Raw genomic sequence first — 72,089 nt, forward strand, 5'->3', positions numbered from 1 at the left:
GAAATCTCTTATTGTTTCATGATTGTTGGTGTGTTATAAACCTTTTGTAAGAACTTTGTTGGGTTTGTTTTACCCTCAATTTTATCATAATAAGAGAAGTAGGGTGGACTCCTCAAACGTCCCGTGGTTTTTACTCTTCACACCGAAGAGGTTTTCCACGTATAAATCTTGTGTTGTTGATTGTGGTTTAGATTTCTATCCTTACGGTTATTGTTGCTGTTTTGATTTGGAACTTGGGTTGTGCTTTGGTTGATTGTTTGTGAGATTGATCATTGTGATTTTGTTATTCGTATTCCGCGTGTTATTGGTAACCCATCTTTTGGGTCCTTCAATTGGTATCAGAGCAAGGTTAATTTGAAGTTAACTATGGAGTCTAATAGCAGTATTAGTTCCATGGTTAAATTGACATCAACCAATTATTCTATATGGAGACCTATGATGGAAGATTTGCTTTATTGCAAAGACTTGTATGACCCAATTGATACAGAAATTAAAGAGGATGGTAGTGTGTCTAAACCGGTTAAACCTGAAAAGATGGAAGATAAAGAATGGGAAAAGTTGAAAAGAAAGACTTTAGGGACTATCAGACAATGGGTTGATATTAGCATTTTCAACCATGTTTCTCAAGAGTCCGAACCATATGATTTGTGGAAGAAATTAGAGGGTCTTTATGAAAGAAAGACTGCTCATAACAAGGCTTCTTTGATTAAGAGGCTTGTTAATTTGAAGTTGAAAAGTGGGAAGTCAGTTTCTGAACGTCTTAGTGATTTTCAAGATATAATCAACAAACTTACGACTATGAAGATTATTCTTGATGATGAGTTGCAGGCTTTATTTCTGTTGAGTTCATTGCCAGATAGTTGGGAAACTCTTGTTGTGACTATTAGTAACTCTGCTCCGGATGGTGTACTTTCTTTGGATATGATCAAAGAGAGTATGTTTAATGAAGAGATAAGAAGAAAGGAGATGGGAGTTGATAATTCACAAGCTCTTGTTGTTGAGAACAGAGGTAGAGGCAAGAGTAGAGGTCCAAAGAAGCGTGGTAACTCGAGAGGTAGGTCTAAGTCCAGAGATGGGAAAGAGCCTATGGTATGTCATCATTGCAACAAACCGGGTCACATAAAGAAATATTGCTACCGTTGGAAAAGAGAACAAGGCAAGAAGCAAGATTCTCAGAAGGAGGGAGATGACAAAAATACTGCAGCTGTCACTTCTAAAAGTGATTATGGTGTTGCTTTGATTTGTGCAACTAGTGAGTGTCATCATGTTGATGGTTCAAACACAGAGTGGCTTGTTTATACAGGAGCTTCTTATCATTGTGTTCCTAAAAAGGAATACTTGTTGAACTACAAAGCAGGAGATTTTGATAGTGTCAAGATGGGAAATCAGAGTTCGGCAAGCATTGTTGGCATGGGTGATATTCGGGTGAAGACAAGTGTTGGGTGCATGCTTATATTGAAGAATGTGCGCCATATTCCCGATTTACGCCTTAACTTGTTGTCTGCAAATGTTCTTGATCAAGAAGGATTCAGACATACCTTTGGAGATGGCAAATGGAGATTGTCCAAGGGTTCATTGACAGTTGCTCGAGGTGATTTATGTTGCTCTTTGTATAAAACATACTTAAGTGTATGTTCTGGTGAGCTAAATGCAGTTGAAGAAAAGAACTCTCCAAATTTGTGGCATAGAAGATTGGGACACATGACAGATAAAGGGTTAAAGTTTTTGGCAGGTAAATCTCTTATTCTTGTTGATAAATCTGTTTATTTTGACCCTTATGATTATTGCTTAGCAGGAAAGCAACATAGAGCTTCCTTTTCTAAGAAGTCTATAAAGAAGGAAGGAAAGTTGGAGTTGATACACTCTGATGTTTGTGGTCCTTTAGAGGTGGAGTCTCTTGGTGGCAGTAAATATTTTGTCACTTTTATTGATGATGCTACTCGGAGAACTTGGGTTTACATGTTGAAGACAAAGAGTGAAGTGTTTGAAACTTTCAAGAAGTTTCATGTCATGGTAGAAAGGGAGACAGAAAGAAAATTGAAGTGTCTTCGATCTGACAATGGTGGTGAGTACATTTCTAAAGAATTTCAGAATTATTGTTCACACCATGGAATTAGACATGTAAAAACTGTGCCCGGCACCCCTCAATATAATGGTGTAGCAGAGAGAATGAACATAACAATTGTGGAGAAAGTGAGATGTATGCTTAGAATGTCTAATCTTCCAAAGACATTTTGGGCTGAAGCTGTTAATACTTCAGTCCACTTGATCAATTGTTCACCATCAATTCCTCTTGGCCTTGAGATACCCGAGAGAGCGTGGAAGGGTAGAGATCCTTCTTATTCACATTTGAGAGTCTTTGGATGCAAGGCATACATGCATGTGCCAAAAGAACATAGATCAAAGCTTGATTCCAAGACTAATCCTTGTGTATTTATTGGCTATAGTGATGAAGAGTATGGTTTTAGACTCTATGATCCAGAGAAGAAGAAAGTGGTGACAAGCAGAGATGTAGTATTCTTTGAGCACGAGATGGGCTCAGAACTTCTAAGTACAAGGTACACTTCTACTCTAGAGTTGTCTTTTGATACTACTGATGTTTCTTCTGTTTCTATTCTTATATCTATTGAGCAGCCAACAAATGAGAATGTTGAAGCAACACTTGATGGTGTTGAGGAGATACAACCAAATGAAGATGGTGATAATAGTGTACCAGAATTTGATGATGTTCCACATGATGACCAGAATGATGTAGAGGATGTTCATGGGCAGGGGGAGCAGCCAGCTCCTTTGGTGGAAGACGCACCGATTCGAAGGTCAACTAGAGAAAGAAAACCTTCTACAAAATATCCAAGCTCGGAGTTTATTCTTGTCACTGATGAGGGGGGGGCCAGAGAACTTTGAAGAAGTGTTGTCTAGTAAAGACAAAAATCTTTGGCTTGATGCTATGAAGGAAAAGATGGATTCCTTGAAAAAGAATGAGACATATGTGCTTGTGAAGCCTCCTAAAGGCAATAAGGTCTTGAAAAATAGATGGGTTTTCAAGAACAAAAAAGATGGTGACAAGATAGTGAAGCGCAAAGCCAGATTGGTGGTAAAGGGTTGCAATCAGAAGAAGGGCATTGATTTTGATGAGATCTTCTCTCCTGTTGTCAAGATGACATCTATAAGAACTGTTTTGGGTTTAGCTGCAAGTCTTGATTTGGAGTTGGAGCAGCTTGATGTGAAAACTGCTTTCTTGCATGGTGATTTGCATGAGGAGATATATATGGAGCAACCTGAAGGGTTTGAAGAGAAGGGAAAAGAAAAGCTTGTTTGTAAGTTGAAGAAGAGTCTTTATGGGCTCAAACAGGCACCAAGGCAATGGTATCAGAAGTTTGATTCTTTCATGACAAAGAATGACTATAATAGAACTTCAGCAGATCCTTGTATGTATTTTAGAAATTTCCCTAGAGGTAAATTTATTATCCTTCTTTTATATGTGGATGATATGTTGATAGTTGGACAAGATGCAGAGATGATTTCCAACTTAAAGAAGGATTTGTCCAAGTCATTTGACATGAAAGACTTGGGTCCAGCTAAGCAGATCTTAGGAATGGAGATAGTTCGTGATAGGAAAGCTGGAAAGCTGTGGTTATCTCAAGAAAAATATATTGAACGTGTGCTTGAAAGGTTCAATATGAAGAATGACAAGCCTGTTAATACACCTTTAGCAACTCATTTCAAGTTGAGTAATAGAGCTTGTCCTAAGTCAGATGTAGAAAAAGCAAGTATGTCTTCTGTTCCTTATTCATCTGCTGTTGGTTCTTTGATGTATGCTATGGTTTGTACTAGACCAGATATTGCACAGGCTGTTGGTTTGGTGAGTAGATACTTATCCAATCCGGGTAAGGTTCATTGGGAAGCTGTTAAGTGGATTTTTAGATATTTGCGTGGTACTTCCAAATTGAGTATGTGTTATGGAGGTGGCAAACCGATTCTTGAGGGATATACAGATGCAGACATGGCTGGTGATCTTGATAATAGAAAGTCTACCTCAGGTTATGTGTTTACATTTTCAGGGGGAGCCATTTCATGGCAATCCAAGCTACAAAAGTGTGTAGCATTGTCCACTACTGAGGCAGAGTATATAGCAGTTGTGGAAGCGTGTAAAGAGATGATTTGGTTGAAGAGGTTTTTTCAAGAGTTGGGTTTGAAGCAATGTGAGTATGTGACATTCTGTGACAGTCAGAGTGCTATGGACTTGAGCAAGAATGCCATGTATTATGCTCGTACCAAGCACATTGATATTAGATATCATTGGTTGTGGAATGTGATTGAAGAGAAAGAATTGTTGTTAAAGAAAGTCCACACAGATAAAAATGCAGCAGACATGTTAACCAAGGTGGTTCCCGGAAGTAAGCTTGAGCTTTGTAGTAAGCTCTCCGGGATGAGATTCAAAAATTGAAGAATTTGTGTTTCTTCCTCTATGTGATGGACTGGAGGGGGAGATTGTTATGGGTCCAGCCCATTTTTAGGCCCATTTATTTGTGTGGTTTAACCCTAGGTATTTAAGGGTTATTTTTAGAGTCTTTGAGTAAGAAAGAAAGAGAGAGTAGCCACCACAAAAGTGAAATCCGAAATCAGCATTTCTTCTTCTTGAGCAGTCCCACGAATTCGGCGATATCTTGAGATCCGACCGTCACAATTGCGTGATTTTCGGACACAACCTTCTTAACATCTTTGTCCTCACTTTGACCGTTGGAGATTGGATTTGGAGGTCTGTAAGGGCTGTTCGTACAGGGATCTGTTTGCTGGAAGATTCTTTGTTCTTTTGTGGTATTTTCTACTTCTTGAAATCTCTTATTGTTTTATGATTGTTGGTGGGTTATAAACCTTTTGTAAGAACTTTGTTGGGTTTGTTTTGCCCTCAATTTTATCATAATAAGAGAAGTAGGGTGGACTCCTCAAACGTCCTGTGGTTTTTACTCTTCACACCGAAGAGGTTTTCCACGTATAAATCTTGTGTTGTTGATTGTGGTTTAGATTTCTATCCTTGCGGTTATTGTTGCTGTTTTGATTTGGAACTTGGGTTGTGCTTTGGTTGATTGTTTGTGAGATTGATCATTGTGGTGTTGTTATTCGTATTCCGCGTGTTATTGGTAACCCGTCTTTTGGGTCCTTCATAATGTTCGAGAAAGTAACCGAAGCTACCACTACCAAACAAGCGTGGGAAATCCAATTAAACAAAAAGATATATGCAACTAAGTATTTCCAAAATGATTTCATTTACATCTTTTTTTATTGGTCGAATGTATTACTTCGGGACTATTATAAACATTTGTTTTTCATTTTAAGATTATCTTTAATCTTAAATGTGCTTTTCAGAAGTTCTATGTTTAATCAAAGTGCTTTTTTGTCCGAGTTTTTTACTGATACATAATCTATTGGCTTTTATAACTGTATAAGTGTCCTTTTCCACAACTAGTAATGAAGAATTAGAGTATGTTATAGTTACTGAATAGTACTAATTTTCCAAGTAACGAAGAAGTAAGTTGTTTTGAAACCGATGAAATGTGTCTGGAATATTCATCAACTGTTTAAAAACATTTTGACCAGTAAACATGTGTTATGGTTCATTATCCAATAGTACATCAAATATTAATTGTATCGTTCTTTTACATTTTTAAGTAATATTTGCATCTCATTTTACATTTTTTTCTATGTAATCAAGCTTATTAAAGAAAAGAGGTCACTCCTGATAAGGGTATATATGACTTGTGATTAACCATTTAGTACAAAACTAAATGGTCTATCTGGAGAATAATCCTATTCTTTCTTCTACAAAACTAAATTTTAGAAATTAAGCACCAATTAAATTAAATAGAAACTTGAGAATTTAAGCGTTAACTAAATTAAGAAATCAAGTAGTAATTATAAAAATTACTACTCTCTCTTTTCGAAGTCTTCCAAAACTCTTTCTTTCACATGTATAGGCATTTTTATTTTGGTTAGAATTAATCTCATTCATTTGGCTCATTTTCTAGATAGAGAAAATGACAATACAATTAGGATAGTATGTACTAAAAAAATGAAAGCAAAACTCTAACTGTATAAACAAAAGATATATGTATGATAATACATAACCTGATTTTTCTCACTAAACCAAGATTTGACTAGTGTAAACTATTGGCTCAAAATAACATTTTCTAGTGCATTTGTCTCCATCTCTTCCCTTGTTTTGGTTGTGTCATAGTACTATGATTTCAATTCACTTTTATAGCTCCATTTTTTGTTAATGGATTGCAAAACCCATTTGTTTGTTTGAGGAGGAAACATGAAACACTCCTATTCGAGGACATACAACAAACAACAACAACAACAAAGCCTTAGTCCCGAAATGATTCGGGGTCGGCTAACATTCTCGATGAAATGGCTCAAACTCTTTATCATTCCATTTAGGAATATTCAATGGTGCAACAATTCTATTTGTTGCAATTGTCCTTAGAAATGATGCTAATATAGCCCCCTCTTTTGAACAAGGGACTCCCCACTTATCTACCTCAACGTAAATCTTTCCATTATCACTTAGGTTCCAAACACATGCCATTGAAGTTCTTCCACGCTTTTTCTATCGTCTCTTATTTGTATCTATAAAATTATATAAACATACCATAAATTCATTAACAAGTTTAAAGTAAATGACAGAGGACACGTTTTGGTTGATAAATTATATGTTAGTAAATTTGAGTAATATGGTGGTACACTAAATCATATGTGCATATAAATAAATAAATATTTATATGGATAAAACATGAATTTGGAATGTAGTGATATTTAATTAAGAAACATCTATCACACATACATATAGTTGTATACTATATGTTATTAAATACATTCTCACTGGTAACATATAAACCTGAACTATGTCATAAATAACACCAAATTATTTTCGATTTAACTTCCTAAATTCACATTTAACCAACTTAAACTTTTCAAAACAATGAATAAAGGACTTAATACCACAATACTAGCTCTAGTACAAATAAATCTTCAATTTAACCCATTCAAATAAAATTTCGAGTATAATCCCAAGGCATCAAACAAAAATGTGAATACGTATGCTCAACTTGTAAGGAAAACACATATAAACAAAAATGCATGAACTAGTCCAACCTTTTAGCATAAGTATGATATTATATTGTTACAATGTGAATCACAACTAGGTAGGCACATATTTTCTTTAATCACAATAGAGTTCACGAACATGAAGATCAAGAGATAAATAGACAAATAAAAATATCATCTATGAGCTGAAGACAAAAACCATTTAAACATAAAATATATATGATCCAAAAATTAAATCAAAACCATATTCACTAGTAAGCAAATAAAAAGAAAATAGAATACATCATGGCTATAAATTATTATTACAAAGTTGAAACAATCTCAATGAATAGTCCACAGACAAACAATTAATTAGACAAAATGAAACTGCATAGTTGCATATAAAAAGAAAGGGCTATTGCAAACATCATAAGTAGTAAAATCACAGAACATTCCAAAATTGATAAGTTGCTGCATAGAAAGAGATACAAATGCAGAGTTCAGTGATTTGAATAGTGCAATATGAAATCAGAGCAGAAAATTTCAACAACAAAGCAGAACAATCATGAGCATAGTAGTTGAAATCAACATATAAAGTGCAAATTTGTGAATATGTAAGAGAGAAAATCATAAAAAACAAACCTATAATACCCGTAAAGAAATCAAATTCCAATAACAACACTAGTACAGAAATGCTTACTTGTGTCGCACTTTTTCAAAAGGTTGTGTCGCACTTTTGTGCAACACAACAGGGGTGCGACACAAGAACTTTGCATCGCTCTTGAGAGCGACACAAGCTACTCAACTATTGTGTCGCACTTGTCACGCACGCGATACAATAGAGCGATAACTCTTGTAACGCGCTTCTAGAGTGCACGACACAACATGTGATAATTCTTGTGACGCGCTCCAAGGGTGCGCGACACAAGCTCCCCGATTAATCTGGTACACTTTGTATCGCTCCTTCCTCACGCGCGACGCAAAATATTGATATTTTAAAAAAAAAATTACAAAATTTTCCAGCATTTAGCATAAAATTTTATAATCAAAATTTACTTGATTCTACATGATATTATAGAACATACACATAAAACTACAAGTATCACATTGCATAAATGCATACATATTTAAAATATAATCACAACTTAATTTCTTCAAGAAATAGTTGCATATATAACAATTAATTCAACTTGTCATATTCAAGTTTGTAGCAAAAAAAACTAGAAAGATGAATAAACACTAACAACTTCCACAAAAACACTTAAGCAAATATCTACCTACTTTCCAAATAAACTAGGAAGATGAACAAACTTAACAGTCAGAGATCACGATGACGACACACTTAACAGCCTCACAGACATTGCTGATAATGCTTGGACCCGGATCTATCATTGTGAGATTCAAGCTGTCTTTTGCAGTCTCCGTATATGGGGGCTCCCCAACAACAACAATGGCATAAGCAAACTTATTAGACTTCAAAAAGTTGTTGTCAGGGTTCTCTTGGAAGACAAGTTCAGTACTTGCATCAATTACGGATTTTATGGCACTAAGGATGGTGGTTCCTACAATTCAAAGAAGCTTCATAGAAACAATAAATGGATAAAAAAACCAAAGCAAGTAATACAAAGTTATAACACAAAAACAATCATATAACTTAAAAGTGACTAATACGTGAGTTAACATAAACTAATATTTCCAATTTCACATACCACAAATCCAAATTCGCATTATAAGAGAACACATGAAACAATCCATATGCAAATGAAACAAAAGAAATGATAAATGAAAAAAGAAAAAATTCAGAGTTTGCAACATACAGGCAGGGGAGTAGTATTCAAAACCCTCTATCCTTTGAGAAGCCCTTCAGTCCCATCTAGCAAAGTACTCACCATATTCTCACCCAAATGCTGAGCCACTCCCAACACCAAAGAATCGAGTTATCTAGAACTTCAAACGCTGTCAAAATCGGAGGTAAACTTTCATCAAATCTCACATCAACAACAATATCAATCACCTAGCAAACTTGACCAGAATGCCTTGGATCCAAGAAGGTACTGCATGTTTTTGGAGAAGGTACAAAATACAAGAATTCTTTCCTCAGCTCTATATTCAATAAACTGACAGGAAGAATACAGTAACTCCATAACTCCAACTCCCCAAGAGAAATTGGTAACTGAAGCTAAAAACAGAAAAGACTTATGTCAATATTCATTTTTAGATACATGTAAACTGAGGTCATGAACAATTTTTAGTTTTGCATGCTCTTTAGAGGTTTTCCTTAACATTGACAATGTACAGTAAAACCTCGATAAATGCATATCTTTGGGACCGAAAAAATATATTCATTAAGCGAGATTATTTATTTATCGATAAATGAATAAATTATTCATTTATCGATAAATCAATATTTATTATTTTATAGATAATTTTTCATTGTAAAATGCATACATTGTATGTGACAAGAAAAATCAAAAGACATCAATTAAAGTATTGCTTGAATCGCCTACGGACGAAAAAATTATCCAGTCAATAATGAATAATGATGATGGAAATAATCCAGAGCCAGATGATAGTTGCATTGTCGCAAATGTATTGTCAAAAGAGTTATTTCAAGCAATTGTCACTTTAAATAACTACTTGCTACAACATGAGCAAAATATACCAGAAGTTGTGTTTGCACTACAAAAAGTTAAGGATGGTGTTCATTTTGGTTTAGGTGAAAAGAAAAAACAAACTATAAATACATTTTTTTCAGAAGAAATGACTTCTAGATGATTGATTGAAACGTTTTGGTATATATATATATATATATAGTATGTAATTCAATAATTATTAATTTATATTTTCATTGGGCCTTAAGGATTTAAATATTTTTTATTACTTAATGTATTTAGCGAGGTTATTACTTTAGTCCATTGGCCCAAGTCGGGACCGAAAGAATTTATTATATAAACGAGGTTATTACTTTATCGAACATTCATTTATCGAGGTTTAACTGTACATGAAAATTTGCATCAAGGAGAGTTAAACTAAAAACATGACGGCATTATTTGAGAGCTTCAAAACATAACTTGATTGAGATCAAACCATTCACATAATATCATTACCATTAGAACATTATTAGAAGAGAAAATGAGTAAGAATAGTGATTAACTTTGTTTCTTCTCATAGTACAAAATGTCAAAACAATAATGGAAGGCAAAAAGATGGCATCACCAGAGAGGTCTTACAAACATATGTAAGTCCTATAATATACACGAGAGCTACTGCATACTATTGGGAAAAAAATCTAGATGGATGGAGAATTGGCAAATTGAGTTTATATAATCAAGCACATACATAAATAAGCATTAAGTTATAGTCATGGATAATAGTCATGGATAATAGTCATGATTGGGCATTATAAGATTGGATCAGAGTCCATATTCCTCAATTTTACAATCTCTTTATCATTCTCTAGCATTAAAGAAGCCCGAATCTACATTATGTTTCAGCAGAATGTGGCTACTAAGTTTCACATCGTCCTTCTTTTGTTTTTTTTATACTTTTCTTCTCTAACATCCAAAACCAAATGAGTAATCAAAGCTAAAAAAAAATAGAAAAAAGATAAGGAGCCAACAAACTACAAGAAAACCTGAAAGTTAAATATACGCAACATTATCCAAAATCGAACAGGGATTAATCAATCCATGTGGCAGAAGAGTGAAAATGTAGGGTTTCACCCTGAAACTAACAGTAACTTGACTGTATTTGTATACACTTACTATCATGAAAATTTAGGAACGTAATTTGGACACTTACAATCATGAAAATTTAGGGTTTCACCTTGAAAGAGTGACCAATAATGGACAATCAATTGATGAATTAAATGCAGGAAATTAGCCAGAAAGTAACGTAAAGAGAATACCTGTCAAAGTTCCCAAAAAATGGAGTCGATGTCAATGTTGGCTTCGCTGAAGCCCAGAGCAAGAACTGGATACATCATTTGGAAGAACTCGCAAGCTTTAACTCGATTTAATGAGAGATGATTGGGAAGAAATTGACAAATCAAAAATTAGGGAATAGGAAATTAGAGGACTTAAGAGGTTTTAACGTTTGGGAAACTGAGAATTGGAAACAGAGACGTTTGGGAAACTGATGACTAGGGCGAGTGTTGGACTTCTTCGTTTATTCTCTCCCCAAATCAAAACTTGAAGACGTTTAACACGTTTGATATGGTGTTTCAACTGGTTAAAGGTTATTTATATTTTTCAATACATTTTATTTTTAATTAATTTATATGGGATAAGTTTTTAAGTTTATATATATATATAGGCTATTTGATTTTCATTTTTTTTTTTTAATTCTTTACTATTTTATGAAATATGAAGAAAAAATAATTATATTCAAATAGTAGTTCGTATTAGTTGTGTCGCACTTTTAAAAAGGAGCGACACAGATAACATACTAGTTGTGTCACTTTTATAAAAGCGTGTCACAAAGATAACACACTCTTTGTGTCGTTTTGGTAAAGACGCGTCACAAGCTTGCTCTTGTGTCACACTGTAAGACAAGCGATACAAGAAGTAATTTGTTTGTGACACACGCTCTTCAAGCATGACACAAGTGATGACACAGAATACTTAATTGTGTCACGTTTACAAAACGCGCGACACTAGTTACTCTGTTGTGTCGCTTTCTCTTCAAGCGCGACACAAGAGGTGCGACACAAGTGAGCATTTCTGTACTAAAGTATGGAATGAGGCATGAATATAAAATCTAGATACATTTCTCTCCTATGACAACTAAACAATTTAGAGAATGTAAGACAAGATTCACATCTTCATCTTGATGGGAGTTATAAGTTGAGATGAGTGTGGTCCAAACAAACAAAATTATTGTTGGATATTCAACTCTGATGGGAATGGGAAGAGATATTTTGCTAATTGAAAAATGACCCCAGTGTTGTAAAAGTCGTTAGGCGCTAGTCGGACGGACAAGACTTCCGAAGATTAATCAGGGATTAATCAGATTTGTATTTTTTTATTTTTTAGATTTATATTAAATAAATATTATATAAACTCATTTAAAATATGAATGATACTATCTAAAAATAATAAATATTAAAATACTTAATGATTATTAGTTAATACTTAATAGTTGTGACATAAATATAATATGTAATAAACATAATATATAAATATAAACATAAACATAATATAAACACAAACATATAAATATAAATATAAATATAATAGTTGTGATATAAATATAATAGATAACCCGATTTTTTCCGATTTTTTTCGACTTTTTCTGCCTAACCCGACTTGTCCGACTTTTCTGCCTTGTCCGATTTATCCCGGTTTGAACCGCCTAGACGGAAAAAAATCGGGCTCCCGACTTATGCCAACTAGTTATATAAAATCGGGCAGTGTTGTAAAAATCACTGATATATCGACCGATTAGTCGCCGACTTGACCGATTTTTACAATACTAGATGACCCCATACAGTGTAGCGCAACACCCGTAGCGTTCACCTAGACCCTGAATGACCAAATAAATTTGGTCATTCACTGTTAGATCTATGCTCTTTAAATCTACACCTTAGGATGCTTTCAATCTCCACCGTATGATTTTAAAGAGCATAGATCAAACGGTGAATGGTCAAATTCATTTGGCCATTTAGAGTCCAAGTGAACGCTACTGAGTGCAACACTGTTAATTGATTGGGTATATGTATTATTGGAAAAATGAATAGGAACACATCAATTATTTAATGGACCCGGCCATTTTTCATTTTGGTTCAATTAAACAATCATTTATGAGACTATATTTGTTATGTTATTCTTTTAATAACCTTTAATTAGTAGATTAAAGTAGCTAGCATTCTAAAGAGCACATCAATTTACAAATGGGAGAATATTCTTGCTGTTCGGGATCAATTTACCGTTCATCTTTCTATTGGAAATTCAATGAAAGATCATAATAAACTGAACAATCATAATATGGAAGCAGAAATTAAATTTTGATACGAATTGAACAATTTAGAGGATATGATCAACGTCAAAGTCTGCTATGATTGATATGAATTGAACAATCATAATATGGAAGTATAAATTAAAAATTGAGCATATCTAGAAGTCACTCCTAGAGTAATCCAAATTTGTGAGAATTTAGAAAAGGAAGTAAACCATAATCCATCAACACAGCTATTCGGCCGTCCATAGTTAGGAATGAAAGTGAGAGGTAATTGTGCAATGGAACTGAAACTTATGGATCTATCCAAACACGTTGCATTCCCCCTTCTTCTTTATTAACTAGACTCATGCCTACTCCAATATTGATGAAGAATCAAAAGTGGAATCCATCTCTACATCTCGATCCGTAGATTAGGTTTGGTTTATAAGGTGGATTGATAGATGCTATTTCACCGATGTTGAAGAATATTTGGTGGATTGAAAGAGGAAAATGAAATTCTAATTTCTAGGGTGGATTGGATATATTTGGTGTTAACATTCTGCTTTACATTATTCGTGTATGCCATAAGTTATAGATTTTTGGGCCTTTTTAGTTGGCAGCCCATGAAACACTTTAAAAAAAGTGTTACTAAAAAATTGTTGGCAAAGGCCCAATTTTTTTTATAGTGAAAATACGCGCGATGATGTGAAATATGAACTTCACAGATGTTTATTTAGAAAAGAGCAAGATGAAGAGAAATATGACAAGTACAGTGAATATGAAGTTATGACTCTATTGAATTTTACTCAAAATCCATGTCACAACCGGAAAGCTGCCGCAACGATAGCAATTCCGGTGGTGATTACCACATTACTCTTCACTAAGCTTACAGCCGCCGCAGAAGTAGAAGCAGTAGTCGTAGAAACAACAGGAGTGGCCGTAGAAGGAGGCTCCTTCATCTTGGGATCATTTTTCTCTGCCGCTGGTCCCTTTGCTGCTGCTGCTGCTACTGCTGGTGCCGGAGCCGGAGCTTTACCACTGCTAAAAATGTCCGCAGGAAGCAGAACCTTATCAACCCGATAAATAGCAAGCTGATTATCAGTATAAACAGTGCCAGAAATGCTAGTATTAGTCAATCCAGTACTAATGCTCACTGAAGTAGGAGAAGTAGTGAAATTCAGAGCAACTCTTCCGCCATTTCCCGCCTCTGTTCCGACCGGATTAGTCACAGTTTGGAACTGTGAAATCGACAGAAAGGAAGGAATGACATGGAATTTCACCAGCTCCGATTTCTGTTCATCGGTTAAAGAGTTAAGAGTGCCTGATTTAAGACCGGAGAAAGCACCATCTGTTGGTGCAAAGATAGTTAGGCCATTATTTGAGTTGTTAAGGACAGTAAGGAAGTGATTTTCCTCTTGTGTTGATCTTAAGAGACGGATGAATATCGAAAAATGCCCCGATTTTTCGAGGATTTTAGTGACGTTTGTGGGCGGAGGGATGGAAGATGGCTGCGCTGGAGAGGCTGCGGGTGTGGTTGATATCGCTGGAGGAGAGGGAGGGGATGAAGCTGCTGGTCCTTGAGCAGCTGGAGCAGAAGCAGGTGACTGGGCTGCAATGTTTGTGCAGTAGAGGAGGATGATTACAAGGGGAATTGAGAAAAGACATTGTTGGTTCATCTTCATCTTTTCACTAGTATTCAGAAATGGAAATGGAATTGGAATTGGTGTGGAATGAGGAGAGTGAAAGAGGGTTTATATATATTGTTGTTTTAACAGATCATTAGGTGTCATGTGCAATTTTAGTTACAAAAAGATAGCAAAGTTTGCTTGGAAATTACGAAAACATGGATTTGCAAAACAAATAAGGATAGTGCATAATTTTTGAAAATGATGGCTTTCTACATCAAACACAAAACTAGATTGATGTTTTAGCTGAAGGAAAAGCAAGTTTCATTTCGATGCTGATTTCTGATTCCCTACAAGTAATTTCATAAGTAAAAGGTATCAATTTGCTTAATGTATTATCTATGAGGTGAAGTTAGAAAAATTTAAGTTGCAACTTCAATCATCTACTATATATGAGCGAGGTTCACAAGATGCAGAGTGTCTAGAGCTCCTATTGAAGACAACTGAACTGATCAAATGGTACTGAATCAAAGCAAACGTTGATGTAGGTAAGGTTTCACCACTAGTATTCAAATATCAGAACTTTAACTATGTGTGTTTTTTATATGAAAAGATCAAGTTTATGTATATATATAATGTCATTGCAGTTTGAATTTCATTATGAGGTTAGATTCATAGTATGTGATAGGTTTCACTAAGAGAATAGAACAGATGTTGGAGAGTCGCATAATCACTCTGACGGTCAAATTAGAATATTTTATAAATAAGAGACAAATTATAAAGAGACACAGTAATATGTGATTATATGTCATACCCTGGTTTGTGGAACATGGATTTGTGGTCATTATTGTATTGGGTTCTACATATCAACTTACTATTGCTAGGAGAAAAATATTTTACATCAAACTGACAGAATTTTAATTTTATTTTGCGACCAAGAGATTACTAGAGTTTTTTGCTTTGTTAAAAATAATGCCTTGAAAATTAAAAAATTCATAAGATGTAAGCAACTTTAATTATTAAACTTTTTATATTTGAAGTTATTTAGGTGTTGTCGCAACCTTCAAAAAAAAATGTAGAAATGAATTAAAGGAGAAAATAAAATACAAGTGCATAAATTAAAGTATAAAAATTGTAGTACATAAAATGATGGATCTCCTTTCAAAAAAAAATGATGGAGCTAGAATTCTTCGTTATCGAACAACAACATTTTATATCATCTGTAGTAAATGTAGTAATTCTCCAATTCATTAACGGTTCTTTTCTTATCGGTCCGAGATGAAGGACTGAGGGTTGGAGAATGATATGACCTAGCCGGCGCCGCCACCCTTCGCAACCCCTAAACGCCGGTCTTCGTCTGTTCTAATGGATTCTGATTGCCCCCCGGAAGATCATGTTAGTATTCGAGTTCTCTTCAATCCAAATCTTCGCTTCAGCAAACAACCCACATCCCCACCGGTGATTGAAAACAGAGTTTCGTTCTCTTCGATTCTCAAGCGCAACATCCCAGCTCCTCCTGCATCAACGGCTTCGATTTCGGAAATTGGAGGTTTTAAGACAGTTAAAATCTCACAGTCGGCTTATGAAAATAGAATCGCCCAGTGCACCCATTCACTGATAGGAAGAATCATACTTGCCAAGGGAGATAGCCCATGGAAGATAGCGGAATTGAAATCGAAGCTAACCGCAGAATGGGGAATCAAAGAGCCATGGCGGCTAATTTCAGTAGGAAGAGGTTTCTTCCAAGTTATTCTTAGCTCTAAGGAGTCGAAAGAACTGGCGCTTAGCAAAAGGGTGTTGAATCTGATGTCGGGCACCTTCCGGCTACAACCTTGGAAACCCGATTTTAACCCTTATGCAGAGAAGTCCACTCATGCACAAATTTGGGTCCAACTCTATGCATTACCATGGGAGTACTGGGATCCTCAGATCCTCGCGGATATTGCTTAAGGTCTGGGAGGTCTTATCAGGCTTGACAGAGCAACTCTAGATGGAGATTTTGGGCACTTTGCCAGATTACTTATTGACATTGACTTGGCGGAAAACATCCCTACCCAATTGGGAATCGAAAGAGATGGTAAGCAATTCTGGATTGATGTTTCTTATGAGAACTTACCCTCATTCTGCAAATTATGTTCGAACATTGGACACATGTCATATGAATGTCGGAAAAACTTAAAGCCGTCTGAACCCAATAAGCGGGCAGAACAGGACAGGAGCAAAGGATTGCAGAAGTAGAAATCGGGATGGGTAGAGAAGAGGAAAGAGAATGGAGTTGAACATGCTATAATCTCGGTTGCGGATATCACTAATAAGCTGATTCGAACGCTTGAGGTGCAAGCAGATCCACAATTTGTTGAAGCTAACGGAACGGTACCTGATCCTGCACTATCGGAGTCTAATGAGGAAGTGGAAAATTGGGAGGATAGATGTGAAAGGGCAGATTCACTAGGGAATTCAAACATTATAGAAAATGCAACGGGTAATGGTTCACCGACTCACTCCGGAAGCTCGAATTCCATGACGGAGAAAAGCACTGAAAAAACACCCTCCTCAACCCGCTGGGCTAATCAGTTGGAAGAAGAGGAGCATGAATGGCAAACGGTGACTTCAAAGCAAAAGAAGGAACCAAAGAAGCCAGGCACGACAGAAATAGGTAAAGGTCACTCCAAGAGGGCGATCAAACCACCTGCTCGCTTTAAATGACTGTAATCTTTTGGAACTGCAGAGGTATTCTGAACGCAGATACCCAGAGGTACGTGTACAATTTGTGTCATACTCATAAGCCTGATTGGCTCTGTCTTGCTGAACCAATGGGAAGTTTTAATTCTATTGATAGTCATTTTTGGAGAAGTCTTGGAATGAGTTTCTTTGCTGAGAATCAGTGTAACACTTCAACACTCTGGTTGTTTAAATCAGATAGAATTATTTATCCTGTTTCGATCATCACCAGTCGTGATCAATTCATCTTGATTCAATGTTTTCTTATAGGGCATGTACACCATTTTTGCTTCGTCTATGGCAGTGTCTGGGCAAATAGACGGAATAATATGTTTGGAGAAATTACAGCTCTTCGTGTAGGGGCTCCAGGAAATTGGTTCATAATTGGTGACTTCAACGCAATTTTGGGTGCTCACGAGAAAACTGGCAGGCCGCCGGCTTCACGGCCTTGCAGAGAGTTTCGCGCCTTCCTTGATGGGGGAGAATGGCGTGATGTTAAAGCCATGGGTTCGTTCTATACTTGGTCTAACAGCAGACATGGTCAGGCACGAGTGGAGAGCAAAATTGATAGGGTTATTGTTTCAGAGGGTTTCGATGACCTATGGAATTACAGTTGTACCGTGTTAACCAGACATCACTTGGATCATCACCCCCTGTTATTTTAGTTCGCTCAGAGTCCTAGCAATCCGGCCCGCTTTCGATTTCAAGCAATGTGGGTGACGCATCCCAGTCTAAGGGAAGTTATAAAGAAGTTCTGGGAGGATACCAACCCTCCAATGGGGCCAATGCAGCTGGTCTGTTATAAACTGAGGGGACTTCGCTCTGTTCTGCGTCAATGGAATAAAGAAGTGTTTGGGAATCTAGACAGAAATATTGAGTAAATTACACCAATGGTACCTAAAGTTTACCTTAATTCACACTTTGGTACCTAGATTACATTTTGTCTCAAAAATATACCCGAAGTAAAGATGACCGGACAATTAAGTATATTTTACCGGTTAATGGCTGGTCAATGCGATTTTGACGAGTAAATTACACTGATGGTACCTGAACTTTACCCGAATTCACATTTTGGTACCTAGATTTCATTTTGTCCAAAAAATACACTTAAAGTAAAGATGACTCAATATTTTAGCATATTTGACCGATCAGTGATTGATCAACCCGAGTTTGACCATTTTAAATTAAAAATTGAGACCAATCATACACTCAATTTACATAAAATTATAATACTGTCATTTAGCTCATAAATGACAATATTATAATTTTATGTTAATTGAGTGTATGGTGAGTTCCAATATTTACTTCATGTTACCCGGTCACTAACCGATCAAATGAACTAAACCTTTCAGCCACCTTTACTTGTGTTATGTTTTTAGGATAAAATAAAATCCAGGTACCGAAGTGTGAATTATGGTAAAGTTCGGGTACCATTAATGTAATTAACTCATGAAACGCGTGTTGACCGGTCATAACCGATAAAAAATATACTAAATTGTCCGGTCATCGTTACTTCAGGTATATTTTGGGGACAAAATGTAATCTAGGTACCAAAGTGTAAACTATGTAAAGTTCAGGTACCATTGGTGTAGTTTACCCCAGAAATATTACAGCCAGCAAAGCTTCCCTAGATTCCATACAGATGGAACTTACCACCTTAGGATTTACAGAAGAACTTCACAAACAGGAGCTGCTAGCCCATGAACTACTTGATCAGCATCTTCTTCAAAAAGAAATTTACTTAAAAGAGAAAAGTCGGGTCAAATGGCTAGAGGTCGGGGATAGGAACAGTACCTTCTTTCACAGGATGGCCAATCAGAGACGGGCAACGTCAGGTATTTCTTCGTTGAACATCGATGGGGAAATCTGTATAGATAAGGAACAAATTGCGAATCATATAACTGATTATTTTGATAACCAGTTGAAAAAACCGATGGAGGAGCCAGCGGACCTGACAATTGTCAATGAGATTATCCCGAGCTTGGTCACTTTTGAGATGAACGCAGAGTTGCTGTGCTGCCCGTCTGATGATGAAATTAAGGCGTCAGTTGAGTGTATGAGTGCGGGAAGTGCACCTGGGCCAGACGGATTCACAGGGAAATTTTTTCAAGCTTACTGGGACATTATTGGGAAAAATGTTTGTCAGATGGTGATATGGTTTTTTCGCACAGGACTAAACTCAAACATCATAGCTCTATTGCCAAAAATTGAAAACGCTATGAGCATTTAGTAGTACATGCCAATTGTGATGAGCAACTTCGGATTCAAAATCATCTCCAAAATATTAGCTGACAGATTAGCTATGGTAGCAAGCTTGATAATCTCCCCAAACCAGTTCGGGTTCATCAAAGGAAGAAATATTCATCAATGCATCGCATTGGCATCCGAAGGGATAAACAGTTTGCAGAAGAAGAGCTTCGGGGGGAATATGAGTCTCAAAATTGACATTTCAAAGGCGTTTGACACGCTGGATTGGAATTTCATCTTAACAGTGCTCGAAGCTTTTGGTTTTTCTTTGCAGTTTCGGGATTGGATTCTGAACATTCTCTCCTCTGCGCGAATTTCAATTATCATAGGAGCTGGCACTAGGGGATATTTCGCCTGCTCTAAGGGCGTCCGTCAAGGAGATCCTCTCTCTCCGATTCTTTTCAGTTTGGCTGAGGATTTTTTGAGCAGGCTGCTAAATCACTAAACTGAATGCGGGAAGTTGACCCCATCTGTTTACTCTAGCTCTTACAACATGCCAACTCATCTTATGTATGCAGATGATATTCTCCTTTTTTGCAAGGCATTTATTACTAACGTGCAGGCATTGGCATCAATATTTGATCTCTATGGCAAGATCTCGGGGCAGAGGGGTGAACTGGAGCAAATCGGAATTTTTTTTTGGTGATAGCATTACCCAGCGTCGACGAAGAAGGCTTGCTGAGCAGACGGGTATCAGAATTGGTAAACTGCCATTTATATACTTAGGGGCGCCTTTGTTTGTTGGGGCTCCCAGAGCAAGGTTTCTCTCCTCCACTGCAGATAGAATTGTCGGGAAATTCGCGAAATGGAAAGGCAGCGCATTGTCAATGGCGGGGCGATTAACTCTGATAAAGACGGTAATTACGGGTTCCTTAACGCATACTTTTATGCTTTATAAATGGCCATCCACCTTGCTAAAGCGTCTGACGAAATACATGAGGAACTTTCTTTGGTCGGGTTCAATCATTGGAAGGAAATTTGTTACTCCATCCTGGGCTTCTTGCTTAAAATCAATGCAGGAAGGAGGACTTGGTATCAGGAGTCTGGATGTCTGGTACACTGCGCTCACTGGGAAACTGGCTTGGGGAGTGTTGGCTGAAGAATCATTCTGCTTTAAGGTTTTACGTTCCCACTTCATAAATCTGGTCGGACTTCCAAGGAGAATACCTGCTCTCTCCTCTGTCTGGTGCTCTATCAAAAATGTTTATAATACCTTGCGAGAGAATTGTCAATGGCTGTTAGGGGTGGATACGAATCTCTCTTTCTGGAATACAGAATGGATTATTCCAACCATTGTAGACCAAATGGGAATCAGCATGTCTGAAAGAGCTAAGTTCCGCGATAGCACAAGGGATTTCCGCTTTCATGATAGATGGCGTGATATGCCGGAATTGAGCCAAGGCGTTTCTGATGAGGTAAAACGGATCTGTGGTAGCGGGGAGGAAAAATATAGATACTGCTGGAGACCGGCATCTGATGGGATGTTTACAGTGAAACTCTTCTATAAATGGTTGCGGAATCCGCCACAGCCTCAACCGGTCAATTCGATCTGGCAACCGAGCATACCGCCGTCACATTCGATGATTCTTTGGCGGACTTACATGGGGAAAATACCAACACAAGACCTCCTGAAAGCTAGGGGGATGGTGATTGTTTCCCGCTGTTGTTTTTGTTTGGTGCAGAAGGAGACGATTGAAAATCTAATGATGAGATGTGATTTTGCACAGCATATCTGGCATGGCATTGCAACGTTGTTTGGAAGACGGATAAAGTGTGTTGGCAGTATTTGTGAAACAGTTGATGAAGCAATGAGAATGTGTTTCAGCCCGCAAATAAAAAACCTATGGATAAGTGCAATTGTACACGTAGTTTGGGTAATCTGGAGAGCTAGGAATGCTTGCTTCTTTGATAATGTGGTGCCAAACATTCACATAACACTCAGATTGCTTTGGTCTCAAATCCGACAGACAAACTTATTGGGAAGAGGCACTATTTGGAATGCAATGATTGAAAATAAAATACTTGACTCGCAAGCGCTCACTCCGAAGCTTCAGCAGGCCCCGAGGATTATCCCGGTTAGATGGAAAACCCCGCCTGTTGGTTGGGTAAAGGCAAATACAGACGCCTCGGTCATGAACTCAATGGCTGGTTGTGGGGGAATTTTCAGGGACAGCTCGGGTCGAGCGCTGGGAGCGTTCACCTTTCCAATAACTACACACGTCGTCCACATAGCGGAGCTGCATGCGGCATTTGCAGCAGTTGCGCATGCGCATAGACAGGGATGGTATCGGCTTTGGGTTGAAAGCGACTCATCGTACGTAGTTACGGTCATGTGATCACGCACGAGCCGCGTCCCATGGCAATTAGTTACTGCCTGGTCAGATTGCAAAAATAAATTGGAAAGTATGCAGGTCACTATATCTCACATCTACCGTGAAGGCAACCAAGTTGCTGACCGTCTTGCTAATTATGGCCGAACCAGTACGGGAGAGGATTGGTGGGATACCCCCCCCCCCCTGATTTCTGTAAATTTTTGGTCGAAGACAATGTCTCCGGCAGGGCCACATTTAGGTTCTCCTAAATTGGACAATATTCTTTGATTCTTTAATTATGTATTCATTTTCTCTTTCATATTAATAAAACGGGTCGGAGATTCTCTCCCTCCTCACTTCCAATAAAAAAACGGTTCTTTTCTTATCTTATCCAAAGCATCTTATCTTTTAAAAGTTAGATCGGCTTCTCCATCTTCTTTCTTTCCTAATCTCTGTAACTCATGATTTATTAGAACCAACCAAATGTGAATCAAAGCCCAGATCTATAAACCCTTTCACCTCTTCATATTCAAATCTTGACAAATCAAACATGAAGCTTGTTTTAGCCATAATTGGTCATTTGATGCGGGCATCTCCAATGCAAAACCAAAATAAGAGGAGAAAGTGTCTCACACGGCGTGTGTCATTAGCCACACAATATGTGAGCAAATAGTTGCTTGAAGAAATTGGGTTAATGCACACGGTGTGTGGAGTGGTGCTGGAGCTCTTGGAATAATTTCGAGGGAAATTCACACAGCGTGTGGCCCTTACTCACACGTCGTGTGACCTATTGAAAATGAGCCATGGAGGATGAAACGTCGGACAATGGGTGGACGGAGAAATTAGCACATGGCGTGTCAACATTCTACACGCCATGTGAAGTGACTTCATCTATAAGGAGACCAAATCTGCTAGAATTCATGCTTCCTTTTATTTACTTTTTTGCCATTTAGACCTAATTACCATTATGTCATTTAACCAATTCACCCCCACTTTACCCATGTTACTACTTTATGATTCGCAACCCTAGTTAAGGTATTAGAGTCCTTTATCTTTAATTTAGTGTAGGTATTTAAACCCCAATATTTGTAAGGATGCTCATCTTTTTATCAATCAAAATACAAAACTCCTTTTAGATCAAGGTTTTCACCTATCAATCGGATTAACTCTTTCTAGTTAAACTAAGAAGAAACATCTTTTTTAGGGATATGAGTTCGAACTAAAACTAATTTGTTCGCTATTAATTTGTTAGTTTACGATTAAAAAAGAATAAACATCTTTGTTAGTTTACGATTAAAACTAATTTGTTCGCTATTAATATGTATCATCACTCAAACCTTGAAATCATAATTGGAGCTCTAATTAGCTCTTATTTTTCTTCTCCTCCTTCAATTAGGGATATGAGTTCGAACCAAAATCGGATGATCATGAGAAAAATAAAGGAGCAGACAAACAAGAACGGTATGGTGGTTGTGAAAGAGAACAAACCAATCGATGGTTATGGTTAGCGAGGAAAATGAACAGATGATGACCGCGGATGAGATTTGGTGGTGGTGGTGGTTGCTGCGAGAGATGGAGTCGTGAGATAAGACATTTCAGTGGTGGTTTTGGAAGGTGAGTTGGTGAAAATACTCATTTTTTATAAAATTTAATTTATTCATTATTGGAGACAGATGTCGTATTTTTATTTGTTACGGCACACCACATCATATAGGTAGATATAAACTTATTAAATCTAAATCTTAGAATTCAATTTACCAAAATCGGAATGATCTGGACCCAGTTGCCTCCAAATCAATTTGCATGATTTTCTTTTTGAAAACTACATTACAACAAAGTACATAAGAAACCCAACCTTAAATGAGAAAAAAAAAAAAAAAATCAAATCTCATCAACCTTAACAAACTTGAATGTTACAATTGGGACTTAAAAACAATACAAAGATTATTAAAAAAAATCACTCACCATAATAAGTCATCAAAATCATACACCATTGAAGAAAAACTGACCTGAACTCACCATGTTTTACCAATAATACCCTTTTATGTCACAAACTCAAAATCGCAGTAACTATCCCAACCCCAAAAAACACCACATTATTACTCGCAATAAAGCTTCCATCTCCACCAGAAATATCCTTAGTCGCAACCGGACTTTCAGCAGCCTTACTCTTCTTCTTCTTAGCAATCTCCGGCGCCGGAGCCGGTGCCGGAGGCTTCGGAGTAAAAATATCAAGAGGAAGTAACACTTTATCAACCTGATAAATAGCAAGTTGTCCATCGGTATAAACAGTTCCCGAAACACTAGTATTAGTAAGTCCGGTAGTTATATTAACTGCATTCCCCGTTGTTGTCACATTAAGCTGAAGTCGGTCACCGGATCCGGCTTGAGTGTTGACCGGATTACTCACTGTTTGAAACTGAGAAGTAGCAAGATAAGTCGGGATGATATGGAATTGAACAAGCTCAGCTTTCTGTTGATCATTAATGGAGTTTAGGGTTCCCGATTGGAGATTTTGAAATGCACTATCACTTGGTGCAAACATTGTGATTCCATTGTTTGAGTTGTTTAATTGACCGTTTAATGTTAGGTCTTCTTGTGTGGCTTTCATGAGGCGGATGAAGACGGTGAATTGGCCGGAATTTTCGAGGATTTTGGTGACGTTGGTTGGGCCTGGGGGTGCCGGAGCGGCTGCCGGAGTTTGAGAAAGTGTTGAGGTGCAATGGAGAAGGAGGAGGAGGAGGAGTATGGAAAGAAGGTTTGCTGCCATTTTGATGTGTTTGGGGGAAGAAAGTGAAGTGGTCCTTGATATGGAAAAAGAAGGGGGGGAAGAGAGGGGTTTTATGATGGAGATGAGAGAATGGAATTAGGTAAAATGTTTACATTTTTAGTTAGAAAAGCTTAGCTGGAATTTGGAGGAAACTGAGATTTTGTGTGAGAGGATGGAGTGAAATTAGTGGAGAGAGAGAGGAAGGGATTGCTTGGAAAATAAGAAAAAACAGAAAGAATATAATTGTAGTATAGAGATTTCAATTATTGCTTTGGTTTTACTTTGTAATCTATTTTGGGTAAAATGCTGACATTTTTGTTTGCCATAAATTTACGGAATAAGATGCTATGGATTTGGTTTTATTTTTAAAAAAAAAAACACATTTTAAGGCCAAAGTTATCATTTTAGTAGGAAATAGTTGCCTACCAAACGAGAGTGGATTCAATAGTAGTATGTGATATCATACAATTCATTATGAATATACGTGGATCAATGAGATACATCCTTTTTCAATAGTAACCGAGATCTAGAGCGTGAGAATTGAACCTGCATCATTAGCTTGGAAGGCGAAGGGTTATAGTCCGTGTTGATTTAGCATTTTTAACATCTCTAATTCAAAACTGAACATGAAAATTTAGTTTCATTCAGTTTCTTCGGAGCCATGTCGACCAGTCAAATTGATCTTAATATCATGCACATTCTTACCCCCATGGAACGTCGTGATTAGCATAATTACAGGTGCAATCGTTGTTGGCCTCACTATTGATTGGTTGTCGCATGGCTTTTTGCTCACATTGAGTACATTTTGTGTATTATCTAAGCTTTTACATTATTCCGTGGTTATTCTCGTCACAGTAGGGTTGCTGGTTCCCGACCCCTCTTTAACCCATTTCTATCTTATTTCAAACATCAAAAGGACTCAAGCGTGGCTCAAATTCCCTATTAATAGTATGGAAGTGTTCCATAATTGTTAAATGTGTGCCTGACTCAAGGCACAAAGATTAGCGCCTCAATAGGTCTCCGGCAAGCAATGTCAGCAAAGTACACAACTTGCTGCACCTTGTCTCATCTTGTGCCTTGAGTCAAGGCGTGCCTAGGCTCTTTAGGTGTTGTTTTAAGGGGTTTTAAAGGGTTTTTAAGGTGTTTTCAACTTTTAATCATAATCATAGGAAATCTTTAATTAGGATTAAGAGTCCAAATTAAATTAGAAAATAAAAACGCATCAGTTGTGACCCTGAAGGAAAAAACGCAAAAGCAGCAGCTTCTTCTCCCTTGAAGCTTGTGACATAATTGACCCAATTTCTTTACAAGATATAAACAATGCTAATGAATGGTTGATGGGTAGATTGGATGAAGATGAGCTATATTCCCAAATGAAAATTTAATGGCTAATATTAGTAGAGCTATTCGAGCTGAAGAAAGTGCTTATCATACTAGAGTATGAAAAAATGTTACGAGTGCCTCTAGTTCAAGTGTTATGTCAAAGGATAAAGGTAAAGCATCATTATTTATAATTTTATATGTTTTTTTCGTGCATCTTGTATCGCTTGGACGCATGTCTATAGGTTCGATTCTCATTGTGGTGGTTACAATCCCTATAAGTGGAGCAATATGTAAATATTTTCATATATCCCTCTACAGTAGTGCTCACCTGGATCCTGAATGACTAATTTGATCATTCACCATTAGATTTAGACTTATTAAAATTTTATGTCGTAAATCCAAATCTAATGCCAATTCCAATCCAGGTGAGCAATATTGTACCCAAAGTGAAAAAAAATAAGATATATAAAAAATATCAGAGTTGATATTAAAATTTTGAAATAAAATTTGTATCATTGTTATTCGAGCCGTACAATTGTAAGATACTATCTCTATTGGAACATCAACTTGCAAATATCTCTATAATATGTCAACTTGCAAATATCTCTATGCTGCCAAGCTTGGAAAATAATTTTATTTAATGTCACATTAACATTTGTAATTGGCTTATAATGTGGTTTTGCAAGCCGAATGAAGATGCTATTGAAGTGTTAAATGGCATACTATTAATAACAAAACCACCATTTAAATGGCATACTATTAATAACAAAACCACCATTTAAATGGCATAAAACCAAAGTAGATAGTATATGAAATTGCCTTTTTTTATAGGTCATTATGATTATCTTAAATGGTGGTTTGTCGGGTCCATTAGCTTTAATTAAAGCAACTAACAACTTCTTATATGTCCAGGAATGGAATTGAACAAACTTCTAATTATCAAGAGACACTCATCCTTCCTTGGCATTCATTAGAAATTTGGGTGTCAATGATTTAGAATGTCTTACAAATAAATTCTATTCTAATAATAGATTTTATAGCTCATTCATAAGACTCTTCAAACAGAGAGCAGAATAGTAAATATGTACAGAAATAACCACCAAATTGACAGAAAGAAGAACCAAATGGACACTTTTAAATCTCACCCAAAATAAAAGACTAGCCAACTTCATCCAATGCTCACAAAGCCTGGACCCAGCCATAACTTGACTCCTTACCTTACCAACATAAGAAACTTTCACTCTAATAACAAATCAATTAAGTTTTTGTTCAACTTCATTAGCAGGTACAACGTCTTTTTTTCCTAACTGTTTCACAAATTTCACAACTAAACAAGTCAAATCATCACCAGCCATGCTCATTCCTTCCCTTCCCCACAAGGAGAAAAGGAAACCAAGTACATCAATGGCAAAAAGATACAATTATTCATACACTGACATGCACTTATAGCACAAGAGAGCACTTCGAAAGAACTATTGTTCCAAAAGCTATTGTATTTCACTTCCATCCTAACTCGGATTCATCGGATCCAATGCATCATGATTATCAAATCTCAAGTCACTGTGTGGAATTAAGAAGTGAATGTGAAAAATCGAATCCTGAGTAAGGCCTTTTCTTTCTACAATACATGATTAGTTTTATCCTGAGTAATGCCTTTTCTTTCTACAATAGTTGAGAACAAAACGCAGGCTTACAAATGAAACATAATTTAGCCAGCATTCAAGCATGTACACAGATTATCATCTCAATATGTGTTACCAGGGTCCTATATTTGCCCATCTTCAACTAGTTTCCGCTGTTCCAAGGCAGCCTCAGCTTTTAGCTTTACAGGAACATAATCTGAAAATAATGTCAAAATAGCTTTTCAGGAACTGATACCATAAAGAACAAGTAATGGCATCAACATAGAATAAGATAGAAACAGAATCAATAGCTTTAGTGTATGCAGGAAAAAGCATTATGTTCAGGAAAACGAAAAAGGCATAAATCGGGCATTGATCTAGTCATAAACTACCTGAAAGAAAGTCGAATCTCTTGTCCTTACTAACAACTGAAGCTGAAACCAGAAACCAAAAAGAATCCATATTAGTGCCTGTCCAAATTAATTATAATTACATGCCTATGGCATTAGCAATAGACATTATTGGGCAATGAGCAAAAGCCAACAGCATAAAAATTTGGAAAATGTTTTCTGAGACTATATATTTATAGTTAAACAGAAAATAAAAACAATCAATTGGCCAATTTGGTTCTCGTTAACAAGCAGACTAGTATACAAAAAATGAACTCTGAAGTTGCTTATAAGCTGCTACTTGCTAGAAGCTTTGATGTAAGGTCACATATTGCAGAGAAAATTCTCACAACAAATTAAAGTAAGAGAACAAAATAGAAGTACTGAATCCTGTAAATGATTCAGAGAAAATTTTCCATCGCATGCTTCAATCTGTTTCTGATATCTTATAACAATTAGGGTAAAATCCACAAAAAAAGCTTGTGCTTTCAGGTTTTGTCAAAGAGGTACCTGTCGATTTTTTTTTATCCAAACGAAGACTGAGGTTTTCGTTTTTCTAAACACGAGGATCTTTTAGTTTGACACAATAAAAATAACTGTTAACGACCTCAAAATGGAAAATTCTAAGAATTAAAGTTGGTTAGTACAACATTTACTATGGAACCAAATTTTTATTTTCCAAAATCATCATTTTCGGAGCTTTTTCTCTCCAAACATTCTCTTTCTCTATCCTCACCAAACAACACCTTAAATTACCTCAAAACTAAAGAGTTGAAGGATTAAAGTTGCTTACAATATATCATCAAGTCTTTGAATTTTTCGATTTTGAGATCGTCAACTGTCATTTTAATTTTGAGGTCCTTGTTTTAGCAAAAAACCTCACCCCCTTTTGGACAAAAAAATTACACAGTTTGCAAAAACACAATAGTATTGTAAAACACATAAAAAAACAAACATGTATAATGAATACAACGAAAAATCAAATTACACACATTGCTTGGAAGGACAGTAAGGAGGATCTTACTGCTGACGTGTCAATTTTATAGATTTTAAGATTTTTTTTATTGTTATTATTTACTTCTCCGGCACAGATTACGCAAACAACTGCTCATCCCCATATCCCGCAATCTTCGCCCTCTCTCAATCACCTAACCTAATTCATCAACTGATGTTTGCCTATTTCTCTGACCATTCCCTCAATTGCTTCGAATGGTATGTTTTGTGAAAACTGATTCTTCTTCATATTTTCTCACCCTAATTCATCAGTAAAAATGACCTGCTACTTGCTAATTCATCAACTGATGTTTGCCTATTTCTCTGACCATTCCCTCAATTGCTTCGAATGGTATGTTTTGTGAAAACTGATTCTTCTTCATATTTTCTCACCCTAATTCATCAGTAAAAATGACCTGCTACTTGCTAATTCATCAACTGATGTTTGCCTATTTCTCTGACCATTCCCTCAATTCCCTCATTCTGACTCTGTTTACTAGAAGCTATCTCTCTCTCTTTTTTACTGATTTCGTTTTTCATTTCGTTATGGATTCTTTTGGTTTGCTGCATGCTTCCTTGTTTCTGTGCGATCCTCTCCCTATATTCTGTTGCTGCACTTTTAATTGATAGTTTAGGTTATAATAGCTTAGGAAATTGATTTGCTTGATGGAAACTCTGTAATATTTCATATTAACTTCTGATCAGCAGGTCATTTTGTACATTCTTGATTAATGCAAAAAAAATTCTCCTGCTTTCGTCACTGGCCAACTTCTTGGGCTGCATGTGATCTTTCTCTTAATCAGTTTTAATCCATAATCATATGCAGATATGGGAGCAGGATAAGAGATTGAAGCTGATGCCAACTACCACCTTGAAGTTACGAGACGCTTGAAGGACGTTAATGTTGACAATAACACGGTTGGATGGTGTGTTTGATTTATTCCCTTTTCAAATCCTTTAGTTGATGCACATCCTCTATGTCTTGGTTGGTACACTATATATTTAGTTGGTCATTGTCTGATTTTGTTTTCAGTTACGATCTCCTTGAGGATTGTCACTTTTCTTCTTCACTTCTTTGTCAATCTAGGTTAGCTTTACTAAAATTATAATTTTTCCCATTACTTTTTTGCCTCAGTTCTTCATCTCTGATGTGTTGGTTTTTACATGTAGATATCACTTTATTGGATCTGCGGTTACAAACTGGGAGAGGGCTTCAATTGATTGGGCTGTGAGATATCGCTTTAAAGATATAGTTTTACTTTATAATTTTATCTGTCATAGCCCTCTTTGTTCTCTCTGTTTCAACCCTGTCGATCTCAGTTCTGGTTGCCTTGGATATTTGGTAACACCTATTTAATAGCTCTATTTATTCTTTGATTTTTCTCATCCCCTTCTGCAAGTTGGTTTCATCTGAATCCATAGTGAGTTTTTCCTTTTTCTTTTAACTATCGCTTTAATTAATTTATAATAAGGGCGGCCCGGTCGCACTACGCGTCCCCGCTGAGCGAGGGTCCGGGGAGGGGTCCCACCACAAGGGTGTACTGGGGGCAAGCCTTCCCCTGCCAATTTATAATATTCAAAGAAATTCAATCTATACATCAGAAAATGGCCTCAAGTACGTTAGTTCCTCAACAACTTAGAGGTATCATTTCTTTCCTTTTTCATCTTATCTTGCAATAGCCTTTAGATTTGCTAACTAATGGCGGATAATATGAACATGTAAATAATAGCCATTACAGTTTTTTTTTTAATCCAACCACTAATTATTGGTTCTATGATCTTCGACCGGTTATTGGTTATCTCATCTATTGATGGGTTCAATTAGGTGTGTATTTTGGATATGACTTGCTCAAGTCAAGAGCATTGGTGGGCTGTCTTAATCTTGTCTATTAAAATTTCCAAAAATTTTGAACCAAGTTTAGACACAGGACAAGATGGTTACAAGCTTAATTTACATATTTGTTTAGTTACAAGGAAGAATCAGGTTATATTGAGACAAGGATGCATATCACTTCATTGCCAAGAGAAAACAAACAACGGACAAATTTAATTTAATTTGGTGACATTTCTTGCAATTTTGGTATGTATTTTTTTAGTCATTGATGATGATTTTGCTTCTTTTTTTTATTCTAATTTACTTCAACTTTGTTTTCGGTTGAATTCAATTGGGTCCTTTCAAGTTTAATGGGTCCAAAAAAGGAAAACAGTTGAAAAGAATGCTTGTGGTGCTGATACTGGATCTGCACAAAAATAAGAACATATAGGATGAATTCTATAGGAGGATTAGTGGTGTATTTTTATCTTTAAAATTGGTTGCTTTATTGTTTCTTCTCTCTCTTTTCCCTTTGGTTATATTATTCTCCTTTTTTGGCGTTTCGTTTTTTGGTTATATTGTTTCGTGATTATGCCTCATTGGATACTTATAATTCTATTCAATCAATATGAGTGTTTCATTTTTTCCAGGGAAGAAATTCACTATGGACAAAAATTGTTTTTGTTGTTGTAGAGTGATATTAAAATAGCTTTGCTATGTTGAAGGTCCGAATTTATTGGTCAGGGTTGGGTGAGAAATTATATCTTTATATTTAGTTATTGATTACACAATGTTTATGGTTATAGTAAAGATCCAGACAATTGTGAAAATATTAAGTTTCTTAAATAGGGGATCAACAATTCTCAAGATGTTTCTGTTTCAGGAGTTACTATTAGAATCTGTTTTGAATATGGTGTTGTTCTTTCCGTTGGTTGTATTTATGTAATATTATAGTACGTTTGGTCATTTTCGTAGTAATCAGTAATTTAACTAGTTTTTATTGGCTGCTTTGTAACTCTTTTACGGAAATGGATTTACCCCGCTACGATTCTACTTTGGTGACATTTTGAATACATTCTGTAATGCCCTTATTATACCCTATTCTGTGACAATCTAATTACCTAAAATGACATTTTAAAGTCATGTTGAACACAATGAAGGTTTAAAACCTTACTTTAAAGTCATGTTGAACACAATGAAGTTTAAAACCTTACTTTAAAGTCCTTCCATTTATCTCCACTCAAACAAAAGCAATAACAAGGGTTAAGCTCCCCACATGCTTAATTGGGGAAAAAAACAAATTAGGGAAGAGAGCTTACACAGGTGCTTGTAAGCAAGAGCTTTCTTTCGGTCCTGAACTGAACAATGGTATGCTTCCTCACTAAACTGTTCAATGAACTTCTCCTGTAACAAAACAAACAACTTCATTTCAAAATTTTACACTTTTGAGAAGAACAAAAGGTTGAAAAATAAGCATTATTATGTGCACAACATTGTTCAATAAAAGAAATTAGTGTCTAATATCCTAATATCTGAAAGAACCATATTTTAACAAACCCTAAACCTAAAATTGTAGCAATTTCAACACATAAGAACCCTAATTGACGAAATTGAAAATGTACCGTGGCCTTATTGACGAGAAATACGACATCTTGAGGCAATTGCAAACTAGGATCTTCACTCTTAATGATTCTCTTTATCCTGGCCATTGGGAATTTGCACATTGTTCCATCTCCTTCTTCCCCATCGTTATTTTGTTTTCTCTTGTTGTTTTTGTTGGGTTTGGAGCTTTTGCTGGTGTGACTCTTGGGTTGGGTTCTAGGTGTGTGTTGTTGCGCAGTTTGGGCTTGAATATCCTGCGAGTCGCAGCTTGATAATGGGATTACCTCAGGAGATTCGGTGACTCCGCCATTAACAGTCTTCTTCTTATTGTCTTTCTCTTGCTTGGGTGATTTTTGGGGGGTTTTCTTGAGGGGTGTTGTTTTGGAGGGTGTTGCTGCTGCTACTTTGTTATTCTTCTTCTTCTCTTCTTCTTGGTTGTTGGATTTGTTGGAGGAAGCCATTGTCCAAGAGGAGCTACTCACTTTCAAGTGTAACGACGAGTCTGTCTCTATATATATATAACTTTTGGCTAAGTGCAGATTTAGCATTGAGTAATTTAATCCTAACATTAACGTTTTGTACGTGTGGCCTAAATTGATGCTATATTGTAAATGTTATGCCTAAATTGATATCATGTTATAAACATTAAGCCTATATTGGTGCTATTTTGAACGTTGAGCCTAAATTGGTACTTCTCCAAAAACCTTAGGCCTATTTTGGTACCTTATATAAAAAAATTAGTATACGAAATATTGTTAGAAATGACATGTATTTTAATGTTTTTAAATGGTTAAGAGTCAATGTTTATACGGGTAAATTACACCCATGGCCACTGAGCTTTACCCATTTTCACATTATGGCCACTGAACTTCATTTCTTCCCGGTATGGCCACTGAATTTTACACTTTTTAACACTGGTGGCCACTTAACGTCTCAAAACGATCGTTGACGGCTAAAAATAAAAAATCTGAAGTGTTAATGATATTCTAAGGAACTTTAATTCTTGAAAATTTTCGTTTTGAAGTCATTTGGGTGTTGTTTGGTTAGGAGAGAGAAAGTGAATTTTTAGAGAGAGAAAGCTCCAAAAAATGTGATTTTCAAAAATAAAAAATGTGGTTTCATGGTAAATGTCGTTCTGAACAACTTTAATTCCTGAATATTTTCATTTTGAGGTCATTAACGGTCATTTTGAGAAGTTAGTTAAAATTGAGTGGCCACCGGTGTTAAAAAATGTAAAGTTCAGTGGCCATACTGGGAAAAAATGAAGTTCAGTGGCCATAATGTGAAAATAGGTAAAGTTCAGTAGCCATGGATGTAATTTACCCATGTTTATACTATTCAATTGATTTCAAATTGTTGAATATAAATATAGGTCTATATCAAACAAAAATAATAATAATAATAAAAAAGTTCTCGCATTTATAGGAAATTAAGATTAGTAATTAAGGATAATTTTTTTTAATATACGTGCTTTAATCCTCTAATTGGAAAAACTTCTAAAACTAGCTTTTCTAAGTTAACAGCTTAATGGTGGTGAAGCTCTTAGCCTGTTGGTTGAAAGTTTACATATGACTCTAGAGGTCATGGGATCGAATCACATGGGTGGGGTAGGTTGAGGATTTTCCTTTCTCTTCAATGTAAGTGTATTGCGCACAACTTTAAAAAAAAATATATCAAACATCACTATTTGAGATTTTGATTAGTCAAATCTTTAAAAGTAGTCTAAAACTCTAATTTTTTATGTATATTTAACAACGGGTCAAATACATAAATATCATAATTAAGTACAAAATTACAACTAAGTCATATTATCAAACTTAATTCTTAATATATCATTATTTTATATATATATAATAATTTTGCATTATAATTTAAAAATTCTAGATTCCAATTCATAAATCATAAGCTTGGGTGCTTTATTTCTTTTTGCTGGTAGCATGATATGTAGGAAAGTAGGCTTTACACAAACCCAATCCAAGTGAAACTCTCCTTTCCTTCTTCAAGCAAGGCAGACTTTACAAAGGCTATGAACGTAGGCCGGGGTGTACCCAGTGACGATTTCCCTTTCTATTTCTCGTCTATATATGGAAGATACGGATCAGATTAGAGAGAGTAGGGAATGGACGGAAAGAGGGCAAGGCTATATTAATAGTTTCAGGCCTATTCGTTTCCAGCCTCAATTAGCATTGCCTTTTCTTTTGTTGTCCGGAGGATCTGCTAAGGGTGGTCTTTCTTATGTGAGTGCCGGGCTGGCCTTGATGGAACTCTAAAAGTTAGCTTTTCCGGGCAGGTAATGTCAATTGAATAGAATCACCATAGGCTAAGGGAACAGCCGTAACCTACACTCGCGCCCACCTACTAGATCCACCAAAAAATCCTCTGGTACTTCACTTTATCGATCGGTTTGTTTGAGAACGTGTGGAGGGAAGAACCAGCACGGCCGGGGATTTGCTGCATTCCGCCATAACTTCGCGAATTAATTTCTTTTGTCGAAAGTTGCGCCCGCGCACTCGATGCTTTTCTCCTGGAGATGAAGGCCCGTACTCTCTGTGCCGAGGAGTCCCAGGAGCGTAACGTAAGGATCTAATTGATTCCTCTTCCTCTTTTTTTCGATTGAGCTTTGATACATTTTGTCTATCTCTCAGTTGGTGCGCTGCAATTGAGCCACTGCTCTTCAGGGCTTAGGTGGACAATTCCTAAACCCGGGGGCAACTCTGGGAACGAGACTAAGTCCCCCCTTACTCTAGCCTTCCTTTTCGAAGATGAGAGCAGAAGAACTTCGTAACGGCGGAGAAGGGTTTCCCCTCGAATCCAAACGATTTTTTGTTTTTATTATCTTAAGATATTTCTAGTTATAACTTTTTCGAGGGATTACGTTAGAAAATATATTCTAAACTCTTAATTTATAAATTTTAATCCTTAGAATATATTAAAAGTACTGATTTTAACACAATTCAAAATAATCATTTAATATAATTATAAATAGTTTTTTAAAAGTGAATTTATAGGTAAATTTCCCTTTAACAAACATGGCCTTAACCTCTCCTACTCTATCCAAGCAGGCCCTAAAGGACTTGTTCTAAGCTATGTGTGTGGGAGACTAAACTATGGGTCTGAGAGTTTTATGAGGCTCTGGGCCGTAGTTGGATATTCATGGCATGGTTTTGTAGAGTTTTATTTTTCTTAAAAAATAACATAAAATAAAATCGTTTAAATCTGTTGTAAATCCACTGATTACAAACTCTGATTTTTTTCCCCCAAAATATCAGTACTCTTACAAATTATATAACTACAAACAAGAAAGTATAATATAATCTATTATATTTTTTAGGTAATGGAAAATTTAAATGCACTGTTGAATAATATTTAACTGTCACGTCAAATATTCTGAATATATTTAAAATGTTTACGATGTTACTAATATAGTTACAAACAATTTGTCAAAATATTAACAACTAACTAAACGTTTTGTATTTGTTTTTCTAGACTCTAAAAGTAGCTTTCTTAGCTTTCCCAACTAAAAGAAACATTTGGTAAATGCAAAATTGTTTTTCTTAAAGGTTGTGAATGTTGCTTTTTAGAAAAGCTACAATTTGTAGTTTTTAGAAAAGTAGCTTTAGTTTTCACAACTTATCTAACATTAAAAAAAAATTGAACAAAAACAGTTCTAATTTTCAATATAATCTACTATTTATTAGGGTAAATAATTATAAGGTCCTAGATTTTTACTTAATACACTAGTTAGTCCCTCTATTTTTAGAAATAATTATATAGTCCCTCAGTTTGTGTTTTTATCAACTCCTTAGTCCTTATGTTTGAGTCAATGGTCAAACTATACCAAATAAATTTCAAAATACCAAAATTACCCATTACTCTATGTTTTAATAACAAAACAACTATTTTTCCTTTTTTATGTTTTTCTCCTTTTTTCCTACATAATCTCCACAATATTGAGTAATTTATTTATTAAATTTTATATAATCATAGACCTTTAATTTAGTAGCCTAAATTTTATTGACTAAAAATGAATGAAAAATATTTCAAAAATTATCAAAATAAGGGAAAAACTATATAAAAAGTAACTTTTATTTATCTCTAATAAATTTTATAAATGAAGAAAAAAATAAATGAATTTTTTATAAAAATATTAATATTTAATGTTAGTTTGAAAACATTATATTAAAAAATAAAAATTTAAGAGAATAAAAATACATTTTTAATGATTAGTATATACAATTATATAAATTTCGGTGTATATATTTCATAAATTTTATTAAAACTATTTAGATTAAATTTGAAACTAAAAGATAAAAAAAAATTATGTAAATAACTAGGGTGAATTTGGACTTTTATTTACAAAAACAAATGGAATGACTAAAGAGTTGATTAAAATAAAACTTAAGGACCTTATAATAATATGATGGACCTACTAGTATGTTAAGCAAAAACATAAGGACTTTATAATTATTTACCTTATTTATTATTATTATTATTATTATTAGAACCTTAGTATATATTTACTAAACATTTATCAACTTTTTTCATGTCACTTTTCTTCATGGTACTTTCACCGTAAAGAGGTTATGTTGGCCTGTCAAACTGACCCTAAGCCTATCACATATAATTGAAAAAAACATATAGAAGTGTTTAAAATGTTTACTTTATTACTAGTACAGAAACATGTTAAAATGCATGAACTGTTTCAATTTACCGAACAAATTTGTTAAAAAAAATCGATATGATAGTTAAGGAACCGATCAAGCAATTGTTAAAACAATTTGTTCAAATTTTTCATATGAGTAAAATTGATTTTGGTTAGTGGTTAAAATATTTTTACCATAAGAGCAAATTGTACTAAAGTTTGGACATTATCACTAAAAGTTAATATTTTAGTCCTTAAAGTTATGTGAAAGAATAATTTGATATGCAATAATGCTTTTAGTCAAAATTCACTTTGAACTTTTATTTTCAAATGAAAATAGGTGAAGTGGGTACATGTCCTTTTTCAAATAATGTCGGTCATCTATCTAGTTTCAACGAATCAAATTAATGAGCCTAATTCAGCTCAAAGATTTAAGTTGAAGATAATTTTAACAGATTATAAATGAATTTAAATACCAATAAATACTTCCCTTCACGATAGTTGTATTCGTTCGTAAATAGTTTTGTCCGTTCGTGAATAGTCGTATCTGTTTATGAACAATTATAAACGTTCGTGTTTTTTCATCAACGAACATGTCTTTTCGAGTTCTATTCATACAGAATGGAACTGTCAAATTCAGAGTGGTAACGGATTTACACACAGTAAAAGTTCACTTGCGTAATCTGTTGTATCGTAGGAGACGACCGTCAATATCGACAAAACTTGTCTTAATGAGACCGGTAATACAGATCTCAAATTTGTCTAACTCTGTTATTTAATTTCCAATTTTAGTGATCATATATTTGTCTGTATTGTTTTGTTTTTGGTTGAATCATATCTAATATTCTTTAGGATAGAGTCTTGTTTTTCTGATTTTCTAAATAACACATATAGAAGTATTGTTTGGAACGAATTTTAATGTTTTCCGAAATGCTGACAAAAGTGCATAGTTCGAATAATCAAAAGCTAAGTATTAATTATTATTATTCTCAGAATTAACTATATTTTGTTGATATTAGGCTCTGTTCTTTATCGCTGAAAAAAACTGAACTGAACTGAACTGAACTGAATTGAATTAAACTGAACTGAATACTACTGAATACTGAACTGAATACTACTGAACTGAATTTAACTGAATGCTACTGAACTTAACTGAATGCTACCGAACTTAACAATAATGATGATATTAGACTTTAAAATAATTTTAATGATAATATTGGACATTAATAAACTTATAATAATAATAATGATTCTAATAAATTTAATAATATCAATAATAAATAAATATATTATTAAAGATAAAACTAAATTGAATATCAAATAAAAGCTCGGGTTGATAAAATCTTGGCTCGATAAAAGCCTATGAAATTAAATAAAAATGAGTCTAATTTAAATTAAAAATACAAATTACATACAAACACAAATTTACATATAATTTAAAGCCTATGAAATTAAATACAAATTTTCATATGAATATCAACTCTTAACTTTTTATTCTAATTGAGGGTTAAAATGCAAAAATAACGTTTTGGGTCAGGAGTAATTTTACCCCCAACGTCTAAAATTGTGCAATTTTATCCCTAACATTGATAAATTCGGTAAATTTTAGAAACAATTTATAATATGGATGCAATTTCTAATTTTTAAATATGGATGCATACTTTAGTTTTAATTTTTTATTAAACGATATATACTTTAATAAACTATTATTTCTTGACTTTTATCTAATTTATAGATAATGATAAAGTATAAATAATAATAATAATAATAATAATAAATAATGATAAATTATAGATAAATAATAATTATTATTATAATATAATAAATAATGATAAATTACTGAATGCTGAAACTGATTGCTGAACTGAACTGAACTGAACTGAACTGATTATTACTGAAATTAAGTGATAAAGTACAGGGCCTTAGTCTTATGATTAATTGAAGTTACCACCAAGTGGTTGAATCTAATTTTCTTCTTTAAATATACTAACAGGGTGTTGGTAGGATTTTGTTTGAAGAAAAAAAAAACTAAGAACTTGAAACATATGCAAATATGTATATTTATAAGCAGGAACGGAGACAGGAGGGGGATCGGAGGGTCGGGCTTCTCTGGCCATCGGAACCACCATAACCATGAGTAGTTTCGGTCTCTTGTCTCCACACAATTTGAGGATGTGGTGGTTCCGGCCCCCTGTTTTCAAAAAATAATGATCGGGTGCTAAATTAGCACCCCAAAATTCGCTCAGGTCTTGTTAGATCCTCTCTAAATCCAAAATTCTAATTTTTTTTTTTTTTTTTTGCTTAGTAGGCCCTCTCTAAATCCAATTTTTTCTATTAGACATAATTTTTTTACACGTTAAGAATCTTAAACATAATATAGCTTACTTTTGAAAAGTTTTACATTGGTACTTAAAAATTGTTTCTTGACCACTCTGATTATAACATGTATATATACGAAAAAAATTTGAACAAATTCAATTTAGCAAAAAAGAAAAAAATTGTTTTTACACATCACGTGTAGAATCGGCCCCCAACCGAACAATCTTGTATTCGCCACTGTTTATAGGTTGTATAATTTCGATATATCCAAATCTTAATGCGAAGAACTGATATATTTTGTATATATCCAAATTTGTATTGATACGGTAGTGTGTCTACTCCACGGGCAAAGGAGACCGAAAATTATTCCACTAGAGATCGAAAGTGGTACAAAAGATTGGAGAAAATAACACTCAAAATTTCACCAAAAAGTCTTCCTTCTCCATAATGCCCTTTCACGCTAGCTCACTTATTCCTAATACCAATCAAGTTCAAGCAATGGTACTTCACATCAATATGTTTCGTTCTTTCATGAAACATCTGGTCCTTTGTCAAATATATAACACTCTGGCTATCACAGTGGACGGTAATTTTCTGCAAATTTGAAGTGAGCTCACCAACCAAGCCCCATAGCCAAATAACTTCTTTTGTAGCTTCAACTACAACCATATATTATGCTTATGTAGTGGACAATGCAATTGTAGGCTGTAAAATAGCTTTCCAAACGATGACACTGGTACCAAGAGTAAACACATAACATGTGATGGATCTTCTTCTATCAAGATTATCTGCATAGTCTGAATCAACATAACCAGCCACCATGTTCTTACTCCTTCCAAATTTGAAAACAAGCATTAGTAGTACCTTTTAAATGTCTCAAAATCCATTTCATAGCATTCCAACGATCTTTAACCAGATTAGACATATATCTCTGACTACACTAACTGCATGTGAAATGTCAGGACGAGTATAAACCATCGTGTATATGATACTACCAACAACCGGTGGCGGATCCAGGATTTGAGGGAGGGGGGCCAAACTCTATGTAAAAAAAATTTAGACTAATATTTGTAGTCAATAGCAAAAATACCTCTAGCGTTTTGGGTTAGGAGCAATTTTACACCTAACGTCTAAAATGGTACAATTTTACCCCCCTAATGTTTGTAGCCAAGAGCAATTTTGCCTCTAACGTTGATAAATTGGATCAATTTCAGACACTATTATACATACAGTCATTTTTTTCTTTATTTTGCACCAATTGCATATCAATTTGTTCTAAAAAAAATGACATAATGTTTTTTGTAATTTAATAATAAAATTGGATAAATTCGATGAATTTTTTGAATTTTTTTTGTCTAATTCGTACAAAAAGACAGTATATTTTTAATATTTTTTTCACATCCCAACATATGTTTGTGATTTGTTACTAATAAAATAACGCATGTGTGAAGTGTAGATGACAAAATTCATGACTGAGAAGACAGTTTGATGAATTATTTCTCAAATTGACCCAATTTATCAACGTTAGGGGTAAAACTGCTTTTGGCTTGCAACATTAGGGATAAAATTACACCATTTTAGATGTTAGGGGTAAAATTGCTCATTACCCCAAAATGTTAAGGGTATTTTTGCACCTTAACCCTTCTTTTTGGACTAAAAAAAAAATTTAAAGAATGAGCCCCCCCCCCCCCACCCCACATCTGCCACTGCCAACAACACTAGAGTAAGGTACATGTGACATATATTCAATATCCATTTTGGACTGTGGATACAAATCAACAGAAAGTCTAAAATGAGCATTTTTCATGCCAAATCGCTCCAATACATTTTCAACAAAACTTCTCAGAGTTAAACAAAGTGTTTCTGCATCTCTATCTCTATGGATCTCCATACCAAGAATCTTCTTGGCAGCTCCCAAATCTTTCATCTTGAATTCACTACTCAACTATGCTTTCAATATGTTGATATCAGACATATCCTTAGCATATCATCAATATAAAGTAACAAATACACAAATGAGCCATTTACAAGTTTTATGAAATAAACATAACTATCATATTGGCTCCTAAAATAACCATGCCATATCATAAAGGAATCAAACCGCTTATACCACTATCGAGGAGGCTGCTTTAACCCATATAGTGTTTTCTACAACAAGCAAACATGGTCTTCTTTGCTTTTGATTTCAAAACCTTCAAGTTGTTGCATATAGATTTTCTCCTTAAGTTTTCCATGTAAGAAGTCGGTTTTGACATCGAGTGGTTCCAACTCCGGGTCATTTATAGCAACCAACGCAAGCAAAACACGAATAGAGGTATGTTTAACAACAAGAGAGAAAACATTATAAAATCAACTCCTTGTACCTGACTATAACCCTTAGCTACCAATCGTGCCTTGTATCGAGCATCCTCAACACCTAGAATGCCATCCTTTCATTTGAAGACCCATTTACAACCAACAATCTTCTTGTTCTTTGGTGAGTTCACCAATTCCCACGTTTTATTTTTGTGAAAAGATTCCACCTCCTCTTGCATGGCTATCAACCATTTTCCAGAATCATCACTGGATATGGCTTCTGAATATGTTGAAGGATCACCAACTCCTTCAGTCTCTTGTGCAGCAACACTGGCAAAAGTGACATAATCTGCTAACCTCAAAGGCTGCTTTCTTTATTTTTCTAGTCTACTTATAGCAACTAAATGCTCCTCTTCTATAGCTATAGATTCTTCTACTTCGGTAGACTCCATCAATTGGTCACTCAATGGAGAGAATGAATTCTCCACCTCACTTGAACCTCCACCTACTTATCAGAATTCTATATCTTGGTGTCAAAAGCGATTGAAGGCTCATTTGGATGAAGTATGATAGATTCATTGAATACAATATTTCTACTGATTACAGATTTTGGCGACTTGGGATCAAGAAGCCAAACTTTATATCCTTTACACCAAGAGGATAGCTGAGAAAAATGCCCTTTTTAGATCTGGGCTCCAACTTTCCATCATTTACATGAACATAAGTATGACATTTGAAAATCCTCAAATCAGACTAACTAGCAAGTTTTTCAGACCATACCTCTTCAGGAGTTTTACAATTAATTGAAGTAGACGGAGAACAATTCACCAGATGATAAGCTGCTTCAGCCTAAAAGTCTTGAGATAAGCCAGAATTTGATAACATACAATGAACCTTTTCCAATAGAGTTCTGTTTATCCGCTCAGTTATACCATTTTGTTGTGGTGTTCTTGGAACTGTGAGATGTCTAGAGATGCCCATATCTTTATAAAAAATGTTGAATTCATCATTGCAAAATTCCAGACCATTATTAGTGCGGAGACGCTTAATCTTCTTACCAATCTGGGTTTCCACTAAGGCCTTCCATTGCTTGGAAGTGGCAAATGCATCATTTTTCTTCTTCAAGAAATAAGCCCAAACCTTCCTGAAGTAATCGTTAATGAAGGTAAGCATATATCGAGCACCACCTTTTGAAGGAACACATGCAGACCCCCATAGATCTGAATGGATATAATCCAAAGTGCATTTTTTTTTTGTGAACACCAGTGTTGAAACTGACTTGTTTGTGCTTACAAAAAATGTAATGCTCACAAAACTTCAACTTGGACGTATGTTGACCATAAAGGAGACCCCGTTGACTAAACATGGAAAAGCCTTTCTCACTCATGTGGTCGAGCCTCATGTGCCATAATTTGGTAATGTCTGACTCTGGCATGGTAGAGGAAACTGTAGCAACGCCTGTGGCTGTTGAACCTTGTAACATGTACAATCTTCTAACTTTTTTGGCTTTCATTACAACTAGAGCACTAATAACATTGAGATATTATCCAAGGATCAAAAGGGGAATTAACCAAACGACAGCGACTAAGAGATACGCCACAATGGTGGCGTACGAAGCAAGCTGCAGACCTGGCGGATCAATGGAGTCCTTGATATGCCTCAGATGGTCAAACGCCATAAAGAGGCTTGTAGTCACCACCTCTTAGGAGATTCGCCATCAAGTATTGATACGCTCGCAACATGACGGCGCCACCTTTCCTTGAGAAGCTGACATTATTAAAGGCAAGTAATAGCCCATTAATGAGCTAACGGTAGTACTTGAATGAACTTAGTAACCACCATTAATGAGGCATTAATGGAGACTTTCTGATTACCAAATCGAGGGTTACGACCAACCTAGTATAAATAGACTTGCATCCCAAGCTATTGAGGTACACTTTCCAATACCATTCTTTGTGCTTTTGCTTTATCATTTTCTATACTTTACTAACTTTAGCATCGGAGTCCCCCCGACCGAACCCAACGGCACCCCCTCACAGGTGGAGCTCTGACGAGAAATCAACTCGGTAATATCAAGCACCTTTCAAAACCTTCAAGACTCCACCTCCACCAGAAAATCTGTAATTATTTCATTTAAAGCAGATAAATAGATAAGGTTTTTCTTTATGTCAGGAACATACCGCACATCTGTCAAGGTTCTGACAATAAAATCATGCATCTTGATTTTATAAGGAGAATCGTTGCTGATGCGGCCTTCCGTGAAGAAGACCGATCTTTGGGATAAGTGTACCCCGTCGTTATCAAGTAATAAATCTGGAAAGTCCAGGTATCGAATCCATAGGACTTATTTACCACAAGTATTGAGCTACTTGGTCTCAGGTGTTATCTAGGCTTTGTGGGTTTTGAGTTTGTTTGTTTAAGTTAATCTACTCCTAGGTTGAATTACGCTACTCTTAGCTAAGTTATTCTACGCCTAATTAAGTTAAACTACTCCTAATTAAGTTATACTACTCCTAGGTGATCTTTCACTAATGCAATTACCCGAAGGAACATGGTATGAACGATAATAATGAAGATAGATTATTAGGTCTATTGATTAAAAACCTAATCTAAGTCACTTGGAAAGATGCCTAATTTACATTGGAAAAATCCTATTTATAGGCGCGGCTCGGGCCCTTTTCTTGACCTATTTCATGTCCTTATGCAGGTAGGAAGTCGTGGGGCCAGTCGTGGGGGCGGAATTGGTCTTTTTGACCAATTCCCATAGGTCTGCTCGCCGAGCAGGGCGAGCTGCTCACCGAGCAGGCACTGCGCGTCGCGAGCAGGCTCCCTGCTCGCCCGAGCAGGCCTCTGAGGGCCTGCTCGGCGAGCTGGCCTAAATAGGCCAGTTCGTCGAGCAGTCTTGCCCGGCACGCCTCTATGCGGTCGCCGAATGCCAAAAGTGTGTTTTTTCGCCCGAACTTATCCCTGCGCATGCACAAAAACTCCAGATAGCATTAGTCCAAAGGCTAAATTGACCCGCCAATCGCTTATTTTGAGCAAACGCTTCGTTTGGTGCGACTTTTGACGGATCAATTAGCTTCAAAAGATAACGGAATTATAATATGCATGCCATTTTGGCCGTATTTGCCTAAATTGATCATAAAACGAGCCTAAACAACGAAAAGTAAATAAAACATTTCCAATTTCTAACTAACTCACACAAAAGCATTTAAATGCGAGAATTGCTCGCTTATTAACTAATTAACGCTAAAAACCGTCCTAAAACCGTACCCAAAGATAGGGTTTTTTGACCCCTATCAAACCTCCTCGCACTTAATACTTTACTTGTCCCCAAGTAAACTAAAAAACTAAACCCGCAATCACAAGCAAGCTAGAAAACCTCCCGGTTTGACTAGGTGCTTGACACAATTTCGAGCATCTGTAATTACATGTATTCAGAAATACAAAGTAGAGACACGATATCCAAAAGCCGCATTTCAATTATCATAGGTCATATGTTTTAAGAAAAAGGACACATGTTCAATTAAACGAGCTTAAGAGGATAGCTAAGTAAAACACCTCACCATAGGTAGTTCACTCAATTCACACAATTTTGGTGGCTGAAGTGTTTACTCTCGGCTTATGTTCTTGCTTAGGATTGCGTTGATTTTGCACGTTTATCCAAGTTCCTCTACTATGCTATATGACTCCGATGATATCAAAAACAGCCTCAAATTGGGGTTGTAATGTGGTTAGAAGAGGGTTAAAGGTACAACAAGGGTTAATAGTTCTAGCGCTAGAAAAACAAAGTTAAAATGGCTTTAGCAAATATGAAGTGACTGAGCTTTTTATTCATTATTTTTTTCTTTTTTTCTTGAGACGTTTTGATTTTAAGAACTGAGGAATGAAGTTCTCCCCTTTTGTTCGTCTCTTTTCTTTTCTTTTCTTTTTCTGTTTCTTCTTTTTCTCTTTTTTTTTCTTTTGGGATAGTGATGCTCATTCACTTCTTAGCCTTTTAGCTTGCTACTATGATGCCATAAACAAAGATAAAGCGCTAGAAGACAACAAAGGCTCGATGTGAGCTTTGCAAAAACTTAGGGTTAAGTAACAAACCAAGTGACGGTTTGCAAAAATTGGGTTAGAACGAAAGAAAAATCTATAAACTACAAAATACAGGCTCAAAGGGGCTTCTTAGAGTGGATGAAAAAGAGAAAAAATAAGGTAAAGAAAAGGGTTAATTCTAATGAGGCTGATTCATCGTTTATCATCTCAAATCATTGCATGTAGGTTCAACACGGTATTAGGTGCAAAATCTGTAATCTTTCCACAAGTCAAAGCATTCACACAAAAATGTCAAAAAAAAGAGCTTTTTGATGTTCGCTCTTAGGCTCAAATTCAACTCACAATTCTTTGGGTTTCAATTTTGTGCTTACTAGTTCTCCCCAAACTCAAGTTTAATATCACATGCCTTCAATTCTTAAGTTATCTACCTAAGTAATGATTTTAGCATTTCTTCAAAAGTAAGGTCTAACTGCAAACTTTAGCTCATGCTTTTACAGATATAAGGATTGTGTCCTACACCTAAACTAGTTATCCTGCAATCTTAGATTCGGTTCTCAGCCCTTAAAGACAAATAACGAAGTTTAGATTCGAAGGAGGTTCACGGTTTTAGGTCCTAAACAAGCAAAAATATAAATAAAACCCGAAAACGCTAAACTAAACTAGACACGACGCAACAAAAATTTAAAAAAATTATACAATTTTTGTAAGTTTGTCTACCCCTCCTCCTCACACTAAAAATATGCAATAAGTTCCAACATTGCATCACAAACCATAAAGAACAAGTGTAAAAAGTTAGGGTGGAGAAGACAACTTACTGATCGGCCGGAGGGTATGGCCAAGGCATGTTGTAGCGTTCACAGTAGTCTGCCACTACGTATTCAAGACCCGAAAGCCTTCGGTCCATATTCTGCTCAAAGTTAGTGAACCGTTGGTCCATCTGTTGAACAGTGTTAAGGGTCCGTAGGTTAAGATCTCTCATTTCTGCCATCATGGTGTTGATGGCTTGGAACTGGGCCTCCGTCCCCGGCGCTTGGTTTTCCATTTGGTCTCCTGCTGCGGCAGTTCCTTCTTCCTCAGATTCTCCCTGTTCTTCTTCTCCCTGTTGTGATGGGTTTCGTGCTCTTTTCCGCACCCTTCTGCTAGAGCTTGCTCCTCCTGATGAGTTTCTGTTTAAAATTGAATGGAAAGTAGATCTCCCCAGAAATGTGGAGTTAAGCAAAGTTGGGTAGAAACCAGCTTCCTGAATGTCCAAATCTTTGAATTGGCTATCAAGGAAGTTGGTAACCAAATGTCCAAGGCCAACGGACCCGCGTTTTTTACTGGTTTGGCTTGAAAAGCCTTCAAAGATGGCTTTGATATTATTAACGGGTTTATGGTTGGCCACACACCACAGTATGAGCAATTCTGTCTTTAAGATCTTATTGCTCTCATTTTTGCCTAACAAGTTGTGAGCCACAAACTTGTGTACAAGGTTTATCAATGGGTCTAAGAGGTGGACTGGGCTAGCAGTGCGGGAGTCAAATTCTGATAAGCCTATTAATTGTTCCCAAGCTTTATCTTTTGTCATGGGTTCCTCAAAACCCGAGACTGCCTCTGGATGGTTATAGACTCCCATCAAAGCTGCTAACGTAGTGTCACTGAGACGATAGGGTCTACCGTTCAGTCTGAAAGAATGCTTACCACACCCCACAGGCAGCTCCTTTTTCAAGGTGGTCAGAAATTCTACAGTGAAGTTGTAATACACTAGGGTCCTTTTTGTGGCCAGTCTATGCCAACCGTGGAATTTTAGGATTTCATTGAAATCCTTTTCCAGACCTATAGATGCTAGATATTTCTGGTCAACAATGATTAGAGTGGCAAGTTCTTGCCTAGAAAACCAATGATACAACAGCCCCTCTCGCTCATCGACCAGTCCAAAAGGTGGGTTATACTTAGCTTGCAGGGCGTCACTGAATTCGATGTCAGAGTCGGCTTCATTGTCAACCGTGATCTTGGCCTTGCCTTTTCTTCCCATAGTACCTGAGAGATAGACCAAACGGACTAGTTAGAATTTCTTTACAAACATAAACATAAACCCCCAAACAACCAACAATTAGGCATAAACCATAGCTTAGAAACTTAGGGACCAAAACCATGAGCTTTCAGTCCCTAAGTAATTTATCCGTAATTCCAAATTCGTGCAAAATCAACGATGCCCAGTGACCAAAATGTGTTAAGAATGTGATGTAGAATTCCATTGGCAAGTTTTCAACTATAAACTGAATAGTTGGAATTTGAGCTAAAATGGAGATTTTACCCAAATTGAGCAATTTCTCCAAACATTCACAAATTAAGAACAAAAATCATACCCAAACCACATATTGATCATAATGAAACTATATATTGCAAGAATATCAAGAATTAAAAGCAAATAAAAGGTTATTTGAAAAAAAAAACCCAAAACTTAGGTTTATCCCAAATCTCAAAAATCAACACCCTAAACTAAAATCTAAACCTAGAAACATGTTAGAAATCAAAATTAGGTAAGAATCCATACCTCGTTTGTTGAATTCGAGTTAGTATGGTGGATTTGGGGGGTTAGGTTGTGAAGGGAAAAGGGAAAAGAGAGAAAAGGAAAGAAAGAAGAAAAGAAAGAAAGAAAGAAAGAAAGAAGAAGGTAAGGAAGGGGATGATGAGTCATCCCCTATCCTTATCTTTATTTTATTTTATTTTTTTTTTATTTTTTTTAGTTCGGGATTAAAAATCCCGAACAGCCCGTGTCGACCGAGCAGCTGGCTCGGCCGACCAGCTCGGTGAGTAGGGCGTCAGTGCCCTGCTCGCCTGAGCTGGGGCGCCCAGCTCGGCGAGCTGGGCGGCAGACCCCTGCTCGCCCGAGCTGGGCGATTTTTTTCCCAAAATTTTTTTTTTTTAGAGAGAGAGTATGGGGTGCAAAACTTGACAATGTAATAAAAATGCGAATTAAAAACTAACAACCAAATTTAACCAAAACAAAGAAACGAAAATTGCAGAAATAATTGTTCAAGCTTTGAATTTAAACCGAGGAGAACTCGATTTCTCCCCCTTACTCAATCCTTTCTCAGGATCTTTGGATTCTTCTCCGTTGTGCTTGGGAGAGAACCTTGTGGCCTTTCCTGCCTGTCCCTATTGATCTGGGCTACCTGATTGCTCAGATCCTTGCAGAAAGCTTCATTGTTGGCAAGCCTAGCTGAGATCTCCTTTAAGAGAGTAACCACCTCGTCAGATTCCTTAGGAGGTTGCATTGGCCCTTGATTCTGCTGTTGATATGGGGGCATGCCAAGCCCCTGATCTCTATGTTCCTGAACAAAACCGCTGGGAGGTCGAAGCACATTTTGATTTGAATTCCCGTAAGATAGGTTCGGGTGCTGAGGCCTCCTATAGTTGTTGTTGTTGCTGTAGGAGTTGTGGTTGTTGGGGTTGTAGTTGTTATAGTTCTGGTTGTACCTCGGTTGCCCCCCAACATAATTGACCATCTCCACCCCATCTCCAGCAAAAGGGCTCCCTGCCTGACAGTCCTTTCCATGGTGGTCGTCGCCACAGTGCACACAGGTGGGAGGTTGGCTGAATTTTTCCAACAGGACGTCCATCTTCCTACTCAAATCCGCAACACCTGGATTTTGTTCTTGTTCTTCCACAGCAAACACCCGCTGCCTTATGGGGCCCGCGAGTTTCTATTCTTGCCACTGCACACTCTTTCTAGCCAGCTCATTAATCATGTCATACACCTTTGCTGCTGTCTTTCTGAACAAATCTCCACCCGCTGCGGAGTCTACAATAGCCCTGTTAGTGGGTGTCAATCCGTGATAGAATACGCTCACCAATTGATGCTTAGGTATGTCATGATGAGGGCACATGTGCAGCATTTTTCTGAATCGGGTCCAAGATGTATGGAGCGCTTCGTGCTCAGGTTGGTGGAATGAGGTGATCTCACCCCTAAGCATCGCTGTCTTCGAGGGAGGAAAGTAGTAGGACAAGAATTCCTTCTCCAATCCTGCCCAAGTCGTGATTGATCCGGGCTCCAGTGTTCTTAGCCATTCCAAAGCTTGCCCAGTTAGAGAAAATGGGAACAACTTCAGCCTAGCAGCATCTTGAGGAACCCCATTTGTTCTCGCAGTGTCTGTGCACATTAGGAAGCGATCCAGATGATCATTCGGGCTTTCATGTGCTTCCCCTCCAAATAATCCGGTCTGTTGAATCAAGTGAATTATGCCTGACTTGATTTCGTATGTGTTGGCCGGAATGTTCGGAGCGGCAATGCCGGACAGATGCTGGTGTCGGTGTGGTGCCAGGATCTCACTCATCAAACGAGTGTCAGTTTCTGGTTCGGTGTTCTCAGCATTCCGTTCATTGTTCCGTTCATTGTCAGTCATTTTGATAGGCTCGATGATCTCGTCTTGCTTCAGCTTTCCAATCTGTTTGCTCATGCGAAGAGTACATTCAAGTTCAGGGTTAAGAGGGACACACGGTATTCTCGCTGATCTTGTAGGCATATGCTGAGAAGAAATAAATACAAGAAATAAATGAAAGTAGAAATTTTTCCTATGAAAGAAAGTTATACACATCATACAAGGTCGCACAGTTTTATACAAGTATTCTTATTGGTTCATATTGACAGATATAGATTGGTGTACATGGTATAAACTAGTAAAGATAAACAAGTATGTATAAGTATGAATCAGAATATGAACAAATATAAATATAAGAATGAACAAGTATAAAAGGTATAAACAAGCACAGACAGACAAGTATAGATGAATTTGACAAGTATAAATATACGTTTGTATAAACAAGTATAAATAAGAATAGGTATGAACAACTACGCGTGTCATGAGAAAACACGGTAGATATAAACAAGTATAGAAAGGTCATATATACTGAGGTATAAACGAATAAACAAGTATTTGCATATATAAGTATGAATATGAACAAGTATAAGTATAGACAAAGAATATTCACAAACGATATAAACAAGGATATTCACAAAAAGAATCGTATATAAACAAGTATATGTATAAACAGGTATAAATATGAACAAGTATAAACAAGTGTATGTATAAACAAGTATATATATAAACAAGTATAAATGATATAAACAAGGATATTCACAGTGAATGCCTAAACTAACAAATCAACCTTTGGTTCGATATTCCAGAAGAAATAAATCCTCGGCAACGGCGCCAAAAACTTGATGTGGCCTTCCGTGAAGAAGACCGATCTTTGGGATAAGTGTACCCCGTCGTTATCAAGTAATAAATCTGGAAAGTCCATGTATCGAATCCACAGGACTTATTTACCACAAGTATCGAGCTACTTGGTCTCAGGTGTTATCTAGGCTTTGTGGGTTTTGAGTTTGTTTGTTTAAGTTAATCTACTCCTAGGTTGAATTACGCTACTCTTAGCTAAGTTATTCTACGCCTAATTAAGTTAAACTACTCCTAATTAAGTTATACTACTCCTAGGTGATCTTTCACTAATGCAATTACCCGAAGGAACATGGTATGAACGATAATAATGAAGATAGATTATTAGGTCTATTGATTAAAAACCTAATCTAAGTCACTTGTATTCAAGGCGATTAACCCTACTTACCCTCCTGAAGTTCCTAGTGCGTGATTCCCTTGTAAGGCCGAAACTAGGTCTAAGACTCAGCAATTTGGGCTTAATCAACTAAGATGTCGTCAATCTCCTAGGCTCTGACTAGGTCAGATTCAGCTCACAATATGTGCCTACTAGATTTTGGGGCTTTTGAATGAGTTAAACCAATTGAATAAAGCGTAAGACAAAGATTAAGCAAATAATCATAGAACAAAATAAGAGCTAAAATATTATTAAAGGCGAAGAACAATGTCACAGGATACAATTAGCCTAGGATTCATAGACTGTATCAAAGAGTACAAACAAGGAAAGATAAAAGGAGATACGAAAATCCCTTTCAGGGAACCTTTCTACTCTGCAGCCGGCTTCCTAGGTCTTAAGGACAGACCTTGAATATTCCTCGGTGAACAGCTTTGAAAGAGCTTCAATGGAGGTTGAAGAAGATGGAGGAGATGGAGAGGAACTTCAAGGGGAAAGCTAAAGTAAATTACAATTAATGAAAGATGCCTAATTTACATTGGAAAAATCCTATTTATAGGCGTGGCTCGGGCCCTTTTCTTTACCTATTTCGTGTCCTTATGCAGGTAGGAAGTCATGGGGCCGGTCGTGGAGTCGTGGGGGCGGAATTGGTCTTTTTGACCAATTCCCGCAGGTCTGCTCGCCGAGCAAGGCGAGCTGCTCGGCGAGCAGGCCTCTGAGGGCCTGCTCGGCGAGCTGGCCTACGAAGGCCAGCTCGCCCCGAGCTGGCCTAAATAGGCCAGTTCGTCGAGCAGTCTTGCCCGGCACGCCTCTGTGCGGTCGCCGAATGCCAAAAGTGTGTTTTTTCGCCCGAACTTATCCCTGCGCATGCACAAAAACTCCAGATAGCATTAGTCCAAAGGCTAAATTGACCCGCCAATCGCTTATTTTGAGCAAACGCTTCGTTTGGTGCGACTTTTGACGGATCAATTAGCTTCAAAAGATAACAGAATTATAATATGCATACCATTTTGGCCGTATTTGCCTAAATTGATCATAAAACAAGCCTAAACAACGAAAAGTAAATAAAACATTTACAATTTCTAACTAACTCACACAAAAGCATTTAAATGCGAGAATTGCTCGCTTATTAACTAATTAACGCTAAAAACCGTCCTAAAACCGTACCCAAAGATAGGGTTTTTTGACCCCTATCAGTTGCACATTAGCACAACTCCTCTATTTACTAATTCATAAGAGGAGAATCAATCTCTATGAAGGAAAATATGAAATGAGCAAGCAGAGTCAATGATCCATCCTTGTCCAGATCTAGCACCATCGTTGGACACGACATAGACTTCACAGTCTACTTCATCTTCAGCGACACTCGCTTCGACATGGTTGTCTTCTTTATGAACCTTTTCTTTATTTTTCCTTTGTAGCTTGAAACATTCAGCTTTGATGTGCCCTTTCTTTTTAGAGAAATTGTTTGGCAAATTACTGTGTCTAGATTTTGATTTTGATATAGATCGATTGTTGTTGTTGTTGCTGATAGGATCTCTTGTAGCAGATCTCCCTTTAATGACCAGACATTCTATAGGGCCATTTCTATCACTAAAAAGCTCTTTGTCTATCAAATCTTTTAAAAATAGACACCATTTAACCTCATCCACAGTTAGAGTGCTTTTCCTGTAGATCATGGTCTCCTGGAAATTTTTGAAAGATGGAGGTAGAGATCGTAATAACATAAGAGCTTTATCTTATTCTTCATATTTAATATCTAAATTTTCCAGATCCACCAAAATTGAACTGAAATTATCAAGGTGTGACTTTAGGGATGTACCTTCCGCCATATTAAGCATGTGAAGATGATGTTTCATAACAAGCTTGTAGGTGAGGTTTTTGGACATGCAGAGAGACTCAAGTTTCTCCCATAAGCCTTTAAGAGTCTTTTCATAGATGACTTCATGCAGGACCTTGTTCGACAAGCATAACTGAATGGCAGCTAGAGTTTTCTCCTCCAATTCTTATTTCTTCTCCTTTGTTACTGTGGGAGGTAACTCATCTACTAATACCTTGTGCAATTCGTTCTGTATCAAAATGGATTTTCTTGACTTGCCATAAGGCAAAACTAATAGTACGATCATACTTCTTGATATCAAATTTTGTTGTTGTCATAGTAGATCCCAAAATAAATATTAATTGGCTCTAATACCAATTTGTTAGGAAAAAAACCCGCAGCGGAACAAAATATTTAATTTGGGTAAATAAATTGACAACAAAATAAAAGTGAACAATAAAATAAATGACATAAGGATTTACATGGTTCGATGGTGTGCTTACTCTACGGGCGAAGGAGGCCAAAATTATTCCACTAGAGAAATTAAAGTGGTACAAAAGATTAGAGAAAATAACACTCAAAATCCCTTAGCCTCAATACACCCAAAACCTCATAATTCTCTCTTGAAGAATATCACTCAAACTAGCAATTTTGTGTTAATTTCTTGGATGCACAAAACCTATGCCAATGCATGGTATTTATAGAGAAAATGTGGGATGTGAATGGAAGAAAAAAACCATGTGTGAACAAAGGGAAAGAAAAGGGACAGATGTGAACTTTGACAAATTTAATTGGTGTTCAAAGTTCAATATGGTTTGAATTGAATTTCAAAGCATTCAATAACCATTTTTTCAAACTAAATGTTATTAATATTTAAGAAATGTATAATAAATAGTTGGACATTTTGCATTTGTTCTAATTTTTTACTTAGATCCTATGAGTATTTATCTTAACCTTAAATGTTATTTTTTCCACCTAAACATAAGGCAATAATTGGTGGCAAGGGCATAGGTGAAACTCATTAAGAACATCAACAGTGGGGCCTGAAAGGGGGAATCTCATGTCGTAGAGCAATGGTGAACATAAAATCCAACAAATTCATCTTGGCCATTGTTATACCCATCGTCAATACGTTGGCCGGGATCAGGCAGAAGCATCTCCATTTTTCTAAAATTTTCGGATATTCTTGAGATAAATCCACCAATTGGCACGCTGTCAAGATGGAGCCTTGTTCCCATGCTTTAGGGTTTTACTTCTTCTCTACCACTAGTTCCATGCCCTTATCAGAGCTCTTTTGAGTCTTTTTTTTGGGAGACATGATTTCAGAGTCACTAGAAGAAGATGGATCAATGAAGACGAGTATCTTTAGGTTGCGAGCGTTCTTCCTTCTCAAAACTTCCACAAACAAAAAGAAAAACCAGGAGAAAAGTAAACTTACAAATCTCTAGAGAGTTGGAAAGGATGAGGAGTCGAGAAGAACTCTATAAGTCAGGAAGAGGAAGGGTGTTGTCTTGATTCTAATTTTATAAAATTCACTAGAGGAAGGGTGAAACGTCGCCTTTAATAAGGGAACCCTGGTGATAGCGCTCCTCAGGAATCGTATATCTTTTCTGCCTATTCACATCTAGATTAAACATATAGGGGTATGTCTTGCACATCCTATGGAATTAACTAGTGGGGAAAATGATTTATACAAGAGGGATTGCATGGCTTATAGGGATGGCATCACTCCGAGTCAACGCGGGACGACATCTGACCTATTGAGAAGGGAACAAGATTAGATACAATGCAGTGAACATTAAGTCATATCAATAGGGACGTCTGGACGATTAGCATCTACAGAATGTCGAACCCTTCCTAAAGGTTACAGTACGATCTCATAAGTCATACAACAACGGAAACCCTAAAGAGATTTAAGAAACTAATGGGGTGACATCTAATATCGCACAAATATTGTAAGGATACACATGTCCTCATCCTGGGCTAACAAGGATGCGTGAAGTAATGAGGACTTTCGATCAGACTGTATTAGAATAAATGTCTTTTAAGACTCGTGGACTAATGAAATACATCCTGAATCCTCTTCGGATTATAACCCCTGATTCACGCCTAGGATTAAAGAATTATAATTTGAGCATATTACTAACTGCCTAAATTATGTCCATCATTCAGAAGTCGGCACATGTCCTCCAAGGAAGTTAGGACGCACACCTTACACCGACCACTAGATTTTCCCTGGCACCTTACAAATAAAATACGACATTACAATCAAAATACACACACATCTATTGCAATTCTTGCACAATTACTTAGTACTCCCATCCTAAACTTTGCTCACTTAGGTATCAGAATAGGGTTGTCGGTCAACGGCCTCGCCTTAACCCTTTTTCTGCTTACTTCAGACATTAGAAAGAGTTACTGCTATCATTGGAGCACTATCACCGAAATTCAGTCGTACCAGTGCTTTATGTGTATGCTAGAACTCAAACTCGATATCTCTAACTTAAGCGACTTGAAACCTTTAACTACTCAAACCAACCTTAATTGGTACCTATTAGTCTATTTAATCAAACTTCAATTTCAACTAAATAAATAGATGGCACCAAATAAGTTAACTCAATTAATAAAAATTATATTTAGCACACCAATAATCAGCTTATCCAATTACTACAAATCTTCCATCTTAAATGCAATTATCAATGTATGTATATTTCAGATGAGTATTTTTAAATAGAAATAAACTCACTAATTAATTATATCCCTAATTCGAAAGTAATATGTAACTTTATTATGTTGCCTAGAAGGTAAAGCAAATTGGATGAGGCTCCTAAAAGTGTAATTCTGAAGAATGCTATTTGTGTTTCATTTTAAGCTTCCTTCATAAGCATTCTCATTAAATGCATATTTTGTCAAATCAGGAAGTCATTTTTAACTTATGCCTTCTAAAATGCTAAAATTAAAGTTTCAATTTCTAGATGAACACTAAGGCACACACAATACATTAGTACATTGAGTCATATTCGACCATACTTTTACTATTTGGGTACATTAATTTGTTCCACATGCTTTTTCCTATATTGAATAATTTTACTTTAATTTTAATACAAAAAATAGTTAATTATAAGTAACATTTTTTGCCGATTTTATCCTAATAATTTTATTAAATTCAAAATCTCGTCTACTTTGAAATACAACTATTGTAAACCCTTACATATAAAATACTATTTTTAATCATGAATCGGTCAAATACAAGTTATAAATAAGAATCGTGCCATGTCGATCTACTGATTTTACTACATTTGCTAGTTGGGGATAAATCTCGTCTACATTAAACATGAATGTGATGTTTGGACAGTTGATTTTGGTGCTACTACTCATATGTGCACTAGTCCTTCTCTATTTATTGATATTTTTAAAGCATCTAGTTCTAAACTAGTACACTTGCCTGATGAATCTAAATAGTAAGTCGCACATATAGCCACTGTTTGCATAAACACAATACCTCGTTATGATAGATATACTTGTTATTCCAACTTTTAAGTTCAATTCATTATCATTTGGCCGATTAGCCAAGAATAAGCAATTGAGCATTCAATTTTATACTAAGAAGTGTATCTTGTAGGACCTGAAAATTCTAGTAGAGTGTTTACAATTGGTTATTTGCATGATGGACTCTATCATCTACAACAACAACCTATATCTAGTATGTCATTTTCTTTTATTGTTGCTATTGTCATGGGTGATGAAGCAAAGTTATGGCACAATAGGCTAAGGCACATATCATCTTGTAAACTTGCACATATATCTAAAATGAAGTATAGAACTTGTGTAAGTCATATTCATTCTAAAGCTATGTTTAACTTGTTACGTATTGATGTGCATTGTCTTTATAAGCAAGCTTCACTTTTTCGGAGTATATACATGCTTACAATTGTAGATGATTTTTCTAGAGTGACATGGATTTAGTTGTTTCTAAAACCCAAGTTTCTACCATATTATATATGTTTTCAAAATGGTTAGTATTAAGGAGTATTGCTGGTATTTTGTTTAAATGATTGTATTGTTTTATTTTTGTTATTTACATTCTCTCTCTCTCTCCGTTTACCGTTAGACTTTGTCCTGTACCTAGGACACATACTTGTATCTTAGAGTGAGAGGTGGTTTTGCTATTTTGCCTGTTCTTTCATTGTTGTTTTCCTATATAGACGTTGGTGTCTAGGTTTTGGGTATAATGATGAAATAAATGTTGGTCCCGTGTGATTAGTTCCAAAGGGGGGGTTAGGAACTAATATAACTTTTTCGCTTTATTGTATGCTGACTTAGTTATTTTGCGAGTTTGTCAACTCAGCTTTTGGTCAGCTTGGCTAGATATGCTATAAGACAGCTTTGGCCGGATATTGACTAAAGCTGTTTTATTTATAAGTTAGATATTGACACTCTTGGAGGTCAGCTTCTAACTTAGCACTTGAAATTACTCAGAGTCAACTTTAAACAATTTTATATGCTGAGTAAACTTCACACATAACACATGCACATATATATATTGAGAGAGAGTTTAGAGATTACTCAGTATCACTTATCCTGGTTCGGCCTCTCTGCCTACGTCCAGTCCCCAGAGTCCTCCGGGCTTTTAGAATCCAATACTGAGCTCTTTAAAGGTAGAGCACAAACCAATTACAAGGCAGTTGAATATGCAAGAGTACCTTCCTCTATTCGTCTACTCAACTCCTACTAAGTGCTACAGCCCAGCACCTAGATTTCTCTACCACTGAATGTTTACAACCAAACACTCAGCACTACACTCTCAATTTTACAATTGATAAACACTTGTTCCTTTTCAAATAAAGAACACTTTAGAAGATTACAAGTAATCACTCTAGCATTTACACAAGGAATAGAAGATGGGTGTAAGATCTCTTTTTGTATCTAAGTGCTTTTGTATCTTTCTCTCTTGTATTTTTCTTCTTGTGATTCGGCCATGATCCAAGAAGTTTGATTGTCCTTAAATAGGAAAAATCTGTGATGGATCATTTTGAAATGATGTAGCCGTTAATGTTAAAACGGCTCTTTTAGGGGACAGATTCTGGTCAGCTTCAGACTGTTCCGGCCATTCCCTTCCTCTGCATTCCTTCAGACGTCAGGCTTGTCTTCTTGCGTCTGGCTTGTCTTTTTATGTCAGTTGTCCTTTACCAATAATCCATTGACCCATACATCTCGGAATGTGTCTTCTGTGTATTTTCTAAGGATTCAATTATTGGTGCAGAGGGGCGGTAATCATTGTCTTTTAGCAAACGACTTTTTCATGCTGTCCTGAAGAATTACTCAGCTTCTACTGCATAAATCATTGTCATCGGCAATTTCCAAGCTGAGTATATTTTTAGTCAGCTCATCTTCGTGAGACATTTGTTGTGGGCGTGTATGTCTTTGTCTTTTGATGCTAAGTTTGATTCCACTCAGCTTGATACTTTAGGCTTCTATGCTGACCTCTTCCTGTCTTACTTTTTATATTTATCTTTATTTATATTTATACTCAACATTGAACAAACGGATTAGTACAATTAAAATAAAGCACTTAAATTTAATTATCTCTTAATCATGGATGATTTTGTCAAATCAAAATCTTGTGGAAAGGTGTTTCAACAAACTCCCCCATTTTGATGTTGGCAAAATGCATAATTATGGAACTCAGTTTTGAAATTCCCCATGATTGATTTATTTTTCATATTTCTGAGATTTCTCCCCCGTAATGGTTGCATCTATTAACTTACCTCTTAAACCTTCCAAGATTTATTTTGAGACAAACTAAGGATTTGTGTACTGACTAGATTTAGTTTTAATTTACTTTGAGTTTAGGTCAGCTTTCAGACATGCTTGAATACTCAGTTTGATTTACTCATTATTTGGTATACTGAGTATTTGTTTGTTCAATTTGCTTATGTTAATGTGTATTGACAAGCATGGCATTTGAACAGAATTAAAAAAGTTCATTGGATAGAATGAAACATACACATACACAATACTTATGCCCACAAAATAGATTTTGAAATAGAAACAAACTTAAGTTTCACTTGTGCTTCAAGCACAGCCTTAACCCTTTCTTTTCTTACTCTAAGGCCTTACCCTTTCATTTCACTTTGCTCCCTGATGCACCTTTCTTTTGTTGAGTTCCATCTTGAGTTCTCTCCCCCGTTTTTCCAGCATCGGGTTTATAGACAAAGGTGTCATTTCTTGCAGCTGAGGATAGAATATTGGAATAGCGTTGTAAATGCTTCGTGCTCTCACTCAAGCCATCTATGACAGGAACACAATCATCTCGAACGTTTCGAGGAACAGGGATGGACCCAGTGATCAGGTTGATAATACACTCATGGGACTTACTGAGCATGGCATTTGAACAGAATTAAAAAAGTTCATTGGATAGAATGAAACATACACATACACAATACTTATGCCCACAAAATAGATTTTGAAACAGAAACAAACTTAAGTTTCACTTGTGCTTCAAGCACAGCCTTAACCCTTTCTTTTCTTACTCTAAGGCCTTACCCTTTCCTTTCACTTTGCTCCCTGATGCACCTTTCTTTTGTTGAGTTCCATCTTGAGTTCTCTCCCCCGTTTTGCCAGCATCGGGTTTATAGACAAAGGTGTCATTTCTTGCAGCTGAGGATAGAATATTGGAATAGCGTTGTAAATGCTTCGTGCTCTCACTCAAGCCATCTATGACAGGAACACAATCATCTCGAACGTTTCGAGGAACAGGGATGGACCCAGTGATCAGGTTGATAATACACTCATGGGACTTACTGAGCCAAGTAAGAGAGCTGGTAATTTGAGCAAAGGATTGGTGATACATCTTCAATAGGGCAGAATCATAGAAGATGCGTTGAGCACTGTCATAGCGAATGGCCTGCAGAATACCTTGGGAAAGTTTATCATTGGTGCTGGGTTCAACATCCATCTGAGCTTTGTTGACATTGAGGAGACTCACGGTTCACTCAATTGATCAATTGTACATTGAGAAGTGGAGGAAACGAGCTCACGTGTACAAGTGAGATCAGCAGTCATCTTGGCAAAGCATCCCTGCAACTCAGCAGATGTGGCATACTCAGGATTGGTCGTTGTCCCAAGGTTGGGTAGTTCTGTTCTCAGCTTGGCAAAGTGGTGATCCAACTCAGCCGAAGTTGCAAGTCCTGGAGTAGGTGCAGAGAGATTTGTGATTTTACCTTCAAGGGAGTTCATGTGGTTTATCATCAGAAGGAATAGCTCAGTCAGTTTGGCAATGTGATCTTGCTTAGGTTGCTGTGATTGGACGGTGGTCACAACACTGATAAGATCCTTGAGTCCCTTAATTTCAGTAAGAAGTTGAGTGAGGGCAGAGATATTTGTTGACTCAGGATGAGCAGACCTAGCAGCATCAGAAGTGGTGAACTCTTGGAGAAGAGATTGAGTCGTTTCAATGATTCGACGGCCAGACTGAGTTGCACTAAGATATGCATATTGCTCAGTGGAAGTTGGCTCAGACGCAGGAATGGAGGTGGAGCTGGATGGTGGTGGAGTTGGGTGCTTACTAGCTTGAGTAATTGGGTCTTGATGAGGTGCAATACCAGGATGTTGAGTTTGAACAGGTGGATCCATAGCTTTCTCCCCATGTTGAGTGGCTGGATCTTCGAGCTCTGGCTCGGCAGGATTTGGATTCTCTGGAGTCTTGGCATGTTCCTCAGTGCGAGTAACAGAGGCTTGATTTTGCTCCGATTCCTTAGGAGGAGACTCAACATGGTGGGAAAAATATTCGAACTGGATAGTGGATGGATCCGTAATTTGCTCTAAAGATGGAGACGCAGCCAAGAGATCAATAAGAGGAGTCTTGACAGCTTTCTTTTTCAGTCTTTTGAGGGACTTAGTTTTTGGAGGTGAAGGGCCAGTTTGAACATTTTCATCCTCAACCTCGGCTTCAACATTCAGATCCTCTCTTTGATGTTCCTCTTCTTCTTGTTCAACATGTGCCTCCTGATTTTGCTCAACATTATCCGGCTCAGCATGATCTGTTTCTTCAGCATTAGGCTGAGTATCAACCTATCTTTGTTCTTCTCCTTCATCAGCTTGCTCAACTGGAGTTTTCTCAAGATCAATCCCAATGTTCTGAGTGCAGTGAGATTTGGGTGTCACAACCCAATCAATTGGATCAGCTTCAACAACTTTCAATCCAGAACTTCGACTTTTCTTCCTCAGAGGTTGTTCTGGGGATTCTTCACTTTCTTTCTCGGGCTCATCTTGCCCTTTCCTTTTCTCTGCTGACTTAGGTGTAACCTGGGGTGGGTCAGCATCATCATTCTTTCCTCTGGTCATAGCCCTCTTCTTTCTGGGCACAGTTTCAATATTCTTTGCACAAGTGGCAAGTGTCTTTCTCTTCTTTTTTTCCTTGGGGGAATCGGCAGGAACTTCCTCTGGTTCAACTTCTGGCTCAGCATCATCTGCTGCTAGCTCAGTTTCAATTTCTTGTTCAGCATCGTTTTCTTCCTCATCTTCCTCAACATCTTCACCTCCCTTTAGAGGTTGGTTGAACAATAACCCAAATAGCAGAGCCGCGGTTATTTCTGTTCCTAAGCTTTTAGTTTTAGTGATGGTTTCTATCTTGTGATCTTCAAGGATCTTGGTGATTAGAGAACCTAGTCGAAGTTTCTTACGCCCACGTTGAAGTGCTCCTACCAAAAATACAGGCATATTGAGTGGGAAATAGGTTAGCATGTGCCATATAAAGCACTGCTCAAAGTTGGAAGCAGACGAGACTGAGTTGAGTTTATGGAAGATGAAGTTGGTGAATAGGTAGTGTGCCATCTTCTAGTTTTGCCCCATACTGGTGCTGGGGATTTCTCCTTTGTAATTTTTGGGTTTGCAAAATCCCTTCATCTGGTCAAGCTTTTCCGTTGATACCTTTTCTTTTGTTGTTCTAAACTCGGTTCCTTTGTTAGGCAAGTTGAGTAAGGTTGCCAAGTAGGACGGAGTGATTACAATCTTGTGACCTTTAACGTGCGTCTCCAAATAGTCAACATCTTCCTTGTCAACATGGAGACCGGAGTAGAATTCCCTAACCAACCGAGGATAGGTGGTTCCGGGGAGAGAAAAGAGGCCTGCCCATTCGTTCTTCTCAATCCATTCACAGAATGGCTTTTCGGCGGTAACGAAGCTGGGAGAGAACCAGCGGCATTTTAGGACTTCCAGGTTGTGGACTTTCGTGTGAACCTTTACCATGATTATGGCCTTGAGTTTCTTCTGTTTTGAGGAACTTGCCGGGTCCATTTGTCGGTGTTTGCTCGGAGTTAGATTAGACTGAGGAGTAGATTTGGGCTTTCATCGGTGATCAATTTTCCAGAATTTTCACCGGAGATTTTCCGAGTGTTGGTCATTTTTCAGAGATTTTTATGGAAGATTTGAGAGAGAGAGATTCTGAATACCAAAGGATTTACGTGTGAAGAGATTTGAGGAGTAATTTATCCATTATTTATATATACCTAAAACGGTCCTATTAATTGAACTAGCCGTTTTTCCTTGGGGCGTTCAACCGACAGAGATTCTGTCATTTATGACATTTCTGGCGTATGGGTTGTCTCATAATTGTTTGCCTCTCCTAGGTTCTTTTTATTACACGTGTTGGCATTTAATGGTGCAAGTGGGTTTTAGCGCAGTTTTCCTAGAAAATGAACCGTTTGTGATACTGAGAACCTAGTTCTTATCGAGGTGTATTCCTACCTTAGTATATGATAGTTGCTCAGTATATGTACCTACTCAGGATAATCATACCACATGTATGTCAACTCAGTATGAGGTGATTTTTCTACATTTTGAGCTCAGTCGTAGTTTATTTTACTCAGCATGGCATTTGCACAACGTTCAAATTTTCACTCAGCATGGCAATCATACAACATTTACTTAGAGATTTATTGAAGGGGATTAGACATACCGATAGCTTCCCTTAGTATGTTGAATTGTTCACGTGCCAAGGGCTTGGTGAAGATATCTGCAAGCTGTTCATTTGTTGGCATGTAGGTCAGCTTGATCTCATCTTTTAGTACGTGATCTCTGATGAAGTGGTGCCTTATGCTGACATGCTTCATCTGGCTATGTTGGATTGGATTTTTGGATAGATCAATGGCACTCTTGTTGTCACATTTGATCTCTATTGTTTCAGTCTTCACTCCATAATCCTCAAGCTGTTGCTTTATCCAGAGGACTTGAGCAACACAGCTTCCAGCAGCCACGTACTCAGCTTCAGTTATAGACAGGGCCACAGATGATTGCTTCTTGCTGAACCAAGATACTAGACAGCTTCCAAGGAAATAACATCCTCCTGAAGTGCTCTTACGTTCTAGCTTATCTCGTCCATAGTCAGCATCAGTATATCCAATGAGTGTGAAGTCATTTGAAGTTGGATACCATAGACCTGCATCAACTGAACTCTGCAAATATCTAAAAATTCTTTTTACAGCTGTTAGATGAGATTCTCTGGGGTCAGCTTGATATCTCGCACAATAACATACTGAGTACTGTATATCCGGTCTACTAGCTGTGAGATAAAGTAACGAACCTATCATACCTCGATAGAGTTTAGTGTCTATTGACTTACTTTTCTCATCTTTGCATAGGACAGTATCAGTACCCATAGGGGTTGATATTGGTTTGCAGTCCATCATATTGAATTTCTTTAACATTTCCTTGGTGTACTTGGACTGGTTTATGAAGATGCCATTCTTACCTTGCTTGATTTGGAGTCCAAGGAAGAAGTTGAGTTCCCCCATCATAGACATCTCGAATTCAGTTTGCATCTGTTTGCTAAATTCTTTGCACAAAGATTCATCAGTAGCACCAAATATTATATCATCTACATATATTTGTGCAAGTAGGGTATGTTTTCCCTTTTTCTTAATGAACAAGGTTGTGTCAGCTTTTCCCCTGACATAGTTCCTTGTTAGCAGGAAGTTGGTCAACCTCTCATACCAAGCTCTTGGAGCTTGTTTTAGGCCGTACAGGGCCTTTTTAAGTTTATAAACGTGGTTTGGAAATTTTGGAGCTTCAAACCCAGGAGGTTGATTAACATATACCTCTTCGTTTATGAAACCATTAAGAAATGCACTTTTGACATCCATTTGGTACAACTTAAAGTTCATGAAACTGGCATAGGCACACAATATACGTATTGCTTCTAACCTAGCAACAGGTGCAAATGTTTCCCCATAGTCAATACCCTCTTGCTGACTATACCCTTGGGCTACAAGTCGAGCTTTGTTTCTTATTACATTTCCATGCTCATCTAGTTTGTTTCTAAAAACCCACTTAGTTCCTATAGGCTTTTGATTCCTAGGTTTAGGCACTAAATCCCATACCTCATTTCTGGTGAATTGGTCAAGCTCTTCTTGCATGGCATTGATCCAGTATTCATCGTGCTCAGCATCAGCAAAGTTCTTTGGTTCATGTATTGAGACGAATGCGACATTGCTGAGGTATTTCCTGAGCTGATCTCTGGTCATCAACTTGTTGTCAGCAGCATCAAGAATGGACTTTTCTGAATGTCCTCTTGGGATTTTTATTTCTTTAGGCAATGTTGAGTTGTTTGGAATAGGTGTTTCTACAATCTCTACAGGAATAGATTGGTCAGTAAATGTTATTTCAACTTCTTGTTTACCTTTGGTCAGCCCTTGAATTGATGATTCAGAGGCTCCATTTTGATCAGCGGAAGCTGAGCTTGGTTCATCTTCAGTGAGCTGAGTTATCTTTCCTGCAGGGTCAGCTTCATCGAACTCAACATGAACAGACTCTTCTACAACCTGAGTTCGTTTATTATAGACTCTATATGCTTTACTGTTTGTTGAGTACCCTAAGAAGATCGCTTCGTCAGCTTTAGCATCAAATTTTGCAAGATTGTCCTTTGTATTGAGTATGAAACATTTACACCCAAAAGCACGAAAGTAACCAATGTTGGGCTTTCGTCCTTTCTAAAGTTCATATGGGGTTTTCTTAAGTATAGGTCTTACTAGAGCCCTATTCAGTATATAGCATGCTGTGTGGACAGCTTCACCCCAGAAGTACTTTGGAAGCCTATTTTCACTCAGCATGGTTCTAGCAATTTCGACAATTGTTCTGTTCTTCCTTTCAACAACCCCATTCTGTTGAGGTGTTCTAGGAGCAGAGAAATTATGGTCAATACCACTGGTTTCACAGAATTCATCAAACTGTTGGTTTTTGAATTCTCCACCATTGTCGCTTCTAATATGAGCTACTTTTAGGTCTTTGTCAATTTCAAGCTTTCTAATGAGTGTAATGAACATCTCAAAAGTTTCATCCTTGCTACTCAGCAAGATGATCCAAGTGTACCGAGAGAAATCATCTACAATGACCAAGGAAAATTTCTTACCTCCCAAGCTGAGTGGCTGGATAGGTCCGAAAAGATCCAAGTGTAGTAATTCCAATGGTCTCTTGGTTGAGACAATATTTTTACTTTGAAATGACTTTTTGGTTTGTTTCCCTTGCTGACAAGCTTTACATAATTGATCTTTCTCAAATTTTAATTTGGGTAATCCCTCAACTAATTGCTTTCTAGCTAATTTGGCAAGAAGATCCATGCTGACATGCCCAAGTCTTCTATGCCATAGCCAGGAGTTATCCTCTTTAGACACTAAGCATATGTTTTTGGAAAACTGTTTTTCTAAATTTAGCATGTAAACATTATCTACACGAGGGGCAGTTAAAATCAATTCATTTGTGTTCCCTTCGAGTATTTGACACTTAGTATCATCGAATACAACCTTTCTGCCGCTCATGCAAAGCTGAGCTACACTCAGTAGGTTGTATTTGAGACCTTTGACTAAGGAGACAGACTCAATAGTTGGGTTACCTCCGATAGTACCTGAGCCGACTATCTTACCCTTCTTATTGTCTCCAAAGCTTACACTTCCACCTCGTTTAAGTTCTAGTGTGATGAATTGTGTTTCATCACATGTCATGTGTCTTGAGCATGCGCTGTCTATATACCACAGCTTTGACTTCTCTATGCATGTCAAGCTAACCTGCATTTTAAACTATTCATTTTTAGGTACCCAATTCTTTTTGGGTCCTTTCTTGTTAGTGTAAACAGGTGCAAAATCATACTTTAATTTGTGACGACATACTTTTATAGTGTGGCCTGGCTTACCACAAAAGTCACAAAATTTTACCCTTTGGGGGTTGTGCTGAGTGCGATCAGCATTGTTGTGCTGAGCATGCCAGCATACCTTTGTGGAATGTCCTTTTCTTCCGCAGAAGTCACATTGGACAACTCGCTTGTTATGCCAACACACTTCTTTTCTATGCCCCTTTTTCCACAACATTCACATTGAGTGAATTGCTTATGCTGACTAGTACTTGCGTACTCAGTATGGGGTTTATTTCTTTTTGAGCCTTTTGTTTGACTCTGTAAGATTGTAACATCCTTTCTAAGTTTCTTTGACTCAGATTGAACCTCCGTGACAAGCTTATGCATTATTTGCATGTTGGTATGTAAATCTGAGTTGTCCTGGAGAAGATATCGGAGGTCACTTAGCTTGACCTCTTCAATCTCGTCACACCGCCTACTGAGTGATTTGATTTTCTTGTTGCACTTTTTAGTTAGTGTATATAAATCACTCAAGGCATTTACCATTTCATTTCTAAGCAAAAGTAAGGATGTTACCTCATTGTTGTGTTCCTCTTGGTCAGTTTCATCAGAGAGGTCAGCTTGCTCAGATTGAGATTGTTCAGCTCCATCATCTGCCATGAAGCATATATTGGCAGTTTCATTTTGCTTAGTTTCGGATGATGTTGACACGTCACTGTCACTCCATGTTGCTACCATTGCCTTCTTGTTTCCCTTCTTATCTCTTTTTAGGTTTGGACAGCTTGACTTGATGTGCCCAGTTTGGTGGCACTCGAAGCAAGTGACGGACTTGGACCTATCTTTCTTATATCTGTTGTCACTTGGCTCAGCTTTAAACCTGCCACCTCTTTTGTATGGCATTTTTCTGTTCCTGTCATTTCTTCTGAACAGCTTCTTCATCTTTCTAGTGAACATGGTTATTTCCTCATCATCAGTTGACTCAGCTTCTGTGGAGTCAGCTTTCATCACTAGAGATTTTTGTTTCTTATCCTCAGACTTTTCTTTTGCCTCAAAATTCTTCATAGAGATCTCGTGGGTCAGAAGGGATCCGATTAGCTCATCATATTTGTAGGTAGTCAGATCCTGAGCTTCTTTTACAGCTGTTTTCTTTGCTTGCCAACTCTTAGGTAAACTTCTCAAGATCTTATTCACTTGTTCTTCTTCAGTGAAGTTCTTTCCAAGACTTTTGAGCTCATTTATGATGTTGGTGAATCTTGAGTTCATTTCTGAGATGTCTTCGTTTTCGTTCATCTCGAACAGCTCGTAGAGTCTCATATGCTGATTGACTTTGGACTCCTTAACCTTACTGGTGCCTTCATAGGTCACTTCAAGCTTTTTCCAAATCTCCTGTGTTGACTCACAACCTGAAATCTTATTGTATTCTGCAGCATCTAAAGCACAGTGAAGCATATTTATAGCCGAAGCATTGTTTTGTAATTTTCTGAGGTCATCCTCTGTCCACTCAGCTTCGCTCTTAACAATTTTCTCATTGTTAACAGTTTTATATGGCACATGTGGACCTTGAACAATTACAAGCCATGCACTCATGTTTGTGGCTTGAATAAAGTTTTTCATCCTATTCTTCCAGAATGTATAATTAGATCCAAAGAATAGGGGCTGTCTAGTGATTGATAATCCCTCAGGGAGTATCTGTGTTGTTTGGTTCCCTGGAAGGAAACGAGTGCTGTTCTCACCCATTTATGGGATCCGCTCAAGATAGTTATATCTTTGAGTAGTGAGCTTAGGCTCTGATACCACTTGTTGGTCCCGTGTGATTAGTTCCAAAGGGGGGGTTAGGAACTAATATAACTTTTTCGCTTTATTGTATGCTGACTTAGTTATTTTGCGAGTTTGTCAACTCAGCTTTTGGTCAGCTTGGCCAGATATGCTATAAGACAGCTTTGGCCGGATATTGACTAAAGCTGTTTTATTTATAAGTTAGATATTGACACTCTTGGAGGTCAGCTTCTAACTTAGCACTTGAAATTACTCAGAGTCAACTTTAAACAATTTTATATGCTGAGTAAACTTCACACATAACACATGCACATATATATATTGAGAGAGAGTTTAGAGATTACTCAGTATCACTTATCCTGGTTCGGCCTCTCTGCCTACGTCCAGTCCCCAGAGTCCTCCGGGCTTTTAGAATCCAATACTGAGCTCTTTAAAGGTAGAGCACAAACCAATTACAAGGCAGTTGAATATGCAAGAGTACCTTCCTCTATTCGTCTACTCAACTCCTACTAAGTGCTACAGCCCAGCACCTAGATTTCTCTACCACTGAATGTTTACAACCAAACACTCAACACTACACTCTCAATTTTACAATTGATAAACACTTGTTCCTTTTCAAATAAAGAACACTTTAGAAGATTACAAGTAATCACTCTAGCATTTACACAAGGAATAAAAGATGGGTGTAAGATCTCTTTTTGTATCTAAGTGCTTTTGTATCTTTTCTCTCTTGTATTTTTCTTCTTGTGATTCGGCCATGATCCAAGAAGTTTGATTGTCCTTAAATAGGAAAAATCTGTGATGGATCATTTTGAAATGATGTAGCTGTTAATGTTAAAACGGCTCTTTTAGGGGACAGATTCTGGTCAGCTTCAGACTGTTCCGGCCATTCCCTTCCTCTGCATTCCTTCAGACGTCAGGCTTGTCTTCTTACGTCTGGCTTGTCTTTTTGTGTCAGTTGTCCTTTACCAATAATCCATTGACCCATATATCTCGGAATGTGTCTTCTGTGTATTTTCCAAGGATTCAATTATTGGTGCAGAGGGGCGGTAATCATTGTCTTTTAGCAAACGACTTTTTCATGCTGTCCTGAAGAATTACTCAGCTTCTACTGCATAAATCATTGTCATCGACAATTTCCAAGCTGAGTATATTTTTAGTCAGCTCATCTTCGTGAGACATTTGTTGTGGCGTGTATGTCTTTGTCTTTTGATGCTAAGTTTGATTCCACTCAGCTTGATACTTTAGGCTTCTATGCTGACCTCTTCCTGTCTTACTTTTTATATTTATCTTTATTTATATTTATACTCAACATTGAACAAACGGATTAGTACAATTAAAATAAAGCACTTAAATTTAATTGTCTCTTAATCATGGATGATTTTGTCAAATCAAAATCTTGTGGAAAGGTGTTTCAACAATAAACACTATTATGGATTCTCTATTTTCTGATATTCTTCTGTATTTGAATCCATCTTCATCAAATTTACTCTTTATGGTTGATACGAAGAAGAATAAGAAGTTCATATCCCAAATTTTTCAATCATCATCAGACCTAAATATCTCTCTTTCTTAATCTTCTACTCTCTTTCCTATTCTTCTTAGGGGGCGTTTGGTTCAAACTTCGAAATCAGAATTGGAATCGGAATCAGAATACGGTGGAATCAGAATCGTAATGACTATGTCTTTATTTTTTTGGTTCAATATGGAATCAAAATTATTTCTTTTAAACCTGTTTGGTTCTTTACTGGTCAGAATCAGAATTAATATAATATTTATTAAAAATATTTTAATAATATTAATAATAATTAGTTTCAGGATATCTCATTAAATAATAATTAGTTTATGAACTTTCTGAAAATCCATGCCATTCCATATATCTGTACCCATTTTAGTAATAGCTCATGAATCAAAATTTAAATTATTATTTATTTCCTCTAATTTTGATTTTATCCTCTTTCTCCATTCTTCTCACAGCACCTAATTCTCTACTCCAAGGCTCAACAGAAACATATGTTAATTTCAGAAAATGGAATGTTCACCGTAGGGGATAGCACCTTCTACTTTGTCATTTGTTTGCTGAACCTTTTTGCACCTATAATTGCAAAACAATCTACAGAGAAAACAACCAGCGATTGGTTAATAGAGAGCATCCGGAGCTCTCTTTGCAGAAATCTGGCAAGTTTATTTTAACCAATGACGACTGAGATACTCCCCAGTTTAAAACACAGTTTCAAAATCTTCTCTGTAGTTTTTTTTGAAACAATCTTCTTTGTAGTTGTTTATTTTTTGCGATAGATGGAAATCTTGTGTTGCAGAATTTTCCAGACTTCTATTTTTTTAACCACGTTCTGTTTGATTCCATGAGGGAATCAAACTGATTACGATGTAAGCAGCCATGAATCAACTATTCTGTATATTAGGGAATCCTATTGCTATTCCAACATATAATTTATCTAACCAAACAATAGGATTCGTAATAACTGATTCCTATTCTCATTCCCAAGTATATTTTTCATGAATCAAACACCCCCTTATTTCTTTCATTCCTATTCAGTTCTCCTTATCGTGAAAATCAATGGAAACACCAGGGTAATATACCAAGATATGTTGAACCCATTTTCTCTTCATCCCTATGATGGAGCAACTTCAATTATGGTGGATAAAATGCAAGGATCCTCAGATTACAAAGCATGGCGCGAAACTATGGAGATAAATCTGGCATCATAAACTTGGATTTGTGACTGGCATCATGAAGAAAGCAATAGATGATGACACCAAGGTTGAAATGTGAGAGACATGTAATAACATGGTAATTACTTAGCTCATTCACGATGTTTCACTTACTATTAGAAAGTCTATAATGTTTATGACTTGCTCTAGATAAATCTAGCTTAATCTTAAGAAAAGGTTTTCTCTTACTAACGGATCCAGAAAATATAAACTGAGTAAAGAACTATTTGAGGAGAGGCAAAACAATGTTTCTATTAATGAGTATTATACAACTATGTGATTATTGTGGGATGAATTAGATTCAATGAATCTCTTGCCTGTGGTAACTGAACTAACCGATGAAGTGAAATCTCTTTTAAATGCCATAGATTTAGAACGAGAAGAAGCCAAGCCCTTTCGGTTCTTGAATGGTCTCAATGAAACATACAATGTACAGAGACTTCAGCTTCTATTGCAAACTCCACTCCCTATAGTAGAGACTGCATCTGTAGCTTTGCAACATGAAGAAGCTCAATGAGAAGTGTTAAACCCTCAGAAATTCGATGCTAATATGTCTGTATGTTTAGTAGGAGTCAGTCAGACAAACAATAGGTTTGTTCAGCCTGTGGTGGGAAGGGCCATATCAATGATAGATGTTGGATCATTGTGGGATACCCTAAATGGCATTCCAAGTCTAAAAACAAGCCTAAAACCCAAAACCAGAGTTTTTCTTCAATTTCCAATAGCTTGACTAAAAAGTGGAGCCATGTATCCTCTTGCTCAAGACCCAATCCATTTGGTTCTAAACTTGCTACTACTGCTTATATTCAACCTACTCTTGACAACACTCTTAAGTCTTCTTTTCACACCTCAGCAATTAGACCAGTTGGCCAAATTGTTACCTCAACTACCATATCAACACCAGAAAGAATCTGAGACCGATGAAGAACTTGATCATCACTTCTCAGGAATTATATTATGTTAGTCAACAGTTGTGTCTCCAATAGAATGGATTTTAGATTCTGGTGCTTCAAACCACATGACTACTCTCCTGCAGAATTTGAAGAATCAAGTGCTATCTCCCAATACTCCTCCCAAATGGACACACTGCTGCAATTTCGCATATAGGAACTATGGTGCTGCCAACTGGACTGAAACTGCACAATGTTCTTTGTGTTCCTTACTTCAAGTGTAACCTCTTGTATGTGCCAAAACTAGTTAGAGATAACAAATGTGAGGTATCTTTTTATCCCTCTCACTGTGTGATTGTCGATTCTGTCACAAAGAAAGTGGTTGGTGTTGGAAAAGCTAAAAATGGGTTGTATTA

The 72,089-nt window shown here is 36.7% G+C and overlaps 3 protein-coding genes and 2 long non-coding RNA genes across 6 annotated transcripts; 1 reads left to right on the top strand and 4 right to left on the bottom strand.

Annotated features, from left to right (window-relative positions):
* Positions 1 to 8,235: 8,235 nt before the first annotated feature.
* LOC136224518 (uncharacterized) lies at positions 8,236 to 11,286 on the bottom strand. The gene is made up of 2 exons (XR_010686475.1): positions 10,994 to 11,286; positions 8,236 to 9,265 (listed from the first exon to the last, which is right to left on the bottom strand). It is a non-coding gene; the product is annotated as an uncharacterized lncRNA (long non-coding RNA).
* Positions 11,287 to 13,729: 2,443 nt separating this feature from the next.
* LOC136223719 (fasciclin-like arabinogalactan protein 12) lies at positions 13,730 to 14,725 on the bottom strand. Its single transcript, XM_066011860.1, has one exon. The coding sequence runs from the start codon at positions 14,703 to 14,705 to the stop codon at positions 13,842 to 13,844; it is 864 nt and encodes a 287-aa protein (XP_065867932.1). The 5' UTR covers positions 14,706 to 14,725; the 3' UTR covers positions 13,730 to 13,841.
* Positions 14,726 to 15,063: 338 nt separating this feature from the next.
* LOC136222914 (uncharacterized) lies at positions 15,064 to 30,623 on the top strand. 2 transcript variants are annotated; one of them, XR_010685743.1, is made up of 5 exons: positions 15,064 to 15,196; positions 23,325 to 23,542; positions 29,852 to 29,951; positions 30,059 to 30,112; positions 30,196 to 30,623. It is a non-coding gene; the product is annotated as an uncharacterized lncRNA (long non-coding RNA). The 2 variants fall into 2 exon arrangements; XR_010685742.1 differs by lacking the exons at positions 15,064 to 15,196; positions 23,325 to 23,542 and adding an exon at positions 29,239 to 29,377.
* Positions 23,712 to 24,756, bottom strand: LOC136222912 (fasciclin-like arabinogalactan protein 12). Its single transcript, XM_066010599.1, has one exon. It carries the CDS (start codon positions 24,696 to 24,698, stop codon positions 23,976 to 23,978), a length of 723 nt encoding a protein of 240 aa, XP_065866671.1. The 5' UTR covers positions 24,699 to 24,756; the 3' UTR covers positions 23,712 to 23,975.
* LOC136222913 (DNA polymerase II subunit B3-1) lies at positions 27,300 to 32,941 on the bottom strand. The gene is made up of 4 exons (XM_066010600.1): positions 32,461 to 32,941; positions 32,158 to 32,242; positions 28,036 to 28,077; positions 27,300 to 27,860 (listed from the first exon to the last, which is right to left on the bottom strand). Exons 1-4 carry the CDS (start codon positions 32,899 to 32,901, stop codon positions 27,787 to 27,789), a joined length of 642 nt encoding a protein of 213 aa, XP_065866672.1. The 5' UTR covers positions 32,902 to 32,941; the 3' UTR covers positions 27,300 to 27,786.
* Between the last annotated feature and the right edge of the window lie 39,148 nt (positions 32,942 to 72,089).

The sequence above is a fragment of the Euphorbia lathyris genome, chromosome 3, assembly GCF_963576675.1.
Source record: "Euphorbia lathyris chromosome 3, ddEupLath1.1, whole genome shotgun sequence".
In the NCBI taxonomy this organism is placed as follows: Eukaryota; Viridiplantae; Streptophyta; class Magnoliopsida; order Malpighiales; family Euphorbiaceae; genus Euphorbia; species Euphorbia lathyris.

Coding starts and splice junctions, on each gene's coding strand:
- LOC136223719 (XM_066011860.1), bottom strand. CDS start 14,705: ATGAAGATGAACCAACAATGTCTTTTCTCAATTCCCCTTGTAATCATC.
- LOC136222912 (XM_066010599.1), bottom strand. CDS start 24,698: ATGGCAGCAAACCTTCTTTCCATACTCCTCCTCCTCCTCCTTCTCCAT.
- LOC136222913 (XM_066010600.1), bottom strand. CDS start 32,901: ATGGCTTCCTCCAACAAATCCAACAACCAAGAAGAAGAGAAGAAGAAG. Junction 32,243..32,460: donor TTCTCGTCAATAAGGCCACG/GTACATTTTCAA, acceptor GTTTTGTTACAG/GAGAAGTTCATTGAACAGTT. Junction 28,078..32,157: donor TCTTGCTTACAAGCACCTGT/GTAAGCTCTCTT, acceptor TTCTGGTTTCAG/CTTCAGTTGTTAGTAAGGAC.